Source organism: Miscanthus floridulus, chromosome 2 (assembly GCF_019320115.1).
Source record: "Miscanthus floridulus cultivar M001 chromosome 2, ASM1932011v1, whole genome shotgun sequence".
Lineage (NCBI taxonomy): Eukaryota > Viridiplantae > Streptophyta > Magnoliopsida > Poales > Poaceae > Miscanthus > Miscanthus floridulus.
In genome coordinates, this window is record NC_089581.1 from 32,455,540 (window position 1) to 32,527,628 (window position 72,089).

The 72,089-nt window shown below is 46.0% G+C and overlaps 2 pseudogenes; one reads left to right on the plus strand and one right to left on the minus strand.

Moving 5' to 3' along the window:
- The first annotated feature begins 13,539 nt into the window (after window positions 1–13,539).
- Window positions 13,540–41,489, plus strand: LOC136536306 (uncharacterized; annotated as a pseudogene).
- Window positions 41,490–45,220: 3,731 nt separating this feature from the next.
- Window positions 45,221–48,494, minus strand: LOC136538372 (uncharacterized; annotated as a pseudogene).
- Between the last annotated feature and the right edge of the window lie 23,595 nt (window positions 48,495–72,089).

The following is a 72,089-nucleotide window of genomic DNA, read 5'->3' on the forward strand; positions in this document are numbered from 1 at the left end:
TGACGGGCAGATTGATCTGCACAAGTGGTATGGCTTTCTTTTTCTAGCACGATGTCATGGAAAGGCGCCCCGGTTGGTTGGATACGCGCTCAGTCGATGCCCATGGCATTGAGCATTTCAGCGTACATGATGTTGAGGCCGCTGCCTCCATCTATCAGCACTTTGGTAGGCAGATATCTTCCTAGATGTGGGACGCATTTTGGATAGTCACTCCGATAAAAGGTTATGACGGACTCCGGCCATTAGAGGAAGGTAGGCGTGGCCTACTCAGCCGTATAGACCTCGTGGTGTGTAAGCTTCTAGCAGCGCTTGGAGTCGTAGGCTGCTGACCCTCCGAAGATCATGAGGCAGCCATCTAGCATCGGAAATCCACCGTCCATCCCCTCAGCGTTGTCTACGGGCGGCTTGGGCTCCTTCCTATGCTCCCCTTGTTGGAGCCTTCGAATAAGAACCGCTTCATGAGGACACAGTCCTTGTATAGGTGCTTGATGGGGAAAGCATGGTTCGGGCATGGCCCTTCGAGTAGCTTCTCAAAGTGGTCCAGGGTACCCTCGGTGGGCTTCTGACCCCCTTCGCGATCGGCGGCGGCCACGACCGAGCCCTTACGTCGCTGCTTGTTCTTCTTTTTGTTGGGACGGTTGGAGGTGCCTTCACCAGCGTTCTCATCCCGCTTTGCCTTGCCTTTGGAGCGATAAAAAATCGCCCCGACTGCCTCCTCGCCTGAGGCGTGGCTGGTGGCAATGTCGATGAGCTATTTGATGGTTCACGGCCCTTACGTCCCAGCTTGTGAACCAGGGACTCACAGTTGGTCCTAGACACGAAAGCTCCTATGACATCGGCGTCGTCGACGTTGGGCAGTTCGTTGCACTGCCAGGAGAAGCGCCGGATGTACCCACGAAGAGTTTTATCGGACTTCTGTCAGTAGTTTTTGAGATCCAATGGATTCCCAGGACGCGTGTATGTGTCCTGAAAGTTTCTAACGAAGATCTCTTTTAGGTCCGTCCAACTTTGGATTCAGTTGGACGGAAGGTGTTCCAACCACGTTCGTGCCAAATCGGCCAGGAAGAATAGAAGATTGCGGATAATAAAGTCGTCATTATCTGCTTCACCGGCTTGGCAGGCAAGTCGATAATCCTCGAGCCACAGTCTGGGGTTCGTTTTCCCAGAGTTTTTTGAGATGTTGGTCGGCGGTCAGTACCGTGGTGGGAAGGCGGCGTTGAGGATGTGTTGGTCAACGGCCTGAGGTCCCAGCAAGTCGGGGCTCAGGCTTCGGTCTTCGCCGCTGTCGTAGCGTCTGCCACGACGAGGGTGGTAGCCGCGACTGGCCTCCTCCCTCGCATCGCCGCGGGTACGCCTGCGGGCGACGAGGGTGTCGCGTGCGCCACGATGGAGGTCGAGACGTTCATGCACCGGGACCGCGGCGCGTGGCCTGCCGCCTTGCTGCGCCTGGTGGACCGACACGTCCGTATTGGGTTGCTCTGATGGCGCGCACTGGCTGGCGTCGAGCTTGCGTCATCGGGACAACGAGCTCTTGACCTGTTGTGCCGTCGCACGCTCGAATAGTGTGCGAATATCGCAATGGACTCGACGATCCTCGGGTGTCGCGGGCCCCGAAAGCCCTCGGAGCAAGGCCGCCGCAGCAGCGATGCTCTGGCTTGCTCGGGTGAAGTGTGGGAGGGTTTCGTCGTCCTCGATGATCGTCGGGTTCACGTCGCGAGCCACGGCGCGCGCGCCCACCGTCTTCGTGGCGCTCGATCTATCGTTCGAGCTTCGCGCGTTCCTGCTCGAGCTGGAATCGTGCTTCCTTGAGCTCTGGGTGCCGGGCCTTCAGCTGCTCTACCCGCAGGCGAGGTGGGGCCCCTGCATCCCTCTCGATCTAAGTGATACGACATACAAAGTTTATGGATAAAAAAATCTACTTTTAAAATTGATGGATCTAATTGAAACCTATTAACAAGTTAATAGACCACCGGTGCATTTAACTCTATTGGCCCTATTCGGCTTACCCATATTTGACTTGTTCGACTTTTTTTTTTTGCTGGGACAGTGTTTTTCTCTCACGACATTTCAGCCAGAACAATATTTTTCGGCCCAGATTGCCAGTCGAACCGGGTCAATAAAAAATCGGCGAGCGCGGCTGAGGCTGTATTTAGTTCGCGAAATTTGGGAATTGGGCTACTGTAGCACTTTTGTTTTTATTTGGCAATTAGTGTTCATTCATGGACTAATTAGGCTCAAAACGTTCGTATCACGATTTTCAACCAAGCTGTGTAATTAGTTTTTTTCGTTTACATTTAATGCTCTATGCACGTATTGTAAAATTCGATGTGATAGCTATTGTAGCACTTTTTGATAAACTTGTTGGTAACTAAACACAGCCTGAGCTTAAACTTGTGTGGGATGGGGAAAAAACAGCGGGTGCATAGCTACGCGGCACATGCTCAAGGCACCTGTCAAGCTCACGCGCCGAGATTCTTCACCCACCACTCCCTCCACCAGTCAGTCCCCGTGGGTCGATCGCGTCCCCGCCGCGCGCACGAATTTTCTCTCCTTCGGCCTCCGTGCGCACGTCGTTGTCGATCGCCATCCGTCCACCCAGGATGCACTCCGGCCGCGCGATGACGCGGCGGAAACAAAAAAAAATCCCGCGCCTGCACGGGGAATTCCGAATTCTGGACAGCCGTCCAGCCTGTGGACTGGAACGGAATCGAGGACTGGACAGCCAGCCGCGTGACGCGGACGGGCGGGGCGGGGGAACCTGCCGATGGGCCCAGCACCAGCGGCGGGCCCGGGATGGGGAAGGAAGAAAACGAACCGAACCGAACGGGGGGGGGGGGGGGGGGGGGGGGGGGGGGGGCCGCCGGCCGGCGTAACGGCCAATTGAAAAAGCGGCACGTCGCTCTCTGCGCACCATACGCCCACGCTGCCCTGAGCTCGCACCAGAGAAATTCGCCGTTCCAGGACCCCGTTCGCGGCATAATCAGACCAGACGGCTGGGGCCTAGGGGCTTATAATACGCCCGTAGCTGAGCTGGACTGCAAAGAATCAGCACTTGTTTAATTGGGCTTCTTTTTCCTTCATCGCTGGTCTAGTCGCCTAGGCGATGGCCTAATCTCTTGTTTATTATCTGATATATATATATATATATATATATATATATATATATATATATATATATATATATATATATATATATATATATATATATATATATATAGGGAGAGGCTATTCAGTAGCCGGCTACAAAATAAGTTATTCTGTAGCTACCTCCATTTACTATAATTTTATATACTAATTTACCATAATGTCAATACATATTTACGATAGTTGGATTACTATAACACATGGAGATATTTACCATAACGTTATATTAAACCACTTAGTAAGGAGTTACTATAATCTCGTAAATTAACATAGTAATTATCATAACTCAAAGTGACTACAGAATAAGTTATTCTGTAGCCAGCTACGTGATAGTAGTTCTATATATATATATATATATATATATATATATATATATATATATATATATATATATATATATATATATATATATATATATATATATATATATATATATATATATATATATATATAATGCAACTTGGGAGGTCTATGTCTCGCAATGCATGAATAATGATAATGAGTAATTTATGTATGAACTTTTGGGGTGTGATCTCAACTAGTACTGTAGAAGCGACCCGAGCCCCGTATAGGTCTTGTTTGGATACTCATGTATTTATCTCAATTCACATGCGTTGGAGTGGATTTGAGTGAAATTAAACTAAATTACATTCAATTCCACTCCAATCCACGTGGATTGAGGTTGATACACATGTATTCAAACGAGCCCGCATTGGGAAAAGAAAATGCAGCTATTCATCATCCGTCTCAGATGAACTTACGTATGTTTGTGGGGTTTGATTGCGAGGTTAATCATTTTCTCTTTTTTTTTCCTCACTCTCTCCGATTCCGTAAGTGTCCCCGTATGTCTGGTGTGGTTGCATACTTGCGTTTGCTTGCTTTTGTTCTGCCCAAATACTTTTGGGTCGTCTGCACACATGCACGAGTTGAATTATCGTCTCGAGTTGTGCCACGATAGCTTATTCTCTATTAATAAAAAAAATACTTAAATCTTTTACATGATCGAGGAAAAAAAAGATTCATGCCATAATAGGGATTACTGCCAGCTCCCAACCGGACCAAGAGAGAAGCAAGAGACACCCACGGCCACGGAGTATAAAAAGGAAGTCGTCACATGCGCGCCTTGAAGTTGGAGCCCTGGAAATTTCTGGCATTTCCGAGCAACTTGCCCCGGCCGCGGCCCCGGCTCCGGCTCCAAATCGCCTTTCCGAGGAGAACAGGCGAGCAGAGAGTCAGAGGACCACTCGGCGTTCATGTGCGCCGTGTTTTGCTTACATTACAAGCAGCATGTTCCAGGTACCAGTAAACAAGAGCTACCCACACAAGTTGCAGCCAGATATCCAGGAAGTCTGTTGCCGAGATTCGAACCTAAATTTGTAGCCTCCCACTTGTGATAAAAGAAGCAACGCTACGTAACTACGTTACACCTAATCGCATGTTGTGCATGGTTGCGACTTGTTAAAGTTGAGAGAAAGTGTAGACGTTCACTCTGACAAAGATCGAAGCCCACAAGGATAGGTAGGTTGGGCCTTTCTAAAGACACTATTCTAGTCCAGTCCAGTCAAGGAAGATACGACAGTCTTGTATAACTCGGCCCAGTAGGCGTAAATACGCCTCACCCAGCCCGCTCTGTAACTAAGCATGAAAAATGTGGCCCGGCCTCTCATACCAAGATAAGCCCATTCAAGAGCGTTACGACCTTCTCGAGTGTTCTTGAGTGAAGAGTAAAGAGAGAGGCGATTTCCTCGTCTCCACCCGTTCTACGCCCTGTTTCATTTGGATGTGTCTTATCGTAAACGATTATAAATTTTTAGTCAGAATAGTAATTTTCTCTCCCACAAATCAGTCAGCAATACTTCATCACGAATCAGCCAGCCAACCGATCAGGCTGTCTGCTCGTGTGATTGGAGACTGGAGATTGGAGGAAGTTGTGCAGGCACCATTGGAGAGTGCGCTGCTTGCCTAAGCCAGAGACGGGGATGTGCTCCAGTGTTTGCAGGTGTCTCCGTCCAGGTCTTGCTACTTCGTGGTAATCTTCTCTTGGTGATCTGTTTTAATTTGAGTTCCTTCCCCTATCAGCTCTATCTACACTGAGCTCGGATCTGATTCGGGACGAACAAGGGGTGATCTTAGCATCGCTGCCCGTCCTTTGTTGGATTTCGAGTTCCAGTGGTGACAGTGGTTGATGGCGCGGAAGCAGGGGAAAGAAAAGGAACTTGCAGCCCTGGAAGTTGGGGAGGTTTCCCCCTCGATTCCTGAAGTTGTTAGAAGGGAGAAAAGATGTGAGAAGGAGCAATCTCTTGGAGTGGAGGAGCAGGTCTCAGATTTGTTTGGTAAGCTTAATTTGACTGCAAAAGAAAAGGAAACTCTAGTTCTAGAGGATGCAGAAGATTCAGACTTAGCTGTGGTAAACCATGCGGTGATTGGAAAGGTTCTTGGCCCCAATCCTTTGCAGTTGCCAACCATTATGTCAGCTATGCGTCCAGCCTGGTGTAATCCAAAAGGTTTGGTGGCACGAATGGTGGGCGATAATCTTTTTATTGCTGAATTTGATTCGGTGCTAGACAAAAATAGAGTTCTTGATGGCTCCCATGGTATATCGGACGACAATCTGGTGGTCGACAAGCTGTGATTTTACAGGAGTTTAATTATGATTTACGCTCAAGTGATGTATCTTTTGACGAATTGGCCATTTGGGTGAACATCCTAAATCTCCCTTTTGGGCTGCGTGATGAAAAGTGGGGTTTTGAGCTAGCCAATGGACGGTTTCCCAAGTGAGGCGTCCCACCCGCCACGCCTTCACCGCATATGGCGTCGCCTGGGGCGGTATGGCGTTGCCTCGCGGCGTTCACGCGGGAAAAAAGAGCGTGGCCCAACGTGCGCGCGGGGGAAAGGAGATGCACGCGCACCTGTACCCCCACGCGGGCACGCCCCATCCCTGCAGCGCGCCAAATTGAGAGAGAGGAGGAAAAAGAGGAGAGGGGGAGGGGGAGAAGAGGGTGGCACCTAGAGTCCGTCCGCTGGCAGCCCGGCACCTGGAGTCCTCCCGCTTGCATTTGGAGTCTGCCTGCTGCCTGGAATCTGTCGAGGAGGAAGTCCTCCTCTGCTCTGCTCCTCTGCGCCTCCTCTGCTCTGCCATCTGCTCCTCTGCGACGCCCTCAGCCCCTCAGGTATATGTATATCTCCTCTCCTCTGCTCCTCCTCTTCTTTGCTCTTCCTTTTCACCTCCTTTGTGCTATATAGCCATAAGCCATGTGCTCAGTCAGTGACATGTGTAGTGCCCAGTGACCTAGTGCCTAGTCATAAGCCATCTGCTCATAATTTTTTGCTACTTGCATGTGCCTACTTGATAGTTGATATTGTTGATCTTTGCATGCAGTACCAGCCAACAGAAAAGAATGGCTAGTCCGCCTTCTATCAACAATGGCAACTATAACCCAAAGACTGATAAAGCAAGGAAGGTCAAGTCAAATGATCCAGGCTGGAAGTATGGTTATTGGGCAAACCTTCAAAACCGAGATCAGGTGACATGTACCCTTTGTGACGTTGAGATTTATGGAGGGATAAAAAGGTTGAAGCAACATCTGGCAGGTGGCTATGGAGATGTCAAAATGTGTCTAAAGACGACTACTGCTATTAGAAAGGAGATGAGAGATTATTTGGAATCCAACAGGAGAAGAAGGCCATTGTTCTTAGAAGAGGGTGATGAACAGCAAGAAGAAGCAGATGTGGTGGTGCTGGAAGCAGGCGCAGCTAAATTGACTGAAGTTGGAGAAAGTGCACCTGAATGATCCCAAACCTCCAGGGTGCGTCCAAGTTCAGGGACTGCAGCCAAACAAAGGCGTGCAGCCTATTTGTTCAAAGCTTCTGCAACAAAGAAGACCAATGAAGTGCCAAAGGGGAATAAGTCAATTATTCAAATGCTTCATCGAACACCTGAAGAAATAGTTGATCAAAGGCGTCAAGGTTGTTCTCAACCCACAATTCCAGCTAAGACTAAGTCCAAAGAGGAGAAGCATTACATGGATATGTAGTGGGCATTGTGGTTTTATGAATGTGGCATACCCTTTAATTCAGTAGCAGCACGACAGTTTCAGATTACAATTAAGGCAACAACACAGTTTGGTTCTGAGTATGTGCCAACCCCACCTGCTTGGAGAACCATTGCTTAATGATGCTGTGAAATTGATTAGCAATGTGAGGGAGGAACATGAGCAGGCATGGAAGCAATATGGCTGCACTCTTATGTCTGATAGATGGACGGATAGGAGGTCCCGACATCTGATCAATTTTCTTGTGAACAACCCTGAAGGCACATATTTCATAGAGTCTGTTGATGCATCAGCTGAAGTACATGATGCTTTTATGCTTGTTGATCTGTTAGGGAAGAAGATTGATGAGATTCGGAAGGAGAAGATGGTCCACGTCATCACTGACAATGGGCTAACTACAAGGCTATGGGTAGGATTCTAATAGAGAGGATTCCTACACTGTTTTGGAGCCCATGTGATGCACACTGTTTGGACTTGATGCTAGAAGAAATAAGGAAATTACAGGCATTCAAGAAGACCATTGCACGAGCAAAACGCATCACAACTTTCATCTATAGGCATGGGAGGATTCTTAGTTTAATGAGAGAGAAGACAGGTGGGGCTGATCTTGTGAGACCTGCAGCAACTCGATTTGCCACTTCTTTCCTCACTTTGAAAAGTTTGCACAAGCACAAGGATGCTCTAAAGGCTTTATTTCATAGTGAAGAATGGTCTAAAAACAAATTGGCAAAAACTAATGCTGGTGATAATGTGCATTCCATTATCTTCTCTGTTGAGTTTTGAAATTTAGTTGAAGATTGCCTTAGAGCTTCAGCTCCACTCCTTATTGTTCTTAGGGTGGTTGATGGTGATGAGAAGCCTATAATGCCGGAGGTCGCAGCACTAATGAATCATGCAAAGAGAAGATAAAGCTAAGCTTTGCTGTTGATAGCAAGAACCTCCTGCTAAAGAAAATCTTGGAAATCATTGATAAACGTTAGGTGAAACAAATAGACCATCCTTTGTATGGGGCTGCACTGTACTTGAATCCAGGAAAATTACAACCTCTCATACAGGATAATGAAGATGCAGTTGTTGGGCAGCTAAGAGGTTCTTTTCATGATGTGCTTGCAAGAATGATGGAGGATGAAGAACTTAGAGACAAGATTGATGCTCAGTCCTTGGACTATGAAGCCCTTGCGGGAAAGTCAGCAACAACAAGCGTGCAAGAAATGGACCTTCAGGGCTGGTTGAAGAAGACTCAGGTTTGGCCAATGAAGAAGAGGAAGATGACCATGATTCATATGATGATGTTGATGTGAGCGATTGTGAGGATGCTCCAAGTGGCACCAATGGTGACGGAGAGAACATGGATGCTACAAATGTCCATGATGAGTTTGATGATGGGTATTAGGAGTTGATTGCTTAGTTGGAATGTTTGTGTTAAGACTCTAGTTTATGTTTGTTGCTGTTATTTTGTTAAGACTCTAGTTTAATGTGGTTGTTATTCTATTAAGACTCTAGTTTATGTTTGTGGAAGTTTTGTAAATTATAATGTGATTGTGGGGTGTGGACTGCTATTATTTTGGGCTTGTGTCCTAGTGTTGCTGAATTTCTTATTGCATTTGCAGCTTGCTGCTTGAGAAAAGAAAAGAAACTTCAGATCATCAAAAGGTATTTCACTTGAATGTTTGATCCTCATTTCATTTCATGGATGATTACAAAGTATTTCTGTTACATTATTACATTCATCACATGTTGAAATCTGCAAGGGAATGCATGCTACTTGGAACAAGCCAACAAGGTCAACTGGAAAGAGGAGGATCAATGGTACATGTGCTCCAGAATTTGCAGCAAAAAGGTATGTATCAGTGTATGTTTGTGCCACCCTATTGTAGGTTAGGCTATGTGTATGGCGTCGCCTCACCACGTGCCTTATTCGCCTAGGCATCTCGAAGGGGGTGGGTCACCGCGCGTCACCTTAGTGCCGTAAGAACATTGGAGCTAGCAGGTAAAATTGGAAAGAAAGTGTTGAAAATAGATGTGGACAGACAAAAAAGGCAGTTGGAAAGGATCTTAGAGCTAGGATAATTATCTCTTTAAATGAGCCTTTGCCGTGAAGTATTTCTATGTTCTCATCTCGAAGACAGAGAAAGGAATGGTACGATGTGGTCTATGAGAGAGTTCCTTTCTTCTGCTTTTCATGTGGAATAATTGGCCATTGAAAAATTGACTGTCTCACACCAGCTACTCGAGATGAAAATGGAAATTTGCCATACAGTGAAAAACTACGTGCTCCAGAGGATAGAAGGACAAAAAGTAAGGGCGAATGGTATGTTTAAGGGAACTCAGCTAGAAGGAGCAACTCTTCAGGAGCTTGTGGAAGTTTAGATTCTAACAAATCAGTCACAAAGAAGAGTAATGACAACGATAGAGATGTTAGCAAAATAGATGGCGAGGATGAGGGGGCTGAAATTTCTTCACCAATTAAAAATGAGGTGCCTGACTTTGCTAGTGGATCTTATGATGATACGATGGTGGTTGATTTTTCTATAGTAGATAAGTTGTTTCCTTCCAACACAAAAAAGGAAGTTTGACATGAGTTTAATGAAGAACAGGCCTAAGGAAAAATCTTTGGCCCTTGTGCCAATGAATTGTAACACCCCGGGTGTTTAAAATACTAAAACTGTCATATCATCATATGCATTGCAAGGCATTTGGCATTTGGTAAAAACTTTGAGATGCATACACTAAAACAAGTTTATATTCATGTGGTATGTGTTGAATTGTATTGTTTGGCTCAAGTTTAAAGTTTGTTTGGATTTTGAATTTTTCGAGAAAACCCCGATTTTCAGCATTTAAATCCTACCCTGAAAATCCATTTCAAAATCTAAGCATATTTTGGGGTTGATCCCAAAAGCAAAAGTGTAGAGCTTGGCAAGTTAAGCAAAGTTTATTTTTGGAGTTTTTCAAGTTGTTTAGAAAAATTTTGAGTAATTCAAAAAGGCGTAATTCGTTAAATATCCCCTATTTGAATTTAAAAGATCATTTCAAAATCTAGACTGAATTAGAAGATGGTTATAAAAGCAAAGTTGTAGAACTTTTGATTTTGAACAACTTTTGTTTTTGGAGATTTTTGAGTTGTTATGAAAATTTGAGAGTAATTTGTGAATTCTGGCGAATGGCATTTCTATAAATTGAGTGAACAGTGTCCACCGCCGAAGCTACATTGCCGGCGTTTCCTTCTTCGGCGTTCCAGGCGCGGTCGTGGCCGTTTTGGCGTCGCGCTGGCGCGGTGAAGGACACGGCGCAGCTTCCTTGAGCTTCCTGGCCATCCTTTATAGCCTGAACCGTCGCCGTTTGACCCCGTCCCCTTGCTCTGTTTTTCCGTCGCCACTGCTTCATCTCCGGTGAGCCTGTGCCGTTGTTGTAGTGCTCCACCATCGCTGATAAGCTAGCTCCAGCTCTGCCTACTTCTTCGCGGCCGGCGAACCCACCAATTCCGTTTGTCTTCACTGGAAACTCGAGTTTCATTGCCTTCTTCCTCGCGGCCGGCGAACTCACCCGAGATTCCGTTTCTCCGTGGCCAGAGCCCGTCGGTGAGCCATTGCCCTTGATTGGTGTACCTTTGGCTTCGTCTCGATGCTGTAGTGCTCATTTCATTGTTTCTTGGCCGTTTTATCCACTGCAGTCGCCGGTACACCATCACCGACGAACTTTGTTCCGCCGTGATCACCGTGGACGCCGTCCCGCTTCACCGTTGCTTCTCCGGCCTTGTTATCTGCTCAGTTGTGTTCAGGGTAAGCTCTTGATGCTTCCTGTGTCCTTTGTTTAACCGCTACTGGTCTGTAGTCACCGGCGTAGTACCACTGAGGCACCGTGTCCGCCATGGCCGACGTTGAGCTTGTATTGAGTCGTAATCGGTGTAGCTAAGTAGGTCAGTAGGTGCGCCTAGTCGTGGGGAGCATGTTGGTACAATCGCCATCGCCAGTGAACTCGCCGTCGGCGAGTTTGCGCCGGTCAGCGCCGTTGTCGTCGTAGTCAACGCGTGGGAGGTAGGAGATGACAGGTGGGGTCGGTTGTCAGTGACTCAGCGTTCAAATGGATTTTTCTATTTTCAGATTTGAATGAATAGTGCTGTAATTTGTTATTTTTGTGTAGAATTATTTAGAGCTCCAAAAATTATGAAAATTTTTGTGTGAATTCTCTATGATGTATATTATATGACAAAAATTTGAAATATTGATTTTCAGTATTTTTGGGGTATGATAAAAATTGCTCAATTAATTAATAAATGACTTTCCATGATTTTTCTAGGCTTATTTACTTGTCCAAAAATTATGAAATTTGTTTTGCCACTTAGTTATCATGTAATGAACATTTACTAAAATTTTGAGCTCAATTAGAATAAGTTGATTTATTTCATAATTTTAATTAAATAATTAATTCATAAAAACAAATAGTAACCTTTAATGATTTAGGTTTTTGTTTGGACTTTTGGATTGAGTGATGACCTTGGGTCATTTGTTGATAATGATCCTTGGCAGTTGATGTACGTGTTACGAAAAAGATTTAGTTTGTTTGACTTGCAACTGTACCGCGAAGGAAAGTTGTATTCGAATTCTTAATTTTTGTATCCATCATCAAGCATCATGTTTCGTATTCCGCATCATGTTAAACAGGGCATTGTTATTACGTGTAGTGAACGAAGGTGAACACGCGGTAGTTAATCAAGCTGTTGAGGAGCTTAATCCGTCTGTTGAGATCGGATCGAATACTTGTGTGACGTCGCAGGAATCGGACTTTTCCATCAACGAAGGCAAGCCCCGGATGCATACAACCCTACCTTGTGTTTTACAAATTAATTTTGCTTTTGCTTTTCGTTACTGCATTAAGTGATTAGGAGTTAAGTAAGAGCCTAATTGGTGCATTACCATCCTTGTTATTCCATATTTACCATATTACCAGTTTTTAAACTCGTATATGCCTAGTTTTGCTTAGCTATGCGTAGAACGATGAAAGTCGGGTGATTACCTGCCACCTGCAAGTTTTAAATGGAACATTGGTTAATTATGTTAGCATGTGATATGGGAATGTGGAGTAATAAATCTAGACCGGGTGGACTCGGGGTGTGTGAGCCACAAGACATGGAGGTCTTGTGAGCGGGTTCTTTCCGCCTGTGTCGATTAAGGCACGTCCGTTGTTGAATTGCATGAGGTGAGAATTTGTAGTACTAACCACATACTCTGGTAAGCCTGAACTTGGCGATTCTATTACGAGAATGGCTACTCGCGCACTGGGAGTGGAGAGATGGCGGGAATAGCGTGTACCCACGTGGCCATGGGTTGGAGTGGTGGAGTACTGTGTTCTCGGGTGGCGCGGACCCGTTCTTGTTTTAAAGGATCCGAGGGTAGGTTGGTATATGTAGGTCGGGGACCTGCATATGTCGTGTGGTCTGGAATCCCCAGCTGGGTTTAATCGGTTCGAATCGTCGTTGCTCCTCGGTTATGGAGACTCAACTCACTGTTCATCATCGTAGTATTAATAACTGGAACTTGAGAATGGTTGATGAAGGTGTTGGATATGAAGTTTCATGATCTCATTACGAATCGTGTCATCTTTGTATATGATTTTATGAAGTTTAAATTGTTGAAATAAAGAATTTTGTTAAAGAGCTTTTACGCAAAAGAACTTTGATTATTGTTAAAGCCATACCTTGAATCCCTGAGCCTGCATTCCTAAGTTCTATCAGTTTTATTTCGGTTAAGTCTTGTTGAGTACTTTTGTACTCAGTGTTCGTTGACCCTTGTTGCAGGTGAGCCTCATGAGCAGATCTGTTTTGGATCGTGCTGCATGACAGTTGTACCTTGTGATGACAATGAGAAGTAAATGTGTGGCCCTTGGGCAGGGCAATCTCCTTGTGTGTTTTGTATTATATTATAATGCCACTCCACTATTTCGTTTTGTAATAAACATCGAACCTAGTTGTGAGGTTTGAAACTACTGTTTTGTAAATTATGTTATTGTAAGACTTCCGCTGTTTTTACTCTGATGCATATATTTGAATAAATGTTGTAATACTGCAATGACTCTGTAACGTGATCCTGCTCGGAAATCGTGGATGATTCGGGGTTCCCCGAGGACACCCAACAGTCTTTTTAAGTTAATGGAAACATATGCATAAATGTCAAAGGTCGTCGGACAGTGACAGGTGTATGTGGGCCCTATAACTTAGGAGGTTCTGCCACATGAATCCAGAGAGATTGTCTTGTCAAGAAATAAAGGGTGATAGTGGGGATTTTGAGAGTTTGAAAAAGATGAAAAATGAAAACGTGGGGCTACTAGAGCAGCCTCACGTGCAAAAATGAGGCTAATAACATGGAATTGCCGGGGATTGGGGAATGGCCCGGTAATTCGAGGACTTCTGAATATCCAGAAGCGGGAGGCCCCTGATGTCCTTTTCCTCCTAGAAACTAAACATGATGGGGAATGGATGGAGTGGTTGAGATGAAAGCTAGAAATGCCTAATTTGGTGACGATGGATAGTAACAAATCAAGTGGTGGTCTGGCACTATTTTGGAAAAATGGAGTAGATGTAGGGGTTAAAAGCTTGTCGGAATACCACATTGATAGTATCATAAAGGAAGATGATGGGCTACTATGGAGATTTACTAGTATTTATGGTGAGTCAAGAAGTGATAAAAAGGAAAACACATGGGTAACTATGCATGATTTGAAGGCAAAATTTGACTTGGCATGGTTGTGCAGCGGAGACTTTAATGAAATTTTATTTAGATGTGAGAAGGAAGGTGGCTCGCCGAGAGCAAAATCAAATATGTAGAAATTTTGGATGGTACTGGAGGACTGTGATCTTCATGATCTGGGGTTTGTGGGTGATCCATTTACTTAGCATAATAACCATTGCTCAGCTAGTAGTTTTACAAAGGAGAGGCTAGACCGAGCCATTGCCAATAGTGCCTAGAGATCCATCTTTCCTTTGGTTAAGGTTACTAATGGAGATCCTAGACATTCAAATCATAGACCAATTATAATTGATGTGGGGACAAGGGAATGTATGGCATGGGGGGAGCAAGTGGAGGTGTTAACAAAATTTGAAGCAAGGTGGTTGGAAGAAGAGGATTATGAAACCAAAGTAGTGGAGGCATGGAGAGGGGCAATGGAGGAAGGATGTGACTGCATAATGGTGATACGGAAGAATGATCTCGGGGAGTTAAAGGAGTGGGACAAAAATGTGTTGGGTGAGTTAGAGAAGAGAATTAAGAAGGTGAGAAGTGTCGGGTATCGATATTAGGGATACCCAAAGCAAGGGAGTTAGCCCCCACGTAGACTTCCCCGGATGGCTTGAGACGTATTAAAAGGTCTCACCTAACCCTAAGGTCATGGGCTCTGTCTCGCCCGACCTTGAGGCCATAGGTGGCTCCGTCTCGCCTGACCCCTTGGGTGCGGGCTCCGTCTCGCCCTACCCTAAGGCCGCTAGCTCCATCTCGCCCAACCTTGAGGCCGCGGGCTCTATCTCGATAGGGTACGAGCTCTGTCTCGCCCGACCCCAAGGTCGCAGGCTCCATCTCACCCGACCCCAAGGATGTGGTTTCCATCTCGTTCGACGGGGACCCATACCACTACCAACCACTCCAGGTCCAAGCATATGGGCTTGGGTCAAAACTCTAATGCTAGGGAAGAGGCTAGCATGCCTTGATGTAACCCATGGCTATGACAAGCCATACCAAGGGATTCACATTAAGAACAGTGTCGGACGTGCCAGTACTATTCTGCCTAGTCCTCGTACGGACACTGATAGACGCATCAGTTCACCATGACATCCGCCAGGACGGAGTGGAACGCCATGACTGGTGGATGATGCATGCACATGGCGCTAGTGATGAATAGGGCCACAATATGGAGTCATCCATGTTGACATCTATAGGATTAGCGAGACCCACGTGAAGGAGAAGAAGGACCCGATGACCCTAGAAGCCTTCTTCTCTCTCGTTCTTCTACTTTTCCTCCTCTATAACCCACGCTTTCTCTTTGTCTATAAAAGGGAAAGCAGGGTGCCCCATGGAGGGGGGATGAAAGGAGGAGAAAAAACACGAGATCTAAACACAAGAGAACAACACAAGCACATGGCTGAGTGGCAAGCAAGCTCCCAGCACCCGTTCACTCCTTCCACCAGAGACTTGGCATCCTCTCCCTCTCTCGCCTATTAACTGGACGTAGGGATATTCTGCCCAAACCAGTATAAACTCTTATGTCCTTCGAGCACACCATCCGAGCCAGACACGCAAATACAAATTTACTCGTCGGTGGTCCAAAAACACCAACAGTTGATGCGCCAGATAGAGGCTTTTTGCACATCTCGACGTCCACATCATGCCTCAGATGGCTAGTCACGACGTCAGCTAGGTTTTGGGCATGCACGTGCGCTTTGGGAACTTGGACTTCATCATTATGACGGAGGGAGAGTTGGCGCAGGTTCCTAACACTGTCTAGCCTCTCCACTCCACCAGCCTCGACATGATCACCAAGGTGCTTGAGGAGCTACAGCTGGACGCACCAGAGACCCACACCCTTGGGAGCAACCAGCTCCTCGGCTTCGATTATGGGAGGATAGAGTGCCAGCTCAGCGCCTTCCTAGGACCCCGACCGTCTTGAGAGGACCTGCATCGTCTCACCTTCTCATTCGCCAATGTTATGACATAGCTTGCCGAAGGAGAGCCACTCTCCCCAAAATACCTTATCCAGAGTGCCCTGATAGTGCTCCCATTCAGTCTGTGCAACGTTGTAGAGACCATTGGCCACATTGTGGTGCAATGCACGCCCCCATCCCCTACGAATGATGAGTTTGTGGCGATGACCGAATACGTCATAGAATCTTTCCACGACCTTCTTGTGGGAGAATTGGAGTCGCCCTCCGACTCTGACTCTAGCAGGGGAGCCATCACCCCTCGCGAGAATGTTTCATGGAAGGTACCTCCGAGGGATACATCGAAAGCATCCATGAGGGAGGGGCTACCCCAATAGACAACTTTGACAATGAGGTCGAGGGGGATGTAGGGGCCCCACCATGCCTGCGGGTAGAGCAGCTAAGGGCGTGGCACCAAGAGCTCGAAGAAGCACAACTCCAGCTTGAGCATGAACGCGCGAAGCTCGAGCGAGAGATCGAGCACCACGGAGATGGTGGTCGTGCGTGTGCTGTGGCCCATGACGTGAACTGGAGGATCATTGAGGACGACAAAGCCCTCCCATACTTCACTCGGGCAAGCCAGAATATCGCTGCCATGCTAGATTTGCTTTGGGGGCTTCCGAAGCCCATGACACCAGAGGATCGTTGGGCCCATCATGAGATTCGCATGCTACTCGAGCATATGGTGGTGTAGCAAGCTAAAAGCTCACTATCCCGGCGACGTGAGTTCAACGCTAGCCAGCACGCACCCTCAGAGCAACCAGACAGGGACATGTCAGTCCACTAGGCATAGCAAGGTGGTAGGCCGCGTGGCATGGCCCTAGTGCATGAGCGTCTCAGCCTTCACTGTGATGCGTGTGACACCCTAGATGCCTATAGGCGTGCCCGTAGTGATGAGAAGGAGGAGGCTAGCTATGGCTACCACCCTCGTTGTGGTGGACGCTACGATAATGATGAGGACCAAAGCCTGAGCCCTGACTTGCCGGGACCTTAGGCCTTTGGCCAACACATCGTCAACGCTGTCTTCCCACCACGATACTTACCGCTGACCAACATCCAGAAATACTCTGAGGAAACAAACCCTGGACTATGGCTCGAGGATTATTGGCTTGCTTACCAAGCTGGTGGAGCGGATAGCCACAATTTCATTATCCGCAACCTTCCATTGTTCCTGGCCTATTCGGCACGAACATGGTTGGAACACCTTCCGCCCAACGGAATCCAAAGTTGGGCGGACCTAAAAGATATCTTCGTGGGAAACTTACAGGGTACATACGCGCATCCTAGGAACCCATAGGATCTCAAAAGCTTCCAACAAAAGTCTAGGGAAACTCTTCATGAGTACATCCGATGCTTCTCTCGGTAGTTCAAAGAGCTGCCCAATGTCGTCAACGCAGACGTCATAGAAGCTTTCCTATCTAGGACCACCTGTGAGTCCCTGGTTCACAAGTTAGGACATAAGGGCCCCTGAACCACCAAGGAGCTCCTCGACATCACCACCAGCCATGCCTCGGGAGAGGAGCCGGTCGGGGTGTTTTTCGACTGCCCTAAGGGCAAGGCAAAGCAGACAAGGATGCCGACGAAGGCACCTCCAACCGCCCCAAAAAGAAGAAGAACAAGCAGCGGTGCGAGGGCTCACTCATGGCCAATGCTGAGCGCAAGAGGGTTGGAAGCCCGCTAAGGGTACCTCGGGCCACTTCAAGAAGCTGCTCGAAGGGCCATGCCTAAACCATGCTTTCCCGGTCAAGCACCTATTCAAGGACTGTGTCCTTATGAAGTGGTTCTTGTCCGAAGGCTCCAACAAGGGAGAGCTAGGAAGGAGCCCAAGCCATCCACAGACAATGTCAAGGGGAAGGACGGTGGATTTCTGATGCTAGATGGCTGCCTCATAATCTTCGGAGGGTCGGGGGCCTACGACTCCAACCATCCCCAGAAGCTTGCGCTTTGCAAGGTCTATATGACCAAGCTGGCCACGCCTTCCATCCTCTGATGGTCGGAGTCTACCATAACCTTTGATCAGACCGACTAGCTAGAAAGTGTCCCACAGCTAGGAAGGTACCCCCTCATGGTTGACCTGATCATCGGCATGAAGTGGCTCACCAAGGTGCTAATGGATGGAGGCAGCGGTCTCAACATCATGTACGCTGAAACACTCGACGCGATGGGCATCGACGATCATGTATCCGGCTGACTAGGGCACCTTTCCACAGCATCATGCCTAGAAAGCAGACCATACCACTTGGGCAGATCGATCTACCCATTACCTTTAGAAATCTGGCCAATTATAGGACAGAGACCCTTACCTTCGAGGTGGTTGGGTTCAATGGGACCTACCACGCCATTCTGGGACGCCCATGCTACACGAAGTTCATGGCCGTCCCTAACTACACCTATCTAAAGTTGAAGATGTCGGGTCCATGTGGGGTCATCACCATTGGCACCTCCTTCCAATGTGCCTACGAGTGCGAGGTCGAGTGCTGCGAACACGCCACGGCAATTGTCACCTCCAAAGAGCTTGCGGCCATCAGGGAGGAGGTCGTCGAAGAAGCACCCAACCTCAAGCGGTCGGTCGAGTCTTTCGAGCCTATAGAGGGCGCCAAGGAGGTACTCATAGACCCCAGCGGCTCTGAGGGCAAAGTGGTGCACATCGGCACCAGGCTTTCCTCCAAATAGGAAAGCACGCTCGTCGACTTTCTCTGCGCCAACAGAGACATCTTTGCATGGAGACCTTCGGACATGCCAGGCATTCCGAGAGAAGTCACCGAGCACGCCTTGAAGATCAAGCCAGGCTCCAAGCCGGTGAAGCAGCACTGGGCTTATCTATTTGGCCATAACGAAATTTAAGAGCTTGCCCACTTATTACAAGTTCACCGCCTGGCTTATCTACCTAACTAATTTCTTGGGAGGATGATCTCATCCTCTATCTCCGCAAGTAAGTCCTATGCTCGAGGGGCCACCTCCTTCTTGATGTCGTCCAGCTCAGCGTTGGTATGGACATGCACGAGAACCATCATAGGTAAGGTGGGATACGGAGCTGCAAACGCTCCTACGGCCCGTTTAGGCCTAGGAGTTCGAAGGCTGGCCAGTACCTAGGTGCACGAGTGCTGCAGGCATCTCAGCCCATGTTTGAGTCTTGGTCGGTTCACAATCCATGGTTTTTCCTCAAAGAAAGGCAACAAGCCCTTGTGACCGATCAAATGGACCCGAGAACTATATGGATTAGCCACTGAGAATCTAGAGTCGCTCACCAGTTGACCCATGCTGGACCCCCACGAATGGAAAGCTAGGGCCCCACTCAAACTAACCTGTTAATAGCTCATCGAGCACCATGTTTTGCCCATCGAGGAAAAACGTGGCACGGCTCAGACTCTCCGTTTTATCAAAAAAATGCTTGAGGGATGATGATCACAAAGACGAGCTGATCCTCGACCAGACCCTTGCTACGCATGGGGGCTCGAGGGAAGTTGGACTCACAAGGAGATCAAATGCGCGATCACATGACGATGGCTCAGATCCTAGGGAGGGGTATGTACAAAAACTAAGAAAAGGTTTCTAAAACAAAAAACGCTTTCTCTTACCAGTTTTGCTATTGTCTCGTCGAGTTTTAGTGAAACCTAACCCTGGCAACGACAAGGGTTAGGCCTTACTCAGGGGCTGATAAGGGTATATATATCCTTTCTGAAATAGTCACCGTGCTGGACCCTTTCTCACATTAAAAACCTAGAGACAAGGTTTCTGAAAACGAACGCTGAGTAAAGCTGGTCGGGCTATAAGAAATCTGCGCCCCAGCGGCTATGGCAATCTTGCTTACCAGCGTGATCAGAGTTTTTCACCCATACCTCGAGCTCTATAGTCTTAACAACAGGAAGGATCAGAATGCATTAACCCTTTTTTACACATAAAAAGGGAGAAAGAATAAATTTGTTCAACAGAAGCAAAAGAACAAACTTGTTTAAACGAAACAAAAGGGATGGAACTTGTTCGCTTATTACAAATGCACCGCTTGACCTATCTGACTAAACTAACCCCTTAGAGGAATGATTTCATCTTCTATCTTGGCAAAAAGGTCATGCGCCTAGGGGGCCACCTCCTTCTCGATGTTGTCTAGCTCTGTGTCGATATAGACGAGCGCGAAGCCTTGGCTCATCATAGCCAGATCGATGTTCTCGTAATGAGAACAGGTGATCGTGAACAATTAGTGAACGCTAAAGCAAAGTGCGCCCCTTACCATATCACATGCCCAGTCCATGGTTCGGGTGGCACGAACCACGAGAGAGCTTGTCTCCTGCTTCGGGGCTAGCTCGAGCTTGTCACAGACCAGCTAGACGACGACTTGCAGGTTGTCATGTTCGTCGCTCTCCTTCTAAAGGGTATCCTTCACCTCGCTGAGCCCCTTCTCTAGTCCACGGCTCTTCACCACCTCTGCCCCAAGCTTGTCATCGAGACCTGCCTAAGTCACGCACCGACCGTGTCAAAAGGCTTACTATGGATTCTAGGGAGAAAGACAACAAGGGAAACTAGAGACTTACTGTTCACATCCGCCCGAAGCTTGCGCACCTCATCGTGTTGCCGGGTCACCTCAGCCTCCAAGCACTGGATCTCTTCTTAGTGTTGATCAACCTCCACTGCGAGCTCGATAGACACGCCCTCAGCTGCAACCTTTAGGCCCCTCTCCCTCTGAAGCTCATCCTCGAGGTGGTCGATCTGCTGCTGAGCGTTGGCACGCTCCTGGCGAGCTAGGTCAATCCCCATGTAGAGCTCCTCTATAGCCTAGAGCAAATTATCCCGCTCCTTTCATAGCCGCTCGGCCTCCATAGCGTCTGTACGCACCCTCTCAATCAGGGCCACAAGCTTCTCCTCAGCCTTGCGAGCGTTGTCATGAGCGTCCCTCTCCCAGACTTGGAGGTCAGCCACCTCTTGAGCGATAGGGGCAAGCTCAGCCACCTCCTGATGGGTGGTAGTGAGCTGTGCAGCTAGCCCCTCATTCCGTTGTGTCTCCTTAGCAAGGAATTGGGACTTCTTTGGGTTGCGGGTCATAAGGATCTACGAAGAAAACAAGACTTAGATGTGCGGAAAGAGAACCTGAGTGTCAAAAGCATGGTCATATCATACCTAGCCAACCGGGGCGACAATGTCACGCATCGAGCTTAGCGCGGTGGTTAGGGTGAGGTGAGGTGGCCTAACTCTATCGATTCTGAGGCCACCGTCGAAGGTTCGAACAAGGCGGGGCGTTTTGATTCTGCCGGCTCTGGGGGCACATCCTCCCCCTCCTGCCCCGTGGCATGCCGTAGGAAGGTCCCCACCTATAGCAAAGGCGGGTCCTCGTCCTCGGCGGCCAGATCATCCCACGGGATGGGTGACATGTGTAACAGAACCGACCAAATCATAAGAACGTAAGTACAAAAACAATCACCGTAGTGATCAAATTCCTGTACTTAAGCTCCCATAATCCTGGTAGTCCAGAAATCATGAAGGATTTCAACCAACTCTCGACATACAAACCAAGATCGTAGTGATTCAACACAACACATCATCCGTTACAACATTTCACAAGTAGCATTCGGATTACATCCATCAGAGTTTGAATAAAATATTACAAACCAAGTTTGAATGTGCGGAAGCAACATAGTTTAGTACATAACTTCATAGTTTTCAAATACATTGCCAAGTCTGAGTCATGTCCCACAAAAGCATCTTTAGGTACGAGAACTAGTAGAGACCATGCCCAACGGTCTAGTCTTCATCCCCAGCTGGGAGAAGGCAGTACTTGCAACAACCAAAGTAGAACTGGTCATCTGCAACAGGTGGGAGATAAACCCTGAGTACGAGAAGGTACTCAGCTAGACTTACCCATCAAAACCAGAAATAAAAGACACCAAGGGTCATGCAAGGCTTATGAGGTGGGCTAGCTTGACACAGTTGCATAAAAGAGCTTGTGATTATAGTAACCAATTTAAACTTAGCATCAAACTTATCATTATTTACCTGTCCACTAGATTAGCACCTATACTAGAGCACTCACTTATTAGGAGCAAACAATATTAACCATAGCAGGTATAATAAGGCTGTCATCATCATATCATCATTTCTGAGCCATTAGGTTATTTAGTGTATCTACTTTGGAGATAAGTCCATCAAGTTCTCACTAACCGGGAGAGACGACGACTCAAATCGAATTACAACTCAGCTGAGGGGGTATTCCTAACTCTCACCCTGGCATACTTAGCAAGGGTAGCCATGGGTCACCTTTGGGACATCTCAGGAACCAAATTCGCGGGTTCGATCAGTGCCAGCACTCTCAGAGATCACCCTTCTGCCAGGACGATCAGGACTTTTAAATCACCTGCCCTTGGACTCACGCCTACGGCTCCCTTCCGAGGCGCACTTTATACTTATCGACTCCCGGCCTGAGGTGAGCTACTCGGCTTCGTGGTCGGTCTCCAGACCTGGCCAACTAAGAGAGAGGCATGCGTTCAACATGAACAGGAAAGGCTCCAAGATTCAGTCCATAATCGACATAGACGGAGTCACTGCAAACCGACAAGCCTTCGTTCGGTCTTCATTTCTCATTAAGACTGGTTCTTTTCCACGATAGCAAATATAGCCAACCGTGCCATGTGTATCTTCCTATATCTCGTAGGTGACAGGAAATCACCTAACTTCTACCATGTTTAAGCAGGGCTAAGCACTACACGAGCCTGAGCTACATAGGATTCAGGGTATCAATATCTAGACAAAGATTGGATAACCAATGCAGCAATTGTTTGCATCCAACACCTAAACTTAATGCAACAATATATATATGTAACAATAATACTGTAACTGCATTTCAAAAATTAGGAGGCTTAATATGCTCCGGGGCTTGCCTTTCACAAAGTTGAAAGGACGGTGATCCGGGCACTCAACGGCGACCTCGTCTGGCACTTCTCCTGAAGGCTGCACTTCCTAAACCTCCAGTGTCGGCTGCTGCTGCTCGCTCAGTTCCTCGAATTCCAGCAGTGTTACTCCCTCCGGTACACCTATTGCATACCGATGCACAAGATAAATATCATGGATGCATAAGGAATGACATGATGCTCACGATGAATGAATCACAGTAAGTGTTTACGAAAGCATCACTGGACACTTGTTTACCGAGTAAAATAGCTCTATTCAAATCACTTTAAACATATATCTAACTTAACTTAAAGAACAAGATCAACTTACCTAACTTGCATAACCTAAGATAAAAATGCTCATCTTCAGTTAAAGGTCTAACACCTAGGAACATTACCACAAACTTAGAAATAGTAAAGGCATACATAAATTATCATTTAAAGTTTTATATGCACACAAGTAGTCCCTTATTTCAATCACAACAAGAGTTCTACAAATCCAAATGACTTGCATGAGGACATTCTGAAAAGCTTATGAAATTCTCTACAAATCATATGTAAACATCAAAGCATGATTCTTACGTTAACCAAATCGAATTCAGTAAACCTAGAATCTATCCAGAACTGATAGGGTTACTAACTTAATTATTTAATGATGATGCAAAAGCATAATTTAACCAAACCAAGTTTATCAACTTGTTGCACATACCAGAGGAACACTAGAAAGTATAGTGCCAACTTCTAAATAAATTATTTAATATCCTTTTCAAATTTATTTAGTTAATTAGGTGATCAAAGCAATATATAGTAAAACTGTTCATAAAAATCTACAAAAATTACAGTAGCTATCTCATGCTTCACATAGACTACCATAAAAATTTCAAAGCCATTGAGCAAGCAGAACTTGCTGTACCCAAAATAACAGGTGGCATATCTATTTTTAGCATAATTAGGAAACTCTATTGAAAAGTGTCAAGCAACAGATGTCTTATTTTTCCTAGTATCATTCTAGCATATGAATAGCACTCACCAATTTTTACCCTAACTGGATCTATAGAAAAATTATGAAAATCCACTCAAGATCCACTCATGCAAACAAGATAATTTTCTATCTCCTACATACAATGTCCAAAATATGTGAAATTTTAACTACAAGCTATTCATGATATGATCAGTACACCATAAAAATTTCATGCCATTTGGAGCTACATAGAAAAAGATATAATTACCCCTATTTCTTGCATGATTAAAAGAGATAAATGAAAACTCCTATTTTCATAACAGAACATGGCATGGATTATATTTTTAATAGAAACTAGACATTATCATGAACTCAACAAAATTGGAACCACATCATTTGAATCTACCAACTAGGAGATACATATTTTTGAATATCTATACAAATCTGTGAAAAGAATAAAACAAAAATGAATTTGAATCCTACTCTACTGCTGGGCCGGCCCGAAGGACACGGTGGCCCGCGAAGCGCGCGCTGGCGTGGCCCAAAACACAGCGCAGCCTAGGCTGGCTCCCGCCTCAGCATCGGTGACTGACAAAAGGGGCCCGCGCGTCAGTGAGACAGACAGGGGAAGAGAAGGAGACGGCGGCGCAACTCGTTGCCGGTGGTTCCTCCAGCGAGGTCAGCGGTGCCTCGGTGCTCGCCTCATCAATGCACATCAAGCGGTGCCATCAATTTTGGCTATTACCACGGCAAGAGGGGATGGTGACGGCCATGGCGGCGCTTGGCCATGGCTCGGCCGGCTCCGGCGAAACGACGGCGTCGCAGCCCTAATTGGTGACCCTATGAGCTTCAGCAGCGATCACAGCAGCTAGTGCAAGAGATAGAAGGGACGGTAAGGCTGCAGTGGTGGTTGGCCGCGTGGAACGCCATCTCCGGCGAGGTCAGCCGTGGCGGCGGAGAAAGAAACGACGAATTTGCCCTTACCCAGGTTCAAGTGGACCGACTGAACGGTGGAGGTGGTAGAGGGGATCACGACGAGGCTAGGAGCGAGAGGGCCGGCGCGTTTTTGCAATGACGAGCGTGCACGATGACGGCGATGCTCGGTCGGAAATGGAGGGTGGCTATGGCTCGGCGCTGTGCGCGGAGAAGGAGAAAGAAAAGCAAATGGAGCGGCAAGTGCGTCGGGCAGGCGCGCGGGGTGCTCATGTCGCGGCCAGTAGCGCCAGGATGCTCGCGGCGCGTGGCAGCGTGATCAGGCGACCGGCGACGCGCGACATACATGTGTCGGACGTTTTCTGAAAATGGTCAGCACTGTAGCTCGCCTGATTCACCGATTCAGTGATCCAACGACCGACTGACATAGCAAGTTTGACGGTGATTAGCTCCTAATCCATGATGATTTAGATCATGCCAAAGTTAACAAAGTTGATCATCTATATATGAACTACAACTCTTATTATTGGAGCTCGAGCTAGTTTGGCTTTGTTAGGGAGATACAAGGTGAAAAAGTTGGGTACATGAAACTGAATCCAGTTATAACACTTAGAAATTTTTCAAGTGTTTGAATCAGCCTTCAATTTTGACTTGTGGGCCATGTTTGAGGCTGTTCCACATATTTTCATGAGTTGATCATAAAACAACTTTTGTTCCTTGATAAATTAGCTACAACTTTGGTAAAGAGTGCACCGTCATGCAAAGTCTCTAAGTTGGTCTTTTGAACCAGTCAAACTGTGGCACTCTAAGGGTCAATTCAAGTCAAACTTCTCCCAAGGGGCAATTTTGTCATCTTGATCTACATGAACAATGTCCAAACAATTACCCTAAGTGTAGGTAAGGTGTATTAGACCATGATCAACCACTTTATACAATTGTTATACCAATTTTCTAATGATCACATGTGCTGAAGCATAAAACAATCAATTCACTCAATTGTTGCAATGCAATGTTTCACCTGTTTCATGACTTTGTTGTTATTTTACACTTGTCACATTACTACCATATTGCCATGTTTCAAGGTATGAGAAATTCATGTTGCATTCACACGTTGCACTACTACCAATCTCAAGCAAATTAAATATGAAACAACAGAATTGCGAATGTTGCATATGCATGTTTCAGTGATAATGGCATGATGACATAGATGATGCATATGTTTATGAAATGACATGCAATTTAGTGGAAGCCCAACACCTAGGGTGTTACAGCCTTCCCCCTTAGAAAAATCTCGTTCCGAGATTTGGAAAGTGTACCATTTAATATAGAAAGTTAGATTATTTTCCTTTAAATAATCTTCCCGCTCCCAGATTGCATCCCGTTCACTATGATTACTCCAAACTACCTTGTATAACTTAACTACTCGCGTACGAGTCACTCTTTCTTGAGTATCTAGAACTTGCACGGGCTTCTCCTCATAAGAAAGATCAGATTTCAAGTTGACTTTCCTTGTCGCTATTCTTTCCTCGGGAATACGAAGACACTTCTTCAGCTGGGACACATGGAATACCGAGAATATAGCTCCCATCTCACGTGGTAGATCGAGCTTATATGCTACTCTTCCACTTTTCTCGATAATACGGTAAGGTCCAACATATCGAGGCTCAAGCTTCCTTTTTTATTCCAAAACGCTTTACTCCTTTCATAGGGGACACTTTTAGATAAACATGGTCACCTACTTCAAACTCAATAGGTTTTCTTCTCTTATCAGCATAGCTCTTTTGTCTAGCCTGAGCGGCGGTCATATTCTTTTGGATAGTTTGGACTTGCTCTTCGGCTTCTTTTACAAAATCAATACCATAGAATCTTCTTTCTCCGGGTTCCACCCAGTTCAAAGGAGTTCTACACTTGCGGCCATAAAGAGCTTCAAAAGGAGCCATTTTGATACTCTCTTGATAACTGTTGTTATAAGAGAATTTAGCGAGAGATAACCAGTCCTCCCAAGAGCCTTTGCAAGAGATAAGACAAGCTCTAAGCATGTCTTCAAGAATTTGATTAACACGCTCAGTCTGTCCCGATGTTTGCGGATGATAGGTAGAACTGTGGATTAGATGAGTGCCAAGATTCTGATGTAAGCACTCCCAAAAGCGAGCCATGAATTGTGGTCCTCTATCTGAAATAATGGATTTGGGTACACCATGGAGACGTACCACTTGTTGAAAATAAATCTCAGCATAATTGTGAGGGTGATAGGTAGACTTGACCGGAATAAAGTGAGCAGATTTAGTTAGACAATCTATGATAGCCCAGATGGAATCACAACCCTTTTTGGTAGTGGGTAATCCAACAATGAAATCCATGCTAATTTCTTCCCACTTCCAGCCAGGAATAGAGAGTGGCTGCAATAATCCAGGCCTCATGTGAATAGCCTTAACTCTGCAATAGTTATCACACCTTGCCACGTAAGCTGTGATTTCTTTCTTCATCTTGGTCCACCAATAATACAGCTTGAGATCTTGATACATTTTACTGCTACCAGGATGGATGGACAACTTAGAAGAATGGGCTTCAGCCATAATTTGATTTCTAAGTTCTTTGTCTTTGGGTACTACAAGCCTATCATTAAACCAGAGAATTCCTTTGTCATCGACCCTAAAGTGCTTGGTCTCTTGCTCTTTCATCTTCCGCTTGATATGAAACACACCCACATCAGTCTTCTGGAGTTCGATAATTCAACTTCTAAGAGAGCAATCCATAGTGATATTGTGGAGTACTACAGGATGAAGGAGGTGTGCCAGATGAAAGTCTTCACTAACTAAGGAATTGCAATGGGCCTTTCTGCTTAAGGCATCAGCAACCACATTTGCCTTACCAGGATGGTAGTGCACTTGAAGGTTGTAGTCTTTGATTAATTCTAACCATCGTCGTTGATGCATGTTCAACTCGGGTTGAGTAAAGATTTACTTGAGGCTTTTATGGTCAGTATAGATGTTGCACACATTACCCAGCAAGTAATGTCTCCAAATCTTCAGGGCATGAACAACCGTGGCTAGTTCTAAGTCATGGGTAGGATAATTGATTTCATGCTTTTGAAGCTGGCGCGAAGCATAAGCAATGACCCGGCCTTCCTGCATAAGAACACACCCCAAACCGGTGCCACATGCATCACAGTAGACATCAAAAGGCTTCTCGATGTCAGGTTGTGCCAATACAGGAGCAGAGGTTAGTAAGGTCCGTAAAGTGTGGAAAGCCTCTTCACACTTCGAAGTCCACACAAACTTTTCATCCTTTTGAAGTAGTCGAGTCATGGGCTTGGCGATTTTAGAGAAATCCGGGATAAAGCGACGATAGTAGCCAGCCAATCCTAGGAAACTTCGGACTTCTGTGACTATAGTAGGTGCCTTCCACTCAAGGACTTCTTGCACCTTAGTAGGGTCAACCGAAATTCTATCTCCAGATAACACATGACCCAGAAAAGGTATCTTGTTCAACCAGAATTCGCACTTGCTGAACTTAGCATAAAGCTAGTTGTCACGTAACTGAGTTAAAACAATTCTCAGATGTTCAGCATGCTCTTCTTCATTCTGAGAATATACAAGGATATCATCAATGAACATGACGACAAACTTGTCCAATTCTGGCATGAATATAGAATTCATCAGGTACATAAAGTGTGCTGAACCATTTGTCAACCCAAAGGACATGACAAGGTATTCGAACAAGCCATAACGAGTAGAGAAAGCTGTCTTAGGTATATCTTCAGGATAAATTTTGATCTGATGGTAACCAGACCTCAAATCGATCTTGGAGAATACCTTAGCTTTGGAGAGCTAATCAAACAGAATATCGATGCGAGGAAGAGGGTATTTGTTCTTGATGGTAACATCATTAAGGGGGTGATAATCTATGCACATGCGCAGAGACTCGTCCTTCTTCTTCACAAAGATAGCTGGACAACCCCAAGGAGAAGAACTAGGCCGAATCAAACCTTTCTTTAATAGCTCATTCAACTGACTTTTCAGCTTAGCCAACTCATTGGGTGGCATTCTATAGGGCCTTCGAGAAATAGGAGCCATACCCGAAATGAGTTCTATCTTGAATTCTACATCACGGTCCGAAGGCAATCCAGGCAAGTCATAAGGAAAGACATCTAGAAACTCATAGACAACCGGTATCTCCTCAATGGCTTTGGCTAGGGTAGCATTGGCTGTATTGTGGATAGAGATATCACAAGGTAACTGTACTAGAAAACCCTTCTTATCCACAGGATCCCTCAACATTACCACACGGGTTGATGTATCGATCAACACTCCATTCCCGCTCATCGACTTCATTCCTAGGATTACATCGATTCCTATCCCCGATAGAACTACAAGATCTGTAAGGAACTCTCGATCCCCAATCTTAATCTTTACATCTTTAACTACTTGGTTAGTCATGATATTATTTCCAGCAGCACTAATACAATAACCACCCTTGACAATTGTAATCACATTCATCTTATGCTTAGATGCAAAAGTAGAACTCACAAAGGAATGCGAAGCACCCGAATCAAAGAGCACAACTGCAGGGTGATCATTAACAAGGAACTTACCAGCGGTGACCACTTCACCAGCAGGAATTTCCTCCATAGTAGTGTAGTGCACACGCCCCTGATGGACATTTCCTGGAGCATTCTTGGGAGGATAGGGACACTTATTAGCCCAGTGACCAGGCTGATTATAGTTCTAGCATGGCCTGTTTTCTGGTGGGACATTGGAGCTGCCCTGCCCAGAGGTATTCTTTGGCAAGGAAATTATGTACCCCTTGCGGAAACCAGTTTTAGCTTGATTCTTCTTCTGAGGTGGGCGGTACCGGACATTAGCATTGGGTGGATGGTACTAGGTCTTGGATACCATTGGAGCCTTAGACTGAGAAGCTCCGGCCTCAAAGTTTCTTTTACGGGTCTTAGAAGCAGCATATATCTTATCATTATTCTCCTGAGTCAGGGTGTCACTGATAAAATCATTGAAGGTGACACACTTGCAGTTGCCCATAGACTTCATCAGTTTTGGGGAAAGTCCCCTCTTGAAACTAGCTATTCTTTTGGCGTCAGTATCGATGAACTCGGGAGCATACCTCGCCAGGTTGTTGAATGCCTGGAGGTATTCATTAAGACTCTTGTTGCCTTGGGTTAGCTTCATAAACTCGGTATGCTTAATGGCCATGAGACCAGGAGGGATAAAGTGTCCCCTAAAAGCTGCCTAGAACTAATCCCAAACTATCTCGATGTTTGCAGGGAAGGTGGTCCTATGATGGGTCCACCAGATGCCTACAGGGCCTTGGAGCTGGTGTCCTGCATACGAAGCCTTCATGCCTTCTGTCAAACGGAGCAATCCAAACTTTTGCTCTATCATGCTCAACCATTCATCAGCTTATAATGGTTCTTCTGCCTCACAAAAGACAGGAGGCTTTGTGTCCATGAAGTCCTTAAAGCTACTGTACTAGTTCGGCTCGGGTCCCTGGCGGACATGTCGGTCATCACGGTTAGCCATATGGCGCATAGCCTCAGCTAGCATGCGCTGACTTTCAATGATTGTCTGCATTAGCTCAGCTGGTGTGGGCGGTGGAGGAGGAGGTTGTTCCTCATCTCCCATGCTACGACCGCGACGAAGGTTATAAGCCATCTGCAAAATGTATAGCCAATGAGCACTAACGATGTGGAAATTTTTGTAGATGAATTGTATAATTATGCCAAACTGAGTCCATTGGAGAGAATGCATTTATATGATCAGCAGAGGCACAATCATTCATCACAATCACACAACTCATCAAGCGCATTAATTGACACATAAATGCGATGAACTTAACCAACAACGAGATCTATAGACCGCAAAGAAGAAATTCATCAAAAGCTCACTTACGTGGAGCTTAATACGTTCGATAGGTTACATCCAAGCCATAGTGGTTCCAAACTTTCATCCGAAATAACAGAGGGTCCGATATTACATCCCAACGATTAACTTATTACAAAGCTACTCATTCATGCATGAGGATCAACAAAAGACTAGCTCTAGCGCATTAGCTAAGTAGTAAGCTAAATTATGCCTCGGAGTCAGTGTCGAAGATCTCTCCTCCATTTTCATCACTAGCAGGCTCTAACTCCTCATCTTCCTCCTCATCAGGTGGAACGTGCTCAGGTCCATTGACCTCAATGCCATCATCACCTTCAGCCATGATGACACCAGAGCCCATCTCATCCTCATCATCAGGTGGCAGGAGAGGGTGAAGTTGATTATGTAACAGGTCAACCTCCTCATGGAGATGGTCATTGTACTCTTCGGCAACTGCCAACTGCTGCTCTAGCTCCACCTGTCGTGCTCTCAACACATTCTCTTCGTGCTAGGCTTCATTCCATTGGTTCATCACGTGAATCAACATACGTTCACAGTTGTGGTGAGCAACTATCAACCTCTGAACCTCTAGGGTCTCTTGGTCCCGTTCCTATGTTACTTGCTCCAAACGGTGCTGAGCCGCATTCCTCTCAGCAGTCACTCGGGCCAGCTCTGTCCTCAGCCTTTCTGCCTCAGTAGGCTCCAAACGGGGCTCACGAGGAGCTAAACGATGACAAGGCACCCTGCCTCCAGTGGACTTGCGAGCAGTGAGTTTCGTGCGCGCCATCTGTAGCAAAAAGTTGCAACGTAAGGGGAGAATCATTTAAGGGATACGAAATTTAATTAGCCGGGACCATCAATTTTAAAGGAGGTAGTAATGCAAGAAATGCCATGTATGCTTGCACATGATGCATGCATGATCCGTACATCCTCACAAACCTAGAAAATTTTTAAAGGCTAGCGAAATATACGGTGGCATACATACATTTTCTCATATACGGTAGCTAGTCGATCTACAATGATACGTTGTTAGTGTACCTGCAGAAAAATTTCATTTTAGCCCAATAATTTCCCAACAAGGCATGTAAACTAAATACTTTCATACATACATCCCCTGATGCATATACTCTAGTATCACAACTACCCGTCAGAGATACCCACATTTAAGTACTCTCATAGATACATGATCGAACATGTAAGTATGCGAGCAACCACAACTACTCTTCCCTAGACCGATGGTTGGACGGTCATGCTCTCACAACTCCCACTTACCAGAGCATAGAGGTATTTGATCCATACATTACCACCCAAGCGGATGGCATCCATACCATAGCACGCCGTATGGACGATGAAACAGAAACAAGCAGGAACCCCCAAGCTAGTACTTTAATAAGCCACCTAAGAGTCCTTATTTGGGCATAAGGGATACGACCACTGGCAATACTTAGTATTTAATATAGGATTTTTGCAAATACTTTTGTTTTAAATACACAAATGACATGTTTAGTGTCGAATCTTGCTCTGATGCTAGCTGTAACAGAACCGACCAAATCATAAGAACGTAAGTACAAAAACAATCACCGTGGTGATCAAATTCCTGTACTTAAGCTCCCATAATCCCGGTAGTCCAGAAATCACGAAGGATTTCAACCAACTCTCGACATACAAACCAAGATCGTAGTGATTCAACACAACACATCATCTGTTACAACATTTCACAAGTAGCATTCGGATTATATCCATCAGAGTTCGAATAAAATATTACAAACCAAGTTCAAATGTGCGGAAGCAACATAGTTTAGTACATAACTTTATAGTTTTCAAATACATTGCCAAGTCTGAGTCATGTCCCACAAAAGCATCTTCAGGTACGAGAACTAGTAGAGACCGCACCCAACAGTCTAGTCTTCATCCCCAGCTGGGAGAAGGCAGTACTTGCAACAACCAAAGTAGAACTGGTCATCTGCAATAGGTGGGAGATAAACCGTGAGTACGAGAAGGTACTCAGCTAGACTTACCCATCAAAACCAGAAATAAAAGACACCAAGGGTCATGCAAGGCTTATGAGGTGGGCTAGCTTGACACAGTTGCATAAAAGAGCTTATGATTATAGTAACCAATTTAAACTTAGCATCAAGCTTATCATCATTTACCTGTCCACTAGATTAGCACCTGTACTAGAGCACTCACTTATTAGGAGCAAACAATATTAACCATAGCAGGTATAATAAGGCTGTCATCATCATATCATCATTTCTGAACCATTAGGTTATTTAGTGTATCTACTTTGGAGATAAGCCCATCAAGTTCTCACTAACCGGGAGAGACGGTGACTCAAATCGAATTACAACTTAGCTGAGGGGGTATTCCTAACTCTCACCCTGGCATACTTAGCAAGGGTAGCCATGGGTCACCTTTGGGACATCTCAGGAACCAAATTCGCGGGTTCGATCAGCGCCAGCACTCTCAGGGATCACCCTTCTGCCAGGACAATCAGGAATTTTAAATCACCTGCCCTTGGACTCACGCCTACGGCTCCCTTCCGAGGCGCACTTTATACTTATCGACTCCCGGCCTGAGGTGAGCTACTCGGCTTCATGGTCGGTCTCCAGACCCGACCAACTAAGAGAGAGGCATGCGTTCAACATGAACAGGAAAGGCTCCAAGATTCAGTCCTTAATCGACACAGACGGAGTCACTGCAAATTGGCAAGCCTCCGTCCGGTCTTCATTTCTCATTAAGACTGGTTCTTTTCCATGATAGCAAATATAGCCAACCGTGCCATGTGTATCTTCCTATATCTCGCAGGTGATAGGAAATCACCTGACTTCTACCATGTTTAAGCAAGGCTAAGCACTACATAAGCCTGAGCTACATAGGATTCAGGGTATCAATATCTAGACAAGGATTGGATAACCAATACAGCAATTGTTTGCAACCAACACCTAAACTTAATGCAACAATATATATATGTAACAATAATACTATAACTGCATTTCAAAAATTAGGAGGCTTAATATGCTCTGGGGCTTGCCTTTCATAAAGTTGCAAGGATGGTGATCCGGGCACTCAACGCGACCTCATCTGGCACTTCTCCTAAAGGCTGCACTTCCTGAACCTCCGGTGTCGGCTGCTGCTGCTCGCTCGGTTCCTCGAATTCCCGCAGTGTTACTTCCTTGCATGCCGATGCACAAGATAAATATCATGGATGCATAAGGAATGACATGATGCTCATGATGAATGAATCACAATAAGTGTTTACGAAAGCATCACTAGACACTCGTTTACCGAGTAAAATAGCTCTATTCAAATCACTTTAAACATATATCTAACTTAACTTAAAGAACAAGATCAACTAACCTAACTTGCATAACCTAAGATAAAGATGCTCATCTTCAGTTAAAGGTCTAACACCTAGGAACATTACCACAAACTTAGAAATAGTAAAGGCATACATAAATTAATATTTAAAGTTTCATATGCACACAAGTAGTCCCTTATTTCAATCACAACAAGAGTTCTACAAATCCAAATGACTTGCATGAGGACATTCTGGAAAGCTTATGAAATTCTCTACAAATCATATGTAAACATCAAAGCATGATTTTTACGTTAACCAAATCGAATTCCAGTAAACCTAGAATCTGTCCAGAACTGACAGGGTTACTAACTTAATTATTTAATGATGATGCAAAAGCATAATTTAACCAAACCAAGTTTATCAACTTGTTGCACATACCAGAGGAACACTAGAAAGTATAGTGCCAACTTCTAAATAAATTATTTAATATCCTTTTCAAATTTATTTAGTTAATTAGGTGATTAAAGCAATATATAGTAAAACTATTCATAAAAATCTACAAAAATTACAGTAGCTATCTCATGCTTCACATAGACTACCATAAAAAATTCAAAGCCATTGAGCAAGCAGAACTTGCTGTACCCAAAATAACAGGTGGCATGTCTATTTTTAGCATAATTAGGAAACTCTATTGAAAAGTGTCAAGCAACAGATGTCTTATTTTTCCTAGTATCATTCTAGCATATGAATAGCACTCACCAATTTTTACCCTAACTGGATCTATAGAAAAATTATGAAAATCCACTCAAGATCCACTCATGCAAACAAGATAATTTTCTATCTCCTACATACAATGTCCAAAATATGTGAAATTTTAACTACAAGCTATTCATGATATGATCAGTACACCATAAAAATTTCATGCCATTTGGAGCTACATAGAAAAAGATATAATTACCCCTATTTCTTGCATGATTAAAAGAGATAAATGAAAACTCCCATTTTCATAACAGAACATGGCATGGATTATATTTTTAATAGAAACTAGACATTATCACAAACTCAACAAAATTGGAACCACATCATTTGAATCTACCAACTAGGAGATACATATTTTTGAATATCTATACAAATCTGTGAAAAGAATAAAACGAAAATGAATTTGAATCCTACTCTACTGCTGGGCCAGCCTGAAGGACACGACGGCCCACGAAGCGCGCGCTGGCGTGGCCCAAAACATAGCGTAGCCCAGGCTGGCTCCCGCCTCAGCATCGGCGACTGACAAAAGGGGCCCGCGTGTCAGCGAGACAGACACGGGAAGAGAAGGAGACGGCGGCGCAACTCGTCGCCGGTGGTTCCTCCAGCGAGGTCAGCGATGCCTCGGTGCTCGCCTCATCAATGCGCATCAAGCGGTGCCATCAATTTTGGCTATTACCGCGGCAAGAGGGGGTGGTGACGGCCATGGCGGTGCTCGGCCACGGCTCGGTCGGCTCTGGCGAGACAACGGCGTCGCAGCCCTAATTGGTGACCCTACGAGCTTCAGCAGCAATCACAGCAGCTAGTGCAAGAGATAGAAGGGACGGTAAGGCTGCGGTGGCGGTTGGCCGCATGGAACGCCATCTCCGGTGAGGTCAGCCATGGCGGCGGGGAAAGAAATGACGAATTGGCCCTTACCTAGGTTCAAGTGGACCGACTGAACGGTGGAGGTGGTAGAGGGGATCACGGCGAGGCTAGGAGCGAGATGGCCAGCATGTTTTTGCAGTGATGAGCGTGCATGACGACGGCGACGCTTGGTCAGAAATGGAGGGCGGCTGTGGCTCAGCGCTGCGCGCGGAGAAGGAGAAAGAAAAGCAAATGGAGCGGCGAGTGCGTCGGGCAGGCGCGCGGGGTGCTCATGTCATGGCCAGCAGCGCCAGGATGCTCGCGGTGCATGGTAGCGTGATCAGGCGACCGGCGATGCGTGGCATACACACGTCGAACGTTTTCTGAAAATGGTCAGCACTGTAGCTCGCCTGATTCACCGATTCAGTGATCCAACGACCGACTGACAGAGCAAGTTTGATGATGATTAGCTCCTAATCCGTGATGATTTAGATCATGCCAAAGTTATGTGAACTACAACTCTTATTATTGGAGCTCGAGCTGGTTTGGCTTTGTTAGGGAGATACAAGGTGAAAAAGTTGGGTACACGAAACTAAATCCAGTTATAACACTTAGAAATTTTTCAAGTGTTTGAATTAGCCTTCAATTTTGACTTGTGGGCCATGTTTGAGGCTGTTCCACATATTTTCATGAGTTGATCATAAAACAACTTTTGTTCCTTGATAAATGAGCTACAACTTTGGTAAAGAGTGCACCATGATGCAAAGTCTCTAAGTTGGTCTTTTGAACCAGTCAAACTATGGCACTCTAAGGGTCAATTCAAGTCAAACTTCTCCCAAGGGGCAATTTTGTCATCTTGATCTACATGAACAATGTCCAAACAATTACCCTAAGTGTATTTAAGGTGTATTAGACCATGATCAACCACTTTACACAATTGTTATACTAATTTTCTAATGATCACATGTGCTGAAGCATAAAATAATCAATTCACTCAATTGTTGCAATGCAATGTTTCACCTGTTTCATGACTTTGTTGTTATTTTACACTTGTCACATTACTACCATATTGCCATATTTCAAGGTATGAGAAATTCATGTTGCATTCACAGGTTGCACTACTACCAATCTCAAGCAAATTAAGTATGAAACAACAGAATTGCAAATGTTGCATATGCATGTTTCAGTGATAATAGCATGATGACATAGATGATGCATATGTTTATGAAATGACATGCAATTTAGTGGAAGCCCAACACCTAGGGTGTTACAACATGAAGCCATCATCCTCCGCCTCCCCGTCCTCTTCTTCTTCCTCCTCTTCTACTGATGAATCTTGAAGCTACTTCCCTTGTTGCAGCTTCGCTCGCTACTTCAACTGTCATTTCTTCTCCTCCTCATTCTTCTTCTTCTTCTTCCTTTTTTATCTACGCCATGGTTCGCCGCTCTCATGGCCGCGTGCTCTAGCAGCAGCGCGATAGATTCCCAAAAGACTAACCTCACTGGTAGCTCGATGAAGCACGTGTCCAGCCACATCATGGGATGCCCTAGGATCAGGAACATGATGTCGCCCTCCACATGGCCTCCTTGATGCACTGCTTGACCTCGCTATCATGGAGCAGCCCCTAGGCGAGCGTCGTCCTGACGAGCTATGCGACGGGCGTCATCCCGTACAGCAAGAGGACGCGCGACATTAGCGGTGCCACCCTCCTCACGTGATACCCCCAATGACACCAACCCCATAGAGGCCATGGGTCTTTAGGAATACGATGGCCTCGAGGAGGTCACGTATCCTCATCTTCTCCTTGATAGTGGTACCTTTTCGATCAGACGCCTAGAGAAGACCTGCAAGGGGGTGGCATGGTCATTCTTTAGGTAGAACCAATGCGAGTACCACCCCTTGTTGAATCTAGAGAGCTGGTAGGGCATGTACTCAACCGCTCGCTACCCTTGGAGGTGGATGCCCACGCATCCCATCGGCACCGGGGTCTCCCGACCTCTCTCCTTCTTCATCAAGGAGATGGAGAAGAAATATCTCCAGAGCTCGAAGTAGGGCTCGATCCCCAGGTACTCGTCACACATCATGATGAAGGCCACGATATGCTAGATCCCATTAGGGTTCAAGTGCTGTAGCTCGATTTGATAGTGGTGTAGCATACCCCAAAAGAATGGGTGGGGAGGAACCGTGAGTCTACGCTCGTGGAAGAGCACGAAGGAGACAACATAGCCATTGGGTGGAGCCGGCTTATCCTCATGGCCAGGCACAAGCCAATCCACCACATCGGTCCTCCTACAGAGAACACCACACTTGACGAGGCCCTCCATGCACATATGGGTAACATCGAAGTGGTACCATGAATCCATGGAGGATGGAGGCGCTATGGAGAAGCAAAGGCGAGGACAGAGAAGCGGAAGCTACAGATCTAGGGCTCCGGTGGTGAATTAGCAAGCACGGCAGATCCAAACAGCGGCGGCGGAGAAACATAAAAGGTAAGGCTATGGTTTTGATGTGTAGAAATGTGAAGGGGAAGGACGCTATTTATAAGATGGAGCGGGGCGAGAAGGTGAACCGTCCACCTAGATTCACGCGCCCACTACACCACATCACATCACCTCCCTCCGAAGATCATGTGCACGCTATCTCTAGCCACGCCCTCAAAGGACATGCCGAATGATGGTTCGCCCAGTAGATGGCCTGAGAACCATCACAGGTAAGGTGGGATACGGAGCTAAAAATGTTCCTACGGCCCATTCAGGCTCAGGAGTTCGAAGGCTGGCCCTCTAATGGATTCACAGCAGCTCTAGGGCACTTAAAGCGAGGGTGGAAAGGGATGGGCCCACTAGCAGCTAGTACTTGGGCGCACGAGCGCCGCAGGCATTTAGGCCCACGTTCGAGTCTTGGTTGGTTCCCAGTCCATGGTTTTTCCTTGAAGAAAGGTAATGAACCCTTGGGACTAGTCGAACGAACCCAAGATTTATATGGATTGGCCGCCAAGAGTCTGGAGTCAGTCACCAGCTAACCCATGCTGGACCCCCGCAAATGGGAAGCCGGGGCCCCACTCAGACTATCCCATTAACAGCTCACCGAGCACCATGTTTCGTCCATCAAAGAAAAACATGGCACAGCTCAGTCCCTTCGTTTTATTAAAAAACGCTTGAGGGATGACGATCACAAAGACGAGCTGACCCTCGACCGAACCCCTGCTACACGTGGGGGCTCGAGGGAAGTTGGACTCGCAAGGAGACCGAACGCACAGTCGTAGTACGACAGCGGACCGATCGGATCCTAGGGGTCAGAATCAAGAAAAATCTTTTCGACCTCCCAAATCCTATGGTTACATGCCCCCAAGAAGACCAATCACGACAAAAGAGAATCGCTGCCCTACTAGGACACGCTGTGGGCTAAAAAAAGAAGGTCAAGGCCCTTAGAGTCCTCCCATCCGGAAAAGCCTCCAAAGGAGTATTCTACTCCTCCGCAGGCTCAGGGGTTACTATCGGGTATCAATAATAGGGATACCCAAAGCAAGGGAGTTAGCGCCCACGCTGACATCCCCACATGGCTTGAAATGTATTAAAAGGTCTTACCCGACCCTAAGGTCACGAGCTCTATCTCACCCAACCTTGAGGCCATGGGCTCCGTCTCGCCCGACCCATTAGGCACGGGCTCCATCTCGCCTGACCCCAAGGACGCGGGCTCCATCTCGCTCGACGTCGAGGCCGCGAGCTCTGTCTCGCCCGACCCCTTGGGCACGGGCTCTATTTTGCCTGATCCCTTGGCCGCAGGCTCCGTCTCACCCGACCTCAAGGCCACGGGCTCCGTCTCGCTCGACCTCGAGGCCACGGGCTCCGTCTCACCTGACCGCATGGGTGCGGGCTCTGTCTCGCCTGACCCCTTGGGTGTGGGCTCCATCTCACCCAACCCCAAGGCCATGGGCTCCATCTCGCCTGACCCCAAGGACGCAGTTTCTGTCTTGTCCGACGGGGACCCATACCACCGCCAACCACTCCAGGTCCTAGCATATGGGCCTGGGTCAAAACTCTAATGCTAAGGAAGAGGCTGACACATCTCGATGTAACCCATGGCTATGATGGGCCATACTTAGGGATTCACATCAAGAACAGTGTTAGAAGTGCCGATGTTGTTCTGCCTAATCCTCAGTATGGACGTTGACAGGCGCGTTTGTTCACCACGACGTCTAACGGGACGGAGTGGAACGCCATGACTGGCGGATGACGAATAGGGCCGCGACATGGAGCTGTCCCTGTTGACATCTACAGGATTAGCGAGACCCACATGAAGGAGAAGAAGGACCCAACGACCCTAGAAGCCTTTCTCTCTCTCTCATTCTTCTACTTGTTCTCCTCTGTAATTCGTGCTTTCCCTTTGTCTATAAAAGGGAAAGCAGGGCGCCTCATGATGGGGGGATAAAAGGAGGAGAAAAAATAAGAGATCTAAACACAAGAGCATGACACAAGCACACGACTAAGTGACAAGTGAGCTTCCAGCACCCGTTCAATCCTTCCACTAGAGACTTGAGATCCTCTCCCTCTCTTACCTATTTGTAACCCCTACTACAAACCAAGTGCTGGTAACATGAGCAGCAGCGAACTAGACATAGGGACGTTCTGCCTGAACTAGTATAAACCCTTGTGTCTTTCGAGCACACCATCCGAGCCAGACGCACAAATATAAATTTACTTGTTAGTGGTCTAAAAACACCGACAAGAAGGGAGCTGGGGATGTGGAGGAGACAGGGAATTTCTCAAGAATCTGTAAGCCAACAACACATTTTGCGTTATAAGTTCGAACATTTGCAAGACCAGCAAAATGTTTACTAGAAGCAGCAAGCTCATAACACATGGTTGTTGAAAGGTGACCAGAATACATGTTTTTCCATGCATTTGCCTCAAAACGGAGAAGGAAAAACCATGTTACAAAATTAATGGATGATAATGGGAATTTTATGGCTGGAGAGCAGTTGAAGAATTTTATTACTAATCAATATCAGAGCTTATTTATGTCTCATGCATATTCTTCCTTTGATGAGGTGCTGAATTGTGTACACCCAAGAGTCAGCCTAGAATTGAATGAAGCCTTACTCGCTCCATTTTTTGGAGATGAAATATGGAATGCTCTTGTGAGCATAGGTGACTTGAAAGCCCCGGGTGCAGATGGTATGTCTTCTATCTTTTATAAGAAATTCTGGTCTCTCATTGGAGAGCATGTTAAAAAAGAAGTTCTTGATGTCCTTAATGGTGGGCCAATACCTGATGGGTGGAATGATACAATTATTGTTGTAATTGTAAAATAGCTCACCAAAGATTCTGAAAGATTTACAGCCAATCAACTTGTGCAATGTTTTATACAAGCTTATCTCAAAAGTGCTTGCCAATAGGCTTAAGAATTTTTTGCCTGAGATTATTTCTCTTTCTCAAAGTATCTTTGTGCTAGGAAGGTTAGTTATAGATAATGTTTTGTTGGCCTACGAATTAATTCACCACTTGAATTCTAGAAAGAAGGGGGTAAAAGGGTTGGCTGCTATTAAGCTTGATATGAGTAAAGCCTACGACAGAGTGGAGTGGACCTTCTTAGAAAATATGATGAGGATGGGTTTTCATCATAGATGGGTGCAACTTATTATGAAATGTGTTTCCTCGGTCCCATATAAGATTAAAGTCAATGATTCCTACACTTATCGAATCATCCCTCAATGGGGTTTAAGGCAGGGTGATCCTCTTTTGCCTTACCTATTTATTTTATGTGCAGAAGGGCTTTCAGCATTGTTACAGAAAGTTGAACAAGAGCATAAGCTTGAGGGCATTAAAATCTGCCGGGGAGCACCAAGAGTAAACCATCTTTTCTTTGTAGACGGCTCATTAATTTTGATGAGAGCAAGGGCAAGTGATGCACAAGAACTAGGTTGTATCTTGGAAGTCTATGAAAGAGCTTCTGGGTAAGTAATTAATAAAGATAAATCAACAATTATGTTCAGCCCAAATACTAACTAGCATGTTAAAGATCATATGATAATTACACTCTCAATCTTAGAGGCTGCAACAAGTGAGCGTTATTTGGGGCTGCCGGTTTCAGTTGGAAAATCTAGGAAAAATACCTTTGAGTATATCAAGAAAAATATCTGGTCTAGGATTCAAGACTGGCAGGAGAAACTTTTATCGAAAGAGGGTAAGAAAATACTTATTAAGGCTGTGGCACAATCTATTCCAACCTATGCCATGTCCTACTTTGATCTTACCAAGGGCTTGTGCGAGGAACTGAACATGATTATTGGGAGATACGGGTGGAGTCAGCAGGACAAAACAAATAAAATTCATTGGCTAAGTTGGGAAAAACTAACTAGATCAAAAAAAGAAAGGTGGGCTTAGATTTTGAGACTTGCACCTATTTAATATGGCAATGTTAAGTCAACAAGCGTGGAGATTAATTACTTTCCCTTATTCTCTCTGTGGGCAAGTCTTGAAGGCAAGATATTTTCCAAATTAAGATAAATTACACTGTTCGCCCCGATCTGGTATTTCATATACATGGAGGAGTGTTTTGAAAGGGGTTGATCTGCTGAAGGAGGGGATCATATGAAGAATTGGTAATGATGAAAGTGTGAGAATTTGGGAGGACCCATGGTTGCCCAAAGGGTTGACAAGAAAGTCGACTACATCTAAGGGAACTAACCTCTTAATAAAAGTTAGTGAGCTTATCAACCCTATAATAGGTGTATGGGATGAACAACTTATTCATGAAACATTTTGACCGGAAGATGCAAATGAGATCTTAAGAATACCAATTGCTAAAAATTTGGAGGATTGGCCTGCATGGTACTTTGATGCAAAAGGTTTATTTTCTATCAAATCTACCTACAAGGTTGCAGTGGCAAGAAGAGATACATTGGCTGGTTGGGATGCTTCTACTTCAGGGACTGTTAGGGATGACAGTGATTTCGAATGGTACAGAATATGGAAACTCAACGTACCTAACAAATTCAAAATGTTTATGTGGCGTTTTGCTCATAACAGTTTACCAGTGCGAAGAAATTTAGCAAGGCGCGGAGTTGTCATTGACACAAGGTGTCCTGTCTGTACAAGGCTTGATGAGGATAGTGGACATCTCTTTTTAAGTGTAAGTATGTTAAATTATGTTGGCGTCTAATGGATATGGAACATATCACGATTCAATTGTTGAATTGTGTTTCGGCATGGAAAACCTACAATATTATTTGGAAGCTAGAAAAAGATACTTAATTGAAGGTTATATTTTTCCTTTGGAGGTGGTGGTCAGCGAGGAACAAGGCCAATGACGGGGGAAGGATGTTGAATGCAGACGAAATTCATAATTCTGTCAACTACATTCAAATGGAGTTTGTAAAACTAAGCGTGTCCGAGAAGAAATCAATTCAAGCTACCAAAGATAATTGGAAGCCACCACCTAAGGACATATATAAAGTTAATATTGACGGAGCTTTTGATCCAAAAATTAGAACAGGAGGTTTGGCTTTGTTGTGCAGAATAATCATGGTGAGTTGCTTGCTGCAGGGGCTGGAAAGATCAACTATGCAGCTTCAGTTCTACACACTGAGGCAATGGCGACATACAAAGGTTTGCTTTTTGCTTCACAATGGGGTATGCCGCGCATCATCCTAGAGACAGATGCTTCTGTGTTGGCCTCTGTTCTTAATGCGAATGGAATTGGTCGAAGTGGTGTTGGTGGCCTCATACGACAAGCCCAACAAATAATGCGATTTGAATTTTCATCATGTGTTATCTCAAACTATAGCAGGTGCTGTAATAAGGTGGCTGATGCTTTGGCTACTTATGGAGTCTGTATGTTGTCAACTGATACTGAGTTGTTAACTAGCTAAAGCCCTGAGTTTGTAAGTGAACTTGTTGCAGGCGATTTGCCTCAATGTTGTGTCTAATGAATATGTGATTTGCCTTTCAAAAAAAGATAAGCCTCATTGCGGAGATGGCAATGGGTACCCGAAACCCGACATGTTTTTACTCTATTAGGGTAGTGTATGGGTCAATTTCTCTATCCATGGGTTTGTTGTTGGGCAAAAAGCTAAACCCAACGGGTTTCTGAGTATGGGTCTGGGGGTGTAGTACTCAAACCCGTAAATCCATGGGTTTTTTAAAACCCGGTCTATGATAACAAAGCATCACAAATAAATCCAGAGTGCTCTAAATTTTCTTAAGTAGAATGGTTCATTTAGTGGCATATGCCCATCCCATATCACATCAGCAGATAAAATAGCAGGAAAATAAAAAGAGAGAAAGAAGAAGTGCTGCCCCCGCCATGCATAGCATGGTCCATCCAAAAGCCAACGGATCGTTCGTTTGGTTGGTGCATGGGCCGAAACGCTGAAAGTGCTCCGGCCCGCTCATGCATCGACACTCTACTCGTTGCTGCTGGTAAGTTTAGTACCACACTGCTTATAGAACACAAACATAGTAAGGAGGTGAACTATAAAGGTGACTAGAGGATGTCAGGATAGATGCAATGCAGTAAGGCATGTGTGCTGACGAATATAACCTTATCTGCTTAGTGTTTGTGATTCAGAATGAGAACTAGAACTAAAATTTGCGTTCAAAAAAAAAGAATGAGAACTAAAATAGAGATTTGAACAATATAATATAAATATGTATATGCTTTAAGTTTATTATTTATACTTATTCTTTTCGCTCGGATATTGTTCTGAATTTTTATTTGGATATTTCTGAGTGAAAATAAAATGTTATAGATATTAGATATCTGATGAATATCAACGATCTTCATATTTAGATATCTAAATTATTTGGAAAAACCTGTTGAAGCCTTCTCGGGCACGGGCAACCAGCGGGTACTCGTTACCTGCTTGGGCACGGGTATGGGCGGCCATTTGTACCCGTCTGCGGGTATAACGGGCATAATTTTTGTTTCGCGGGCACGGGTCCTTAATCCCGGCCTCCCGGCCTCTTTCGTGTTTCGTGTGTCCTTAAATCTGGTCCCTTCGTGAAGGGTCGTTTTTTTTCGTGGGTCGTTTTTTTTTTATTCAGAAGAGTGTTTTTCTCTCATAATTTATCCAGGTTTTTTTCAAAATTCGTACAAGTGAACAGGGGCCGTCGCCTCGAGGCTAACCCCGGAGAAGGGCCCCACGGACCGGAACATCCTGGGTGGAAAGCGGAAGGAAAGAATGCACTGTTGTTCAAGTCTGATTCTTGCCTCCACAATCGCAAAATCAGACGTCCTTAAGCCCTCTTTGTCACTCTCAAAAGAGCATCGGCTTCTCTGACGAAAACACCGCAACGCTACTGTTCGGTTCCTGTAGCCGCAGCCGGTAGAAGCTGCAACGAACACGCCCAAACGCTGCAGCATATGATGAATTATGTGTCAAAGGCTATTTTTGGAGGCCGCTAAATCAGACCGCGGCTTATATTTTGAGATGGCACGAGTACTTAATTGGCTTGAAGAACAATTAACCTTGGTCATTTGTTCAGTATGGTCAGTTTTTAAGCAGCATGAGACAAGATGAATAATACCGACAACTAGATTAAGGTGGCCTGTTTAATTTTTGGATATGAAAGTGCAACTGCAGCCTGCAAAGACAAATGACTAAACAAAGAAGCATAGGCTTACACAATACAGGAGCAGAATACAAGCTTATGCCCTTCGACCAAAAAATTCACAGCCACAAAAACAATCTCAACGGAACACAGCATGTCCTGATTCTTGAATCTATGACTGCGAGTCAAATAATACCATGCATGGTATTTGTTATTTCAGTATTATACAAAGGTACGCTCAGTCTAGAATCATTTAGCTGTGTACATATATTATATATACATGAAATGTGTAGAGTTAACAGTGCCCAAAACATACTAAGTTATCTCAGTTAACACAACTGCTACCCAGTAGATGTGTCTAGACCTCCTCGAGTTGCCACTAGCAATGCCTCATTTCTTCCTAATATGCATGAGGTATTCTAGCAGGGTCATCTGAGACAAAATAGAAATCCAAATACGAGCTCCAAGATATTGTGGGAAAAAAAACCAAAAAAGAAAAAAACAAAACAAAACATGAGGAGCAATTGCGCAGCATCCCCAAATTGACGAGCCAAGAAATGATGCATCCGGACAATAATTTGGTATCTGAGCCAATCATCGCAGGATTTCCCTTCTTGCCTTCAAGTTGGGCTATAATGTTTTGTTCCTCCTATCAACAACAACAACAACAACAAAGCCTTTAATTTGTTCCTCCTATATTGCAGAAAATAAATAATTTAACCAAAGTAAATGCAAAGACTGTCACTACATAAATGGAGACAGGAAGACTAGAGACCAGGCAAATGCAGAAGTAAGACAGTCAACAAATAAACTCATTAAAGTTATTACCTTTCTAATCGCCTTCCTATGAACTTCCCGGAATCAACTGGTATAGGAGATAACGATAAGTAGTCTTGTTGTTTCACTGGCGTTTCCAAAGCATTACTGCTGTGTTTTTTTACTTTCTTGGATTTAACAGGAGCTGACCCAAATAGCTGAACAGTCAAACTGCCACCTGATGAAAAGTAAGTGCATCCTGTTAGCTCGAAGAAATACTTAATTCAGGTTTTCTGTTTCACTATGATCAATTTTTAAGAACAGGTAGCATACGAACAACTTGATCAAGGCTGTGCAAATGCAGACATGCAGTGGCAAAGAACTAAGGAAAGGAACACAAGCTTACATAATACAAGAGCAGCTCCAATCAATGCAGTGTTATCCCATCTTTCACCAAGGAGGAACCAAGCAAAAGCAGCTCCCCAAACTGGCTCCAAGCCGTAGACAATTGCAGTTTCAGTTGCTGAAACATCGCCCATCGCTACCATCTGCACGAGGACGTGTACGTACTCCACATGCTTAAAACAAGCAAGCATTAATCGAGAAGAGCCCTAAAACTAGGGCGCCCGTAAAACTACTAGAACACTCAAAGAAGTAGACTGACCTCTGCCCACATGCATAACACCGTAGAAAGAACTCCAGTGTACAATGCTGGTATCCAAGGAAATGAAGCTGCTGTATCCCAAAGCATACCGAAAGTCCAAGAGTCAAAGCTGGATTCACTAGTATCAACATAGCCATCTTGGAACATACACCAGAGAACAGAGGAGAAAGCGACCACAAGGACCTGGTTATCAGAAGATTTTGTGTTCACAACTTCACATCACATCATAATGGGTAAGATATATAGCAGTATAAAGGATATGAGAATATCTTCACGCAACCTCGAAGCTAAGAAGAGCCAGAAACTTCTTCTTGTCCGTACTCCTTGATATCTGTTCTGTTCTAAGCATATGGATCCCAAAAAATACGGCGCTGAAGAAGTTCAAAATATCACCAACCTTTGAACACAATAAAAGCAGTTCAAGAAATCAATATCATATTATTTTTTATGGCACAAAGCAAGCAATTCATGAATATATCCAAAGACTTGAAATAATGAAATCTATCAAATTTGAGGACTTAAACAGAAGTTTATATGAGAGTGTGACTATTGTTGCGTAATGAACCTTTTGAACAGAAATCAGGAAAGCAAGAAATTGCGCCAGGGATCTTTAACCATTCTGTAAGATCCTGAAAGCTATTGTCACTATAGCCAATAAACTACTATAGTATAAACAATCAGCCAAAAAAAGTTGTTACTTACACAGGGAGGAGAGCCGCCACATTCCAGCAGGCCAATTCCGAATAGTGACACGATGGCTCCGAACCAAGTGAGTTTGGGGATGGAGGCACCAAGAAGGCCATCAATTAGAGGCACAACTATGACCTGTACAGTAGTAGTAGATATTTAGCATTTGCCAGTTCAGCAAAATCACCAAAATTCAGAATACAGTAATAGTAGATATTTAGCATTTGCCAGTTCAAGCCATCTCAGCAAAAACACCAAAATTCAGAATGAACTCGGCGTGAAACAGGATCTACCGTGAAGGCCGTGATGAAGGATGCTCGGCCAGCATCAGATGAGAGCAATCCAATCGCTTGAGCAAGGTAAGCTAAGCTAATCCAGACTCCCAGCTCCAGTCCTGCATAGCGTACACGGCGGTCCCCAAAGGCACGGACCGCGAATGGTACGAAGGGGATGGCTGCAACAACGAACCGCACCATGTTGAAGACCGCAGGCTCTGTCAGGGCTTCGACCTCTTTCAAAACCGGAATATCACTTGCTGGCAGGGGAAAAAAACAGATCAATGGTGAATTACAAAAGGCTCAATTTTACTGGTAATGCCAACCACAGTTCACTATTGTTGTAACAAACTAATCACAGTGGTCGGAGAAAGAATTTTAGCTTGAAGAGTATTTGGAGCTGTACTGCACAGGCGATACACTGCTATTCTTGAACACCAATTAACAATGACAGAATCACGCAGAGTAGAGTTTGAGACCGAGCAGTTGAAGTACGAGCTGGAGCGGTCGGGAGAGAGAGTGAGTGCGAGTAGGAAGAAGAAAAGTTTCGCACACCATAGATGATCGTGAGGGCGTTGAGGATGATGATGCTTCGTGTCTTCTTGGAGGCGAACAGGATCCGCCTCCACACCGGTCGCCCGCGCGCCGGCTTCTTTGTCTCGCCGCTCTTCTTCCTCTCGTCCTCGATCTTGGCCTCCTCCTCGCCGCTGGCGCCGGGCCCGTCGAGCGCCGCACACCGGCAGGGCGCCACGAGGACCCTTGCCCGGCGCAGCGCCGCGGCCCAGCGGGGCTCCGCGACGGCGAGCATCGTGCGGCAGGAAGGGCCCGGGCCCGCCGCTACCGCCCCAGCCCCGCCCGTCTGCAGCGGCAGCGCCCACGACGCGGGCGCGAGGGAAGAAGCCATGCCAAGACCGCTCGAGTCCTGCGCTCCTGCTGCTAGTGCAATGGAGTGAGCAGGTGTAGCGGCCACTGGTATCAATGGTGTTCTCTGACTGGAGAACTCGCAGGAAGAAGGCCTGGGTCGTCGAAATGTCGGAACCCGTTGCCGTTTGTGGTGATGGCGAAGAGCTTCTTGTCTGTGGGGACGAGCGGGCAGAAGACAACAGGAGATTTCATTTTGTGTGGAGGCGTGGAGCGGGGGGTGCGAGTGGGTTTCTGTGGTGGTGGTCCGGTGGGGGCGTGAGATCCTGGAGTTTTGCAGCGTCTCGGCCTCTCGGGACTGTTTCCTAGCGAAAACGCCCGCGTCGACAGGTCTGCGGGGTTCAGATGAGGCCGGGCCCGCGAGTCGCCGTGGCCGCGGAACAGAGCAATCGTCGTCGTCGGGGAGCTACCGAGTACAGCGCATGTGATCCTCGCCTTTGATGTGCGCGGAGCTCCCCACTTGTCGAGCCGTCAGACGCTGTGTTGCGATTAGGACCGTTTGTCTTCAAGCCATGATATTCTCGTGCTAATAGGCAATAGCACTGTTATTTTGGCGGTGTCGCCACGCACAACGGTGCGAACCGTATAGATCGTCTGGGCTATCACCGGCTCGGTGCAGCCTTTGAAAAAGATCTTCGGATGCGCTAGCACAGCAGCCCCACTCTCCCTGTTGTTCTTTCCGGGCTTCCGGCAGTCCTCGTCCAAGAGCCATGAGGGTCTCGATCTTTAGCCATTGCAGCAATGCCAGCACAAAAAGAGACTGCGGCTCAGCGTGTGCGATGCTTAACAGAACTACAGAAATGATGATGGCAATCGGCAAATGAGGGCGCTGGTGCGGAATCTCATGTAAACCTCTCTAAACTTTTATCCTGGATCCGACGTACGGTGGGGAGCTAGGCTGCTGCTGCCGGCATGCACTTCTGCCTCCGCCACGAAACTAATCGACGATGACACAACGGCGAGGGCCATGCCATGCCAGTGGCACCTCATCATCCGGCGTGTCTAGTGAAACACCAAGCATGGTGTGTGAGCTAGCGTCTCAGCCCCTGGCCGGCGTCGTAAACTGCTAGCTAGTACAAAGAATCTTTTTAAAGCCCAAATGCGAAACCTGTCGTCGTGCTTTTGAGACTGAAACCGCAAACCAACAGCTATGGGGGCTTAAGCCCCCCTACCTGTCAAAGTTGAACACGTTGTTGTATACAATGGTCATGGCAACAACCACACGCCTACCCCGAACATGCAGGCAACGTCTTCCATGACTTCCCTACAGAATTTGGAGCTACTCTTCCAACTTACAGTTACCACTTAGAAGCTTAGGAGGAGTCCAAGATTCATTGGTACACTTGATGGGTGCAACAAAGAAGGCAACCATCAGAAACAAAAGCCAAAGGAAAAGGAACCATGCCCCAAGCAGATCTCCCCTGCGTAATATTTTACTTCCTCCTAGCCAAGATGTTGATTTCCCAAGACTCTCTGACATTTCTAAATATGCTGATAATGGTGTATCTTACCCTGAAATACCTATTGTTGAAATTTAGAAGATACCAGTGGAAACTTGTCGCGTCACTCCTTCGGAGGTGATAGCGGAGCTACTCCTTGCATAAGGCTAAAGATGAAGCCGGCCCAAGCAAGAGCGGTGTCACAAATGATCACAGTCCGTCATGATGTGGTGGTCGATTAGGGAATGCCCTGACCCTTGTCGCTATATTAAACTTGTCGTCGACATTTGCCTCTTTAAGACTCATATGTGATGTGTGATCAAAACCTGTCACTGTTGTCTTTCATATTTGGTTACCATTACCCTTTGTTGTGTTGTGTTTGAAATTTTAGCTTGGTACTCGTTTTTCATGCTTTCTCGAGATTTTTTGGTTCTGAAGTTTCACAGAACTCTCAGTTTGGGTTGTTCTTCTCTGGCTCCATTCAGGCAAAGATCTGATTTCTATAGAAAAACATATTGTCATGAATATTGGGGGCAATGAAAGTAGCAATGGTAGGCTTAATAGAAATTGGAGTATTCATAACTGGAACATCAAAGGGATAAATTCAGTTGACAAGTGTAACGTTGTTGAAGAAAGAATTGAAGAAAGTGCTTGTTCAATTTTCCGCATTCAGGAAACTAAGCAAAATCATTTTGATCATTCATATATTAGGAAGCTTGCACCCAAACATTTCAACAAGTGTGCCTTCTGACCTTCAGATGGCGCCTCTGGAGGAATTTTGATGGGCTGGAGTAGTTCTAAATTCAGTGGCGAGGTGCTCCAGATAAATAAGTTTTCTGTCACAGCGCAATTCACCTCCGCACATAACACGCAAATTTAGAAGATACCAGTGGAAACTTGTCGCGTCGCTCCTTCGGAGGTGATAGCGGAGCTACTCCTTGCATAAGGCTAAAGATGAAGCCGGCCCAAGCAAGAGCGGTGTCACAAATGATCACAGTCCGTCATGATGTGGTGGTCGATTAGGGAATGCCCTGACCCTTGTCGCTGTATTAAACTTGTCGTCGACATTTGCCTCTTTAAGACTCATATGTGATGTGTGATCAAAACCTGTCACTGTTGTCTTTCATATTTGGTTACCATTACCCTCTGTTGTGTTGTGTTTGAAATTTTAGTTTGGTACTCGTTTTTCATGCTTTCTCGAGATTTTTTGGTTCTGAAGTTTCACAGAACCTCACAACTATTTATGGCCCATGTCATGGGCCTGAAAGAGATGGTTTTGTTCAGTGGCCCAATAATCTCAATTTGAAGATGATGATAACGAGATGATATTGGGTGACTTTAATTTCTATAAGCCCTCTCAGATAGAAACAAAGATGGCGCCATCAATTACAAGTTTTATGTGCTTATATAGACTTGTAACAGGCACAAATTTAGGAGATTAAATCACTAGAAAGAGAGGCAGCCTGGCTTATAAGAGCATCTCCAAGAGTTCCCTAAATCCGTTCCTAATCTTTGGTTTTTAGAAAGATGAGAAAAACCCTTCTCCAACAACTCCTAATCCATCCTCCTAATCTTTTAGAATTTGGGAAAAGTCACCCTATGTCGGGAACCAATACTAGGGTACCCGAAGAGGAGGAGCTAATGTCCATCAATATTGATTCATCCGAGCAGTCAAGAGCACGACTACAGCTCCAACCGACCCCCTAGGTGCGCGGGCGCCGCCTCGCCCGACCTCTGGGGGAGGGCTCTGCCTCGCCCGACCTCTGGGGGAGGGCTCTGCCTCGCCCGACCCTGAGGCCACGGGCTCCACCACGCCCGACCCCAAAGTCGCGGGCTCCGCCTCGCCCGACCCCAAGGCCGCGGGCTCCGCCTCGCCCGACCCTTGGGTTTGCGCTCCGCCTCGCCTGACCCCTCGGGTGCGGGCTCCGTCTCGCCCGACGGGGTCCTATACCGCCGCCAACCACTCCAGGTCCAGGCGTATGGCCCTGGGTCAAAACTCTGACACTATAGAAGAGACCGACACACCCCGATGTAATCCGTGGCCATGACGGGCCCTACCTGAGGATTCACATCAAGAACAACGTCGGGCGTGCCGGTGCTGTTGTGCCTAATCCTCGTACGAACGCAGACAGGCGCGTTTGTTCACCACGACGCCCACCGGGACGGAATGGGACGCCATGACCGACAGACGACGTCTACGCATGGCATTAGTGACGAATAAGACCACGACGTGGTGCCATCCTTGTCGATGTCTACAGGATCAGCAGGACCTACATGAAGGAGAAGAAGGACCCGGTGGTCCTGGCAGCCTTCTTCTCTCTCTCATTCTTCTCCTTTTCCTCCGCTGTAACCTGTGCTTTCCCTTGGCCTATAAAAGGAAAAGCAGGGCGTCCCATAAAGAGGATCGACCCATCGAGACCCAATCGATTCAGATCCGCATGAGATCAGAACACAAGAAAAACGACACGAACACACGACTGAGTAGCGACCGAGCTCTCAACACCTGTTCACTCCTTCCACTAGAGACTTGGGATCCTTTTTCTCTCTCGTCCGTTTGTAACCCCTACTACAAACTTTTAGTGCTAGTAACATGAGCAACAACAACAAACTGGACGTAGGGACTTTCTGCCCAAACCAATATAAACCTTGTGTCCTCTAAGCACACCATTCGAGCCAGACGCGCAATACTAGAAATTTACTCATCAGTGGTAACTCAAAACACCGACAGTTGGTGCGCCAGGTAGGGGCCTTTTGTGCGTCTCGACATCCACACCAGGCCTCGGATGGCTAGTCACGGCATCAGCTGGGTCCCGGGCGCACACGCGCGCTTTGGGAACATGGCTTCATCGTCACAATGGAGAGTTGGCGTAGGCTCCCACCACCATCCAACATCTCCACTCCGTCGGCCTCAATGCGATCACTGAGGCGCTTGAGGAGTTGCAGCTGCACGCACTGGAGGCCCACGCCCTAGGAGCGACTAGCTCCTCGGCTTCGATTACGGGAGGCTAGAACGCCAGCTCGGCGCCTTCCTAGGACCCCGACTGTCCCGAGAGGACCTATGCCACCTCGCCTTCTCATTCGCCAACGTCATGACGCAGCTTGCCGATGGAGAGCCGCTCTCCCTAAAATAGCTCATTCAGAGCACCCCCGACGACGCTCCCATCCGTTCTGCGCAACACCACAAAGACCGTTGGTCACCTTATGGCGCAATGCACTCCCTCATCCTCTATGAACCACGAGTTTGTGGGGATGACTGAATATGTCACAGAATCTTTCCATGACCTCCTCATAGGAGAATCAAAGTTGCCCTCTAGCTCTAACTCCATCTGGAGGAGCCATCACCCCTCTCATCAATATTTCATGGCAGGTACCCTCGAGGGACACGCCGAAAGCATCCACGAGGGAGAGGCTACCCCAATGAACGACTTCGATGACGAGGTTGAGAGGGATGCAGGGGCCCCACCTCACCTATGGGTAGAGTAGCTGAAGGCCCGGCACTAAGAACTCGAGGAAGCACGACTCCAACTCGAGCAGGAACGTGCAGAGCCCGAGTGAGAGATCGAGCGCCATGGAGATGGTGGGCGTGCATGCGCCGTGGCTCGTGATGTGAACTAGAGGATCATCGAGGACGATGAAGCCCTCCCACACTTCACCCGGGCAAGCCAGAACATCGTTGCCACAACGGCCTTGCTCTGGGGGCTTCTAGGGCCCGTGACGCCCAAGGATAGTCGGGCCCATCATGAGATTTGCATGCTACTTGAGCATGCGGCGACGCAACAAGCTGAGAGCATGCTGTCCCGACGACGTGAGCTCAACATCAGCCAGCGCGTGCCCTCAGAGCGACAGAACATGGACATGTCAGTCCACCAGGCATAGTAAGGTGGCCGGCCGTGCACTGTGGTCCCAGTGCATGAGCGTCTTGGCCTTCACTGTGTCACGCGTGACACCCTCGATGCCCGTAGGCGTACCCACGGCGATGCGAGGGAGGGGGCAAGCTGTGGCTACCACCCTCATCGTGGTGGACGCTACGACAACGATGAGGACCAAAGCTCGAGCCCTAACTTGCTGGGACCTCAGGCCTTTGGCCGACACATCCTTAATGCCATCTTTCCACCACGGTACCGACCGCCGACTAACATCCCGAAATACTCTGAGGAAATGAACCCTAGACTATGGCTCGAGGATTATTGGCTTGCTTGCCAAGTCGGTCTAGCGGATAATGACGATTTCATTGTCTGCAACCTTTCGTTGTTCCTGGCCGATTCGGCGCGAACGTGGTTGGAACACCTTTCGCCCAATAGAATCCAAAGTTGGGCGGACCTAAAAGAGATCTTCATGGAAAACTTCCAGGGCACATATGTGCGCCCTAGGAACTCGTGGGATCTCAAGAACTATCGACAGAAGTCTAGGGAAACTCTTCGTGGGTACATCTGGCGCTTCTCCCAGTAGTGCAACGAGCTACCCAACATCGCCAATGCTGATGTCATAGGAATCTTCCTGTATAGGACCACCTACGAGTCCTTGGTTCATAAGCTAGGACCTAAGGGCCCATGAACCATCAAGGAGCTCCTCGACATCACCATCAGCTATGCCTCGGGTAAGGAAGTGGTCGTGGTGATTTTTGACCGCCTCAAAGGCAAGGCAAAGCAGGACAAGCATGCCAGTGAAGGCGCCTCCAACCATCCCAGCAAGAAGAAAAATAAGCAGCGGCACAAGGGCTCGCTCGTGGCCACCGCCGACCGTAAGGGGGTCAGAAGCCCGCTGAGGGCACCTCGGACCACTTTGAGAAGCTACTCAAAGGACCATGTCCGAACCATGCTTTCCCTATCAAGCACCTATACAAGGACTACATCCTCATGAAGCAGTTCTTGTCTGGAGGCTCCAACAAGGGGGAGCATTAGAAGGAGCCCAAGCTAGTCATAGACGCCGTCGAAGGGAAGGACGACGGATTTCTGACGCTAGATGGCTGCCTTATGATCTTCGGAGGGTCGGTGGCCTATGACTCCAATCATCGCCAGAAGCTTGCGCACCGCGAGGTCTATATAGCCGAGCCGGCCACGCCTTTCTTCCTCCGATGGTCGGAGTCTGCCATAACCTTTGATTAGACCGATCACCTAGAAAGCCTCCCACAGCCGAGAAGGTACCCGCTCGTGGTTGACCCAATCATTGGCACGAAGTGGCTCACCAAGGTGCTGATGGATGGAGGCATCGTCCTCAACATCATGTATGCTGAAACGCTCAACGCCATGGGCATCGACCGAGCGTGCATCCGACCGACTGGGGCACCTTTCTATGGCATCGTGCTAGAAAAATAGGTCATGCCACTTGGGCAGATCGATCTACCCATCACCTTTGGGGATCTGACCAATTATAGGATGGAGTCTCTTACCTTTGAGGTGGTCGGGTTCCACGGAACCTACCACGCCATCATGGGATGTCCATGCTACGCAAAGTTCATGGCCGTCCCCAACTACACCTATCTAAAGTTGAAGATGCCGGGTCCATGCGGGATCATCACCATCGTCACCTCCTTCCAGCGTGTCTACAAGTGCGAGGTCGAGTGCTACGAACATGCCACAACAATTGTCACCTCCAAAGAGCTTGTGGCCATCAGGAAGGAGGTTGTCGAAGAAGCACTCGACCCCAAGTGGTTGGCCGGGTCTTTCAAGCTTGTGGAGGGTGCCAAGGAGGTCCTCATAGACCCCAGTGGCTCCAAGGGCAAAGTGGTGTGCATTGGCACCACACTTCGACTTCCTCCACACCAACAGAGACATCTTTGCATTGAGACCCTCGGATATGCTAGGTATTCTAAGAGAAGTCATCGAGCATGCCATGAAGATTAGGCTAGGCTCCAAGCTGGTGAAGTAGCGTCTACGTCGCTGAAAGGTCCTAATATGGCTAGAGAGGGGGTGAATAGCCTATTAAAAATCTACAAACCAACTAGAGCAATTTGATTAGTATGACAAATAGCGAAATGCAAACTTGCTCTAGCTCTACAAGGGTTACAAGCCACCTATCCAATAATTCTAGTTGCTATGATCACTAGACACACAATTTACTTTGTTACTACTCACTAAGAGCTCTCACACTTGCTACACTAAAGAGCTCTACTAGATGAACTTAAAACAACAAAGCAAGCTCTCAATTCTAATTACACTAAAGAGCTTGCTATAACTAGTTTGCAAGAATATAAATGAGTGAGTAGAGTAATTATACCGCAGTGTAGAGGAGTGAACCAACCACAAGATGAATACTAAATCAATCACTAGGAGAATACCAAAGGGCAAGAGACAACCAATTTTTCTCCTGAGGTTCATGTGCTTGCCGGCACGCTAGTCTCTGTTATGTCGACCAACACTTGGTGGTTCAACGGCTAAGAGATGTTGCACGAACCTCATCCACACAGTTGGACACCACAAGAACCTACCCACAAGTGAGGTAACTCAATGACATGAGCAATCCACTAGAGTTACCTTTTGGCGCTCCATCGAGGAAGGCACAAGACCCCTTACAGTCAACACGATCGGAGCTAGAGACAATAACCAACCTCCGCTCAATGATCCTCGCTGCTCCAAGCCATCTAGGTGGTGGCAACCACAAAGAGAAACAAGTGAATCCCGCAGCAAAACATGAATACCAAGTGCCTCTAGATGCAATCACTCAAGTAATGCACTTGGATTCTCTCCCAATCTCATAATGATGATGGATCAATGATAGAGATGAGTGGGAGGGCTTTGGCTAAGCTCACAAGGTTGCTATGCCAATGCAAATGGCCAAGAGAGTGAGCTTGAGCTGGCCATGGGGCTTAAATAGAAGCCCCCATGAAATAGAGCCATTGTATCCTTTCACTAGGCACAACACGGGGTGACCGGACGCTTCAGTCAGTTCGATCGGACACAGGACCCCAGCGTCTGGTCACCGATGCTTGCCATGTGTCATCGGCTTCAACCGCCGATCACCTGATCTCAATGGTCAAGTGATGACCGGATGCGTCAGTTAGAAAGTGACCGGACGCAGGACCCCAACGTCCGGTCGTTTCCTACTCGACCGGACTCACCCGACATCCAGTCACTCAACATTTCCTCTGTGCGCCTCATGTCAGCGTATGCTAGCACTGACTAGACTCAGACCATGAGCGTCTGGTCAGTTTACACGCCAGCATCTGGTCACAAGACCGAGACCATGTGCTTACTGCTGTCACTAACCGGACTCTGAACCCAGCGTCCGGTCACTGCACCACCAGCGTCCGATCACTCTATGAACCCCTATCTTTTTTGTATAGGGCGCCGGTGGCACCGTCGGACTGTCCGCACTCTATGGGTGGACACTCCGTCGGTGAAGTTTCTAACCCTTGCTCAAATGTGGCAACCACCAAGTGTATCACTTTGTGCACATGTGTTAGCATGTTTTCACAAGCATTTTAAGGGTGTTAGCACTCCACTAGATCCTAAATGCATATGCAATGAGTTAGAGTATCTAGTGACACTTTGATAACCGCATTTCAATATGAGTTTCACCCCTCTTAATAGTACGGCTATCTAACCTAAATGTTATCACACTCGCTAAAGTGTCTTGATCACTGAAACAAAATGGCTCCTACTATTTATACCTTTGCCTTGAGCCTTTTGTTTTTCTCTTTCTTCTTTTCAAGTTCAAGCATTTGATCATCACCATGCCATCACCATCGTCATGATCTTTGCCATTGCTTCATCACTTGGAGTAGTGCTACCTATCTCATAATCACTTTAATGAACTAGGTTAGCACTTAGGGTTTCATCAATTAACCAAAATCAAACTAGAGCTTTTAATCTCCCCTTTTTTAGTAATTGATGACAACCCTTATACAAAGATATGAATTGAGATTTAATTGAATCCATGTTGCTTGCCCAAGCATATTTATCATGTGTAAAAGAATATGGACAAGTTTCATGAACTCCAAATAGTAGCAATTGCTCCCCCTACATATGTGCTAAGAGTTTGAATTGTAGCTTGCACATATGCTTAGATAGGAAATATAGGAGACAATTTCTACCATATGATGCTAAGGTATAAGAGATGGACCTTTGAAGCGTGATACCAATCGGAGTGCACCAATATACCATCCTTAGCACCATTAGTAACTATACATACACAAAAACTAGAATACCCTATGAGATCAACATTACAAGCAAGGGTCAAGTTTTCATAAAATGAACATAAGTCTAGTTACTTTAGCCTATGCATGCTAGTTTTTCATTTCACCATTCAAGCATATAACTAGCATACACCACACAAGCATGGATATTGAAATTTAGAACTTGTGCCATGCAAGCAAATATATGAAATGCACATTTAAATACAACATACAAGTTTATGAGCTTGCTCCCCCTACTTGTGTGCATTTTTTATGATCCCCTTACAATGTCAATGTCATTTCATTTCATTTATTTGCTCATTCTATCTTACTATCTTTGTGAATTTCTCCCCCTTTGTCAATAATTAGCACAAAATGTGAGCTCAACTTATAGATAGGTTGGGATGAAACCATGTGAAATGAGGATTATTTTCCCAATTTGGTTCAATCTAGATTACTTACAAAAGATATTTAACTCAGTTTGATCCAAGGACAAGCTTCTTCACACCTCCAAATAAGGGTTATCTTGTACCATGTTGAGTTAAACACTTGTAGCTTATTTTCTAGATCAAACACTAGGTTTACAAGCCCACAAACATGTCATATGCTACCACTAGATCATTTCAAACATACAAGCATAGTGGTACCATACAAGCATCAAAATCATTTGATTTTAATGAATGAGCCTAGGACATGATAGGAATGACTAGATGCACTAAACAAGTCCTTAGCAATGGATGGATGACATGTCAATCAACTTTACCTTGCTTTGCTCGAAGGAGAGGCATGTCATATAATGGAGGGGGGTGCATCAACACATATTGGAGAAGTCAAGTATGTTCAATTTATTCCTTAGCTTGCAAAACCTCTTTTCATCAAGTGGCTTGGTGAAGATATCGGCAAGTTGATCTTCGGTGCCCACACTCTCAATGCAAATATCCCCTTTTTGTTGGTGATCTCTTATGAAATGATGGCGGACATCAATATGCTTTGTTCTTGAATGTTGAACCGGGTTGTTGGTAAGCTTTACGACACTCTCATTGTCACATAGCAATGGTACTTGCTTGAATTTAATTCCAAAGTCACTTAAAGTAGCCTTCATCCAAAGTAATTGAGCACAACAACTACCGGCCGAAATGTACTCCACTTCGGCGGTTGAAAGTGCTACACTATTTTGCTTCTTTGATGACCAAGACACAAGTGATCTTTCTAATAGTTGACATGTGCCCGATGTGCTCTTTCTCTCAACTTTGCATCCCGCATAATCGGAGTTGGAATATCCAATCAACTCAAATCTTGCTCCTTTGGGATACCACAATCCAACATTTTGTGTATGCTTCAAGTACCTCAATATTCTCTTTGTTGCTTTTGAATGACTTTCTCTTAGTGAGGCTTGGAATCTAGCACATATGCATACACTAAACATCGCATCTGGCCTTGATGCGGTCACATAAAGTAGGCTTCCAATCATAGACCGATACATCTTTTGATCCACCATGTTGCCACTAGCATTATTATCCAAGCTTCCACTTGTCCCCATTGGTGTACTAATAGCTTTACTATCATCCATTCTAAACTTCTTGAGCATGTTCTTGATATACTTGCCTTGACTCACAAATGTGCCATTCTTTATTTGCTTGATTTGAAGACCAAAGAAGTAGCTAAGCTCTCCAATCATGGACATCTCAAACTCACTTGCCATCATCTTGCCAAACTCCTCATAAAAATCTTGATTTGTTGACCCAAAAATGATTTCATCAACATAGATTTGGATTACAAACAAGTCATTTTCAAGCTTCTTGGTGAAGAGAGTGGTGTCAACCTTTCCTATCTTAATTCCCTTAGAGAGTAGGAAATCTCTTAATCTCTCATACCATGCTCTAGGTGCTTGTTTTAATCCATACAAAGCCTTTCTCAACTTGTAAACATGGTTGGGTTTCTTCTCATCTTCAAAACTGGGAGGTTGCTCAACATACACAAGCTCATTGATGTACCCATTGAGAAATGCACTCTTCACATCCATTTGGTACAACTTGATGTTGTGGGCACAAGCATAGGCTAACAAGATTCTAATTGCTTCCAATCTTGCAACTGGGGCATATGTTTCTCCAAAGTCAAGACCTTCAACTTGAGTATAACCTTGAGCCACTAATCTTGCTTTGTTCCTTATTACTATCCCATCTTGATCTTGCTTGTTCTGAAAGACCCACTTGGTTCCAATCATATTATGATCCTTAGGCCTTTCAACTAACTCACATACTTGGTTTCTTGTGAAGTTGTTTAGCTCTTCATGCATAGCATTGACCCAATCAACATCCTTCAAAGCTTCATCTATCTTCTTAGGTTCAATGGATGACACAAATAAGAAGTGCTCACAAAATGAAGTCAATCTTGATCTAGTTTGCACACCTCTTAAAATATCACCAATGATAGTGTCCAATGGATGATCTCTTACAACATTGGTTGGTTGAAGCACTTATACTTGATTGCTTGCATTTGATTGATCATTTGGTTGAGATGATGAACTAGCCACTTGTTGTTGATATTACATTTTGTCATCACTTGTTCTTGCTTGAACTTGATCATGAGAACCACTAGCTTGCAGTTTTGAGTTAGAGAGCACTTGATTCTTGTCATCTTCAACATCAATCACCTCTCTAGGCCTTATATCACCAATATCCATATTCTTCATTGCATTGACCAATTGAGTACCTCTTACATCATCTAGATTCTCATCTTCCTCTTGGGAACCATTTGTTTTATCAAATTCCACATCATGAACCTCCTTAAGAGTACCACTAGCTAAATTCCAAACTCTATATGCCTTGCTAATAGTGGAGTAACCAAGCAAGAAGCCTTCATCATATTTCTTTTCAAACTTGCTCAATCTAGTGCCTTTCTTCAATATGTAGTATTTACAACCAAAAACCCGAAAGTATGCTATGTTAGGCTTTCTTCCATTCAATAGCTCATATGGTGTCTTCTCTATCATGGGGTGACAATAGAGTCGGTTGCTATAATAGCAAGCCGTGTTTATTGCTTCGGCCCAAAATGAATAACTCACATTGTACTCACTCAACATTGATCTTGCCATGTCAATCAAAGTTCTATTCTTTCTTTCAACTAAGCCATTTGATTGAGGAGTGTACTTGGCCGAGAATTGATGTCTAATTTCAAATTCATCACACAACTCATCAATTCTAGTGTTCTTGAATTCACTATCATTATTACTTCTAACTTTCTTGATGGTTGTTTCAAACTCATTGTGAATGTCTTTGACAAATGATTTGAATATTGCAAACACATCACTCTTGTCAACAAGAAAGAATACCCATGTGTATCTAGTGAAATCATCCACAATCACAAATTCATATTTGTTTCCACCAATGCTTGTGTATGTGGTTGGTCCAAACAAGTCCATGTGCATAAACTCAAATGCCTTAGATGTGCTCATTATGCTCTTCTTAGGATGTGTATTACCAACTTGCTTTCCGGCTTGATATGCACTACATAGCTTATCCTTTTCAAATGTGACATCTTTCAAGCCTTCAACTAAGTCATGCTTGATCAACTTGTTCAATTGTTTCATTCCAACATGACCAAGCCTTCTATGCCATAACCAACCCATGCTGGACTTAGTGATCAAACATGTTGTCAATTGAGCTTCTCTAGCATTGAAATCAACTAAGTATAGATTCTCATATCTAAATCCATTGAATATCAAGTTAGAGCCATCTACACTTTTGATCTATACATCATCAACACCAAATATACACTTGAAACCAAGATCACATAATTGAGCTACCGATAATAGGTTGAAGTTCAAGCTCTCTACTAATAGCACATTAGAAATGCTCAAGTCATTGGATATTACAATCTTACCAAGCCCTTTGACCTTGGCTTTGCCATTGTCACCAAATGTGATACTATCAATCCCATTGCTCTTGTTTTCATTGATTGAATTGAACATTCTTGGATCACCGGTTATGTGTTGTGTGCACCCACTATCAAGTACCCAATGCCTTCCTCCAGCTTTATAATTGACCTACAATAGAAGATCAATTCCTTTTAGTTACCTAAACTTGCTTGGGTCCTTGAAGGTTCGTTACCAAGGTCTTTGGTACCCAAATAGCCTTTTTTTGGGCCCATAATTGGTGTACCAATGAACTTAGCTTCACACCATTGGTACCCTTAAAAAGCATATAACAAGAATCAAATTTAATTGAGGATACATTAGGTAGCTTGTTCTTGTTGATCTTGCAATATTGCTCTACATGCCCAACTTGCTTGCATCTATTGTAAAACCAACCATTGCCCTTCACAAAGCTAACTTTGGGAGTGACAAAGGCCACCTTGCCTTTCTTGGGGGTATAGCCTAATCCCTCTTTGTTGAGAGAAAACCTTTGGCTACCCAAGCACTTTAGCAAGCGGGCATCTCCACCATAGGCATTGCCTAAGGCACGAGTGAGCTCATTCACCTCCTTCTTGAGGGTTTTATTTTCCACCATTAGTGAGGTATCACAAGTGAGACCATCACTCAAAGATGAAGTAGAAGTAGTAGTGCTACAAGAAGTGTTAGTGGGAGCAGCTACAATGGGCTTATAAAAAGATTCATCAATAAGATCACATGTTAGTCCCACACCACAGGACACGATCACTTGCTCCTTCTTGGCCTTCTCCTTCTTGACTTGCTCGATGAGAGAGGAGTGAGCTTTGTCAAGCTTAGAGTGAGCTTTGCCAAGCTTCTCAAGGGCTTCCATTAGCCTCTCATGAGTGGCATTGAGCTCATCAAGAGATTGCTCAAAAAATTTTACTTTCTTGTTCAATTCTTTGCACTCCTTTCTCTTCATCTCAAAGCAAGTGTGCACTTGCTCACACATGTCCATGAGCTCCTCCTTGGAGTATTCCTCATCATCATCATCACTCCTACAAGCATCACTTTCACATTCATCATCATCACTCACATCATATTTTACCTTGATAGGCTTTGCCATGAGGCATGTCGATGGAGTGTCGAAGATGGAGGACTTGTTGTTGATGGCGATGCTTGCTAGTGCTTTCTTGATAGATTTCTTGCCATCATCACTAGAGTCATCACTATCCAAAGAGCCATCATTATCCCAAATGACCACATAGCCTCCACCCTTCTTCTTCTTTTGGAAGGTCATTCTCTTCTCCTTCTTTTCTTTCTTACCCTTCTTGTGCCTCTTCTTCTCATCCTCATCATTGTCATTATTATAGGGACAATTTGCTACAACATGACTAGGACTCTTGCAATTGTAGCATCTTCTCACATATTCTTTGCTTTTGGTGTGATCTCTTCTCTTTCTTGCACCATAGCCCTTCTTCATAAATTTTCCCATCTTACGTACAAAGAGGGCCATAGCTTCATCATCAATATCACTAAGATCATCATCATCACTTGATTCTTTCTTGGACTTTCCCTTGTTCTTAGATGATGATGAGCTAGCCTTGAATGCTATACTCTTCTTCTTCTTGTCTTCTTCTTCCTTCTTGTCATCCTTGTCATCCCCCTCCCTTTCCACACGGTATGTCTCTTGTTTCATGACATCACCTAGTACTTGGTTAGGGGTAATCTCCTTCAATCCTCCTCTTATGATAAGCAATCTCAACATCTCAAATCTTAAAGGTAGGCACATTAAGAACCAATGAGAGACATCATCATCCTTGATCATCTCTTCCAAAGCCTTCAAGTCATTGATAATTACTTGCAACCGATGGAACATCTCGGGAATGCTCTCATCATCCTTCATCTTGAAGCTTGTCAACTTATCCTTGAGAATGTACAACTTTGCACTCTTCACCGCCGGTGTGCCCTCATATGTTTCCTCCAATCTCCTCCACACCTCATTAGCTCTTTCACAATCCTTGATTTGCTCAAACACCTTGGAATCAATAGCATTGTATATGGTATTGAGAGCCATTATATTGCATTGTTTGTTGATCTTGTCTTGGTTGGTGGGATTGTCGGGATCAATGATAGCATAGTCATTCTTGGTCACCTCCCATACTTGATCATTGATTGAACCAAGATACATCCTCATCTTTCTCTTCCAATAATCATAGCATGTGCCATCAAAGAACGGTGGTTTGCCCCCCACATGGTTGAACACAACTTGAGCCATAATTTAACACCGATGTTGTTAAACCTTTAATCAAACGGTGACCATGGCTTTGATACCACTTGAAAGGTCCTAATATGGCTAGAGGGGGGGTTGAATAGCCTATTAAAAATCTACAAACCAACTAGAGCAACTTGATTAGTATGACAAATAGTGAAATGCAAACTTGCTCTAGCTCTACAAGGGTTACAAGCCACCTATCCAACAATTCTAGTTGCTATGATCACTAGACATGCAATTTACTTTGTTACTACTCACTAAGAGCTCTCACACTTGCTACACTAAAGAGCTCCACTAGATGAACTTAAAACAACAAAGCAAGCTCTCAATTCTAATTACACCAAAGAGCTTGCTATAACTAGTTTGCAAGAATATAAATGAGTGAGTAGAGTGATTATACCACTGTATAGAGGAGTGAACCAACCACAAGATGAATACTAAATCAATCACCGGGAGAATACCAAAGGGCAAGAGACAACCAATTTTTCTCCCGAGGTTCACGTGCTCGCTGGCACGCTAGTCCCCGTTGTGTCGACCAGCACTTGGTGGTTCGGTGGCTAAGAGATGTTGCACGAACCTTGTCCATACAATTGGACACCGCAAGAACCTACCCACAAGTGAGGTAACTCAATGACTTGAGTAATCCACTAGAGTTACCTTTCGGCGCTTCGCCGAGGAAGGCACAAGACCCCTTATAGTCACCATGATCGGAGCCGAAGACAATCACCAACCTCCGCTCAATGATACTCGCTGCTCCAAGCCGTCTAGGTGGTGGCAACCACCAAGAGAAACAAGTGAATCCCACAGTGAAACATGAATACCAAGTGCCTCTAGATACAATTACTCAAGCAATGCACTTGGATTCTCTCCCAATCTCACAATGATGATGGATCAATGATGGAGATGAGTGGGAGGGCTTTGGCTAAGCTCACAAGGTTGCTATGCCAATGCAAATGGCCAAGAGAGTGAGCTTGAGCCAACCATGGGGCTTAAATAGAAGCCCCCACGAAATAGAGTCGTTGTACCCTTTCACTGGGTACAACAAGGGGTGACCAGACGCTCTGGTCAGTTCGACCGGACGTAGGACCCTAGCGTCTAATCGCCCGATGCTTGCCACATGTCATCGGCTTCAACCACCGATCGCCCAATCTCAACGGTCAAGTGATGACCGAACGTGTCAGTTAGAAAGTGACCGAACACAGGACCCCAGTGTCCGGTCGTTTCCTACTCGACTAGACTCACCCGGCATCCGATCACTCAACGTTTTCTCTGTGCGCCTCATGTCAGCGTATGTTAGCACTGACCAGACTCAGACCATGAGTGTCTGGTCAGTTTACATGCCAGCGTCTGGTCACAAGACTGAGACCATGTGCTTACTGTTGTCACTAACCGGACTCAGAACCTAGCATCCGGTCACTGCACCACCAGCATCCGGTCACTCTATGAACCCCTATCTTTTCTATATAGGGCGCCGGTGGCACCGTCGGACTGTCCGCACTCTATGGGCAAATACTCTATCGGTGAAGTTTCTAACCCTTGCTCAAATGTGCCAACCACCAAGTGTATCACCTTGTGCACATGTGTTAGCATATTTTCACAAGCATTTTCAAGGGTGTTAGCACTCCACTAGATCCTAAATGCATATGCAATGAGTTAGAGCATCTGGTGGCACTTTGATAACCGCATTTCAATACGAGTTTCACCCCTCTTAATAGTATGACTATCTAACCTAAATGTAATCACACTCGCTAAGTGTCTTGATCACTGAAACAAAATGGCTCCTACTATTTATACATTTGCCTTGAGCCTTTTGTTTTTCTCTTTCTTCTTTTCAAGTTCAAGCATTTGATCATCACCATGCCATCACCATCATCATGATCTTCGCCATTGCTTCATCACTTGGAGTAGTGCTACCTATATCATAATTACTTTGATGAACTAGGTTAGCACTTAGGGTTTCATCAATTAACCAAAACCAAACTAGAGCTTTTAGTTGCTTTGACAAGGAGAAGCGCAGGGCCATCGGCGAGGAGATCGCGAAGCTTTTGGCTGTTGAGTTCATGAAGGAAGTATACCACCCTAAGTGGTTAGCCAATCCTGTTCTTGTATGTAAAAAGAGTGGGAAATGGAGAATGTGTGCTGACTACATGGGTCTCAACAAAGCATGTCCAAAGGATCCATTTCCTTTGACACACATAGACTAAGTAGTTGACTCAACCTCAGGGTACGAAACCCTTTGCTTCCTTGATGCATACTCCGGGTACCATCAAATCACGATGAAAGGGTCCGACCAGCTCACGACATCTTTCATCACCCATTTAGATCATTCTGCTATGTCATAATGCTGTTCGGTCTGAAGAACATGGGGGCTACGTACCAACGTTGCATGCTCAAGTGTTTCAGGGATCTCATCGGGCAAACCATTGAGGCCTACGTGGATGACATCGTGGTCAAGTCCAAACAGGCTGACCACGTCATAGCCGACCTAGAGCTGACCTTCGCAAAACTCTAAGCGAACGGCATCAAGTTCAACCTCGAGAAGTGCATTTTTGGGGTCCCAAGGGGTATGTTGCTGGGTTTTATCATCTCTGAGTGTGGCATCGAAGCCAACATGGAGAAGATCTTGGCCATCATAAGGATGGGCCTAATTTAGAACATAAAGGGGGTACAGCGAGTTACAGGGTGCCTCGCCACGCTTAGCCACTTTATCTGACCCCAAAGTCATGGAGCTTGAGAAGGATCCAGCGACAGAGCCTGACCCTCTTGCCAACTAGAGGACTCCTTACCTTGACTACCTCCTCCGTGAGGCACTATCGACGGACAAAATAGAGGATCGGTGGCTCGCGCATCAGGCCAAGTCCTTTGTCCTTATTGAGGATGAGCTCTATAGGTGAAGCCACACTAGGATCCTATAGTGTTGCATCCCCATTGAATGAGGGAAGCAGTTGCTGAGCAATATCCACAGTGGGGTCTGCGGGCACCTTGCTGCTCCTAGGACCCTAGTCAGAAACGTATTCTGACAAGGCTTCTACTGGCCGACCGTAGTAGCCAACGCTGAATAGATTGTGCGCACCTACGAAGGGTGTCAATACTATTCTCGGTAGACCCACCTGCCGGCCCAAACACGCCAAACAATCCCTATCACATGGCCATTCATGGTCTAGGGGCTCGATCTCATCAGACCTCTCAAGAGGGCATCCGAGGGCTATACGCACTTGCTTGTCACCGTAGACAAGTTTACAAAGTGGATAGAGGCTCAACCGATCTCCACGATTAAGTTCGAGCAAGCCATGCTGTTCTTCCTTGACATCGTCCATCGGTTTGGAGTCCTGAACTCCATTATCATAGACAACTGCATGTAGTTCACTAGAAAGAAGTTCCTTCTATCCTATGATGAATACCACATCCGCATCGATTGGGCCACCATGGCGCACCCCTGCATGAATGGGCAGGTTGAGCGCGCCAATGGCATGGTCCTACAAGGCCTCAAGCCTAGGATCTTCAATCTGTTGAACAAGTTTGGTGGACGATGGGTCATGAAACTTCTCGTGGTGCTCTAGAGTCTGAGGGAGACCCCCAGCCAGGCCATTGGCTACATGCCATTCTTCATGGTCTACGGTTCCAAGGCTATCCTCCTGATTGACCTCGATTATGGAGCGCCAAGGGTCAGGGCATACGATGAACAAGGAACCGAGGCATCCCTCAAGGATGCCATGGACCAGCTAGATGAAGCATGCGATGTCACCCTCCTCTTCTTGGCTAAGTACCAGCAAGCATTGTGCCAGTACCACAGCCGTCGAGTGTGGGGTCAGGCCTTCAATGTCGGGGACCTAGTGCTCCGCCTCATCTAGAGTAATAAGAACCGCTACAAGCTCTCTCCACTGTGGGAGGGACCATACGTCGTCGCGGAGGTGCTCTGACCAGGCACCTACAAGATCAAGACCATCAACGGCGAAGTCTTCATCATTGCGTAGAACATCGAATAGCTATGTCACTTTTACCCTTAATATACACGCACTTTGTCTTATCAGTTTTGCTATCAACTCCCTGATCTTTAGTGACACCTGACCCCAGCAACGGTAGAGGGTCAGCCTCACTCGGGGGCTAATAAGAGCATATCTATCCAGTAGATATTCTCTATGCCCGACCCTTTCTCATGTCGAGACCTAGAAGCAAGGGTTGCGGAAACGAATGCTGCGTAAAACTACTCGGACTGCAAGAAACCTATGACCCAGCAGCTACGACGTTTTTGCTCACCAGCGTGATCAGAGTTTGTTCACCCGCACCCCGAGCTTTATAGCCTTAACGATGGAAAGGGTCAGAACATATTAACCTTTTTTATACAAAAAGGGGAGAAGGGCTAAAAACCTATTTGGCCATAATGAAATTTAAGAGCTTGTCCACTTACTATGAGTTCATCGCCTGGCTTATCTACCTAACTAATTTCTTAAGGGGGATGATCCCATCCTCTATCTCCATAGGTAAGTCCTATGTCAGCGGGTCACCTAAGTCGATCGAACGGCTCGGGCCACTGTCGAGAGATGGGTAAGGAACAGTAGGATGCCCCAAGCGGGTTATGCCGACCCTGTCACGAACGATGGACCTAGATTCCACTCGAACATATCCGGTAAGAGCTCCATGAATCCATCACTCGAGCCATCATGGTAAGTCTAGCGCCAGTGGGTCACCCAAGTCGATCGGATGGCTCGGGCCGCTGTTGAGAGACGGGTCACCTTTAATTTACGCACGTTTTTTCTTATTAGTTTTGCTATCGACTCCATGGTCTCTAAGTGACACCCAATCCCATCAACGGCAAGGGGTCGGGCCTCACTCGGGGGCTGGTAAAGGTATGTCTATTCGGAAGATATTCTCTATGCCTGACCCTTTCTCATGCTAAAACCTAGAGGCAACGTTTGTGGAAACAAATGCTGAGTAAAACTGGTTGGACCGCAAGAAACCTATGCCCTAGTGGCTATGGCATTTTTGCTCACCAGTGTGATCAGAGTTTGTTTCTCGCACCCCAAGCTTTAGCCTCCACCTTCCCAGGAAGCGTTTAGAGGGGCCCACTTATGGAATCTCTATTGAGGAGAGGCTAGCAGGTCACCTAAGTCAACCGGATGGCTCTAGACATTGCTGAGAGATGGGTAAGGAGCAGCAGGATGCCCCATGCGGGTTATGCTGACTCCATCACAAATGATGGACTCAGATCCCACTCGAACATATCCGGTAAGAGCTCCCCGAACCCATCACTCTGTTCGGGGAAGATTGTCCCATTCGTTCCTTAGTTTTATCTTAGCATAATTTTGTTATTTTTTATTCTATCTTTTTTGCACTTGCCCATTCATCCCATAGGCTACAACCTTAGGAGCCTAGGCATAGCCCGTGAGGCTTAGCTACTTGTAACCGTAGGTAGAGGCGGGGTGCGATCGATCAGAATATGTAAAGCGAAGTACGTAAGGTAATTTAAAGGAACGAACTACCCTTTTGTTTGGGTAGGAAGGAGTTTTACCATATGATAGTAAATGAAAAGAGAGGTGGTAGTGCACCCCCGTGGAGCCCTCGAGCGCCCTAGGCTGAAAGTGTTCGGGTTGGGGCACTTTTATAGGAGCAAACGTTAAGTAAACAATGGTAAGACCGAATTTAGGGGAAGAAACGACATAGTAGTTTCCAAGTGTTGGTGAGAATGTTGTCGTTGTTGTCCTTTAGTTGGTAGGCGTCCAGTCGGATCACCTCGTCCTTTAGTCATCCGGATCCTTGCCCGCTACGCCCCTTTTTTGGCCGCTGCTTCTTCGCCTTTTTCTTCCTTCGGCCCGTCGGCCTGTCACAGAAGGCACTTGAGGAGCTCGCATTCTTTGTAGATGTGTTTGATGAGGTAGGCATGGTTGGTGCATAAGCTCTCCATGAGCTCATTGAAGTGGTCTAGAAGGCCCTACTAGGGCTGCTGGCCTATGTGATTAGCCATGGTGACCAACGAGGAGTTGGCCGATCGGCGGTGATCTTTTCTATTTTTTTTGCCTCTCTACATGGAGGGGCCCTCGTCCTGATCCTCGTGCTTGGCCTTGCCTTTGCCCTGGCCTCCATTGAAGTGTTGTGGGAACAACACTCTTAGGATGTGCCCGCCAAAGGCCCATGGCCCTAGGCCATCTAGGCTAGGACTCTGGTCGTCCGGCCGGCGACCGTGCCTAGGGTGTGTTTCACCACTCCATGTGATGGTCCAGCCGAGGTCTATGTCGCCTGCCATCACTATTGCTTGATGGATGCCATCATCCTACCAGGACTAATGACGGTCGTGGATGATGCTACGAGCATCTTGGTTCGACCCGAGCCGCTCACATATAGGTGGTTAGTGCGGAGTGGGCACGAAGTCAAGCCAAGGCATAGATGTGGCCTCCTGTGCCGTGCTTGGTGGTTGTAGCCATGAGCAGGTGGATCGATTCATCTAGTGCATCCCTACTCCCCTAGTGGGGAGAGAGGCTATGAGTCGGTGTCACGACGCAGAGCTCTCCACTTGTTGAATGATAGTGGTTTCCAATAGTGCCCGGAGGTTCCGGTAGATCACCTGTTCCTAGGGGTCGTTCGGCTTGGGAAGGCCACATAGAAGCATTACCACAGGGGTGATTTTCTAGTCAGCCCAAGTGAACTATGGGGGATCATTCCCCTCGTCCATGATGTTGTGCTGGAGCTGGTAGGCGTGACCCCAAGCACCGCTCATTGTTTTACGCACACGGGGTGTAGGGTGGTGCGTCGAGCGTGCTGACGCAGGTGGCAGCTAGTTTTACCATGCTCTTGTGTGAGCGCGAGGGTCCTCGCACAAGGGTCTGGAGGGGTGCGAGTCTGCAAGGACTCTATTACCACTAGTGGCTATCTCAGAGCGTCCGCCATAGCGCACTCCCAGAACAGACAGTGGCTGGGTGCCATGTCACCGATGCTGGAGCCGTCACTCTCAACATCATCATCCATGAGGTCGAGGAAATAGGTGGGAGCATAGCTCGCCATCCCCATGAATTTGGACATGAGAGGGGGTGGCACCGGCATCTTTTGGAGCCCCTAGGCGTATGCATCCATGGGGGACATGAGGCCATAGGGGAACTGGTTGCATGGAGGTCGCAGCAGGGACAACGGGGTCCCTCTGGATAATTGGCGGAAGATAGTGAATAGTAAGTAAATAACAACATGTACATTACTCACAGCGGGGTTTGAGCAGAGAGTTTGCTCGGAATGAAGCGCAGGCACCTTATCGTTGAAGTTGTTGGGTGTCCCAGAGCCGGTGGAGGGCACCCCTCTGACGAGCACCGGGATGGTTGCCTCCTCGCAGAGGTGTAGTATGCCGATCCAATCGGCGACAAAGTCTAGGCTTCCAAAGAGGAAGGTCTGGGATGGCTTGAATTTGGATGGGACCCACATCCCAATAGGTGGGAGTGCGGGAAACTCCAGTGAGCCAAAGTGAGTCGTATCACTTGAGCCCGCCACAACGAAGGTGGTGGAAAAGTGGGCCATCCGATGACCAAAAAGTGTTGAACGTACAACATCTCCCCCACAGACGGCGCCAACTGTCGGTGCAGAAAGTGACCAACACATAAATATTTGTAGTTTTGCCGTATGTTGTGATCGGAGGTGGCCTAGCACTCAATGACATAGGGGTTTTATACTGGTTAAGACAACGTGCCCTACATCCAGTTTGAGTCGATCTATGACTTTATTCCTGAGCCCAGGTGCTCGAAGTTTGTAGTGGGGTTACAAACGAGAAGGAGAAAGATGGGGGTTACAAGAAGTCCGATTGAACTCTGGTCAGAGGGGCCAAGAGTGACGGGAGCTCCGCTATGTGCTAAGTGTTCGAGTGTGTGCTTGTGGTTTGAATCTGGTGGTTCTGTTGTTGTGAACTAGTAAAACTGATCGATCTAAATGAATTGTCTTTTAGGAGAGAGCGCATCCCTTTTTATAGATGAAGGGGATGGCCTTACAAGTGAGAGGGAGAGAGTATGTATGCTGCTAAGTCTTACTGCCCATGCCGATGGGTACAAGATGATGGTAGGCGCCCACAATACTATTTAATGTCAAATACACATGGGAGGTTGCGTCGTCTTCTTCAGGTATGGCAGATGTCGGTGCCTGCCA